Below are 56,331 nucleotides of genomic sequence, written 5' to 3'. Positions count from 1 at the left end.
TTCCTTTAAAAAAATCATTATCATTTGCCATTGGGTCTTTCGGCCGAAATTTACAGTTGCCGGAAATTTACCATAATAATGAAAATTTTAACAATATTGCCGACAAATGTTGTATTGTTTCCTGCATTACCACATACACTGCTTTATCTTTTAGCGTAAATCAGTTTTAATATCATATTCGATTTTTCATTAAAAACCAATAAGAATGCATAATATCAATAAAATGAAGATAAATAATGATTTGAATTGATCTTTAGATGTGTCGATGGCTTACGAGTCATCCAAAAACATAGTATCGAATATGGACAATAAGATTCTTTGTCGCAATCGAGGCCAGAGTCAAGTTTCATGTTTTCATAAAGTTGGACACTACTACAATGTCAATGTTAACATCTCCATTACTGTACTATGAATTATTAAGATTTCTTTTAATTATAACTTTATTAAAACTATATAAACCATTACCGCTACAGAGACGTTCTTAAGCTATGTTCACACCTATCAAATATTTGACGGAAAAGACGTGACACCTTAAAAGTCGAGATTTTGATTTCCTTTTATCTTTGACGACATCATTTTAGAAGGTTTTTAAATTTACAAATATTTAGTAGCTCTGAACTTACTCCATGATAATGATAGTCAATTAGAATGTCAATTAGAATGCCAATTAGATTAGAGAGAATTAATTTATTTAGAAGGATCTTGTTATATTGCTCTGGTCTAAAGGTTTCTCTTAATTAGAACTTTATTGTTTCTGGACAAACTATTACAGCTACAGAGATGTTCTTATATCCAGTTAAAGGTTATATTGCTGTTAATGATAATTTTACATAAAAAGGGTAGCCAATTAGATTAGAAGGGTACAATGAATTTATTTATTTAAAATGTCTTACTAAACTACCTTAATTTTACCTGTTTCTGTAAATTCTAATTTATTTTATATGCCAACAGCTGGAATGGACGTTATACATATATTTTTGGAAAACTATGTTAAATGTATCATGTGTTTTCGTATATTTGGATAAGAGTGTGCATAATATACTAAATTTTTGCAGGGCTTTTGGATTGATGTGGACTAGTGACGATGTTCTATGGTAACTATGTCAAATTTAGCATATTGTTTATATCTGTTCGCCGGAAGCACATTAGGTCCTTAACGGGAGAAACTAGGGTACTGACATTTTCCATAAGTAAGTCTCTTGGTTAACCGAGTTTTCAAAATCAGATAACCGCACACCAAGACTATTGATGAAAATTGCCAGTATTTGCGTAGAACAAAGTTTCTATGTAGATCTTGAAAGAAACATAGTTTATGGTTTCTGGTAGCTTAGGTTGATACGGCATATATTTCATCAAATCCGAAGAATTACACCTAGGCGGTGACTATCTTTGATATTTTCCTGGACGTAATTTCTAAAAATTCGTGAGAGATGTGTTATTGGGGAAAAAAAGTGTCCCAGAGTTCCTCTGTGCTCTCTATGCCCTTTAATTGTTCGAGTCCACTGATCCAATTTTGGATAGTTGTAACCTTGCGTATACCATTATATTAATAAAGATTTGCTCTTTCTGAGGACGATGGGACTTTTTTTGTAAGAATTATCCCATAAAATCCCTGTGGTTCTACCCACCTTTTGGAAAGCTTATATCTGAAGGAATATATATTTGTATAATGATTTCTTACAGTCAAATACTGTCTTAGATTTTATATTTGATTTTGGTATGGTTTCTTGAAAGACATCTGTAAAATAGTTGATGTCACAGATTTATGTCCAAACTTCTTTTGAAATTCTCATTAATATTATAATTATTTAAATACTACACTATAGTTAAGGATTAGTAAATTGTTTGATGGACCAGCTGTTGGATTGTAAAACAATTGGAATTTACAAATCTAGGTAGTTTAGTAAGAATTTATAATGACCTTTCCCACTATCCTTGATCTAATTGGTAAGCATTCTAGTTAGTGTAACAGGTAGATAAGGATTTCAACAGGTAAAGAGAGTCGATATTAGACAACTATTTAAAGCAGTACGTAATATGAACTTCCAAACAGAACTTATTTGAAGGCCAAAGTATAAAGTGCTAAAGTAGAATTTAAAAAATATATTCTAGTCGATTTTTAAATATTTTTTTTACCAAACTTTTGCTGATATTTAACTAAGAGCAATATCTAAAATGGAAGCAAAAATGATGCAACCTATGACTGTAATGGTAGGATCCGTCAATAAATTTAAAGGCATTTCACAAACCGAAGATCGGCCTTTAATGGTTAATGCCTGGTCACAAACTACAAGCAACGATTTTGCATACTTATATCAAGTCGAAAATGTGGAAAAACAATCTCAAAGAGAAAAGCAACTAGAGGAGAAAATCAAAGTACTGGAAGAAAATCTCAAGGCCCATAGCGAATTGTTATCACAAATACATGCCACCTCCGCTAGGACATCAGCATTATTATCCCAACAGCAGCATACATCAACTTCAGAATCTATCAGTAATGACAGCTTCAACAGCAATATCATAAATGGGACAACACAATCAACTCCAAAAATTGTTAATGCCATCAACTCAACCTCCCAAGTAAATTGTTCTCCTAGTGAAAGTGTGAAGTACACTATTATTGCAGAAGGTATGGCAAATCATAGTGGTGAACCCATTGAAATCGAGCTGGCTGAAGATGATGGAGCATTAAATTTAAATAGTTCAGCCGATTCAGAGCGCTTGGAAATTTGTCTGGAGCCCGAAGAAAATATAGATGTAAAAACTGAATACAGCATTAAAAATAATCGAGTCATTGAAACATCAACGGATACTACACCCAACGAGCAGTATTTTATAAAGAAGCGTAAGCTGACCTCAGAACAGCTAGATGTTTCTTATAAGCCTCCGGTACAAAAGCGTCTTTGTAATGGAAATAATTTGCCCAGGGCCGGTAAAGTCCAAATTAAAAACATCCAAACCTTAACACCAGTGCAAATCAACAAAAACTCTTTAGCCTCAGAAAATAGTAATTCACCATCGTATAATAGTGAAGGTGGCGTTAATATTGACAATGTCATGGTATCAATAGGACCCAATAATACCCGCATACCAGCCAAACTTTATGAGAACATGAATTGGACTTCGGCCTCTATAGCGACAAGAAAACTTCTTATGGCCATATTCGATCGGAAAGTCTTGGCTACACATTCGATGACCGGCAGACCTTCGCCAGCATTTAAGGATCAAGGTAAACCCCTTAAACAAATGTTGGATCCGTTAATCATAGCCGACATTATATTTGCCGTTACACGCAAATGTAATGTTTCCGATAAGGAAGTGCGCAATGCCATCACCACCAAATGTGCCGACGAAAATAAAATGATGAAATTACAAATTAACAAACGTACGGCGATGAGAGGATTAAATAAAGAAAATATGAATTATTAATAAAATTATTAATTTTGTTAAATTATTAATTATTAAGATTAACTTTAAGTATAAGTTATCTTTAAAAATTAAGTTTTGTAAATAAAAATTATTTTTAAATCAATTAATAACATTATTCTGTTATAGTTCTTGTTATTGTAACAGGTTGGTTGTAACTGGATGTTTACAATCTTCGGCCGATTGAGAATGGGGTCGTTCCGGGAATGTCTTAGTTCTTGTTGTTGTTGTTGTAGCAGCGACACCTGAAATTACACGTATATATATATATATTTAAACATTATTCTTTACTCTTCTTCTTCACTCTGGTTATCCAACTCCGTTAGATCTAAACCCAGTAGACGAGCCGCATCCAACGGCTAAGTCCAAAGGGATTCAGGTTCCAACTGAGTTGGATTTGCCCTACAGTTAAAAAGGTGTTGAACATTGTGTGGGCCTTTTCTACACGCAGGACAAAGATCTTGAATGGTGTCGTTTATTCTCGACCAGTACGAGTTTAAACGGGTACACCATCCGGATCTAAGTTGTGCCAATACCACTCTAGTACGACGTGGTAGGTTTCGTTCCTCGTTTGCAACGGATGGGGGACGACCTCCCAGTATTATACTATCGCGGTGGGAATTGATGGAGTCTTCCACCGCCTGTTGATGGATTGTATTCAAAGCTGTCCTGTATGAGCTTTCGTCCTCTATATCATCCAGGTGTTCTTGGATGTCACTCTCATACATACGAAGATCTTTCCTGACATGCCTCGGGGGGTTCTAACTCCGTTAAATGGTGGTTAGGGTGGTCCCTCCGATGACATCCCAGTAGGAACTGCTTTGACAGTATGATGTTATGTTCCTTAACTGAAAGCATCTTCGTTTCGTCATGCAGATGTTCTTCGCATGGCATTTGAATGCAGCCTGTCACCGTTCTTAGGGCTGCATTTTGACAGCTTTTAAGCTTCTTCCATTTCGTGTCGCTAACTCTAGGTGTCCACACTGGCGCTGCGTAGTTTACCACTGACCGGCCAATCGTTTGATAGGTAGTCAACAAGGTTTCTTTATCCATTCCCCAAGTGCTGCCGGCTAGAGAATTGATTACCTTGTTTCTACTTCGCATCTTGTTGCAGATTGCAGTGGTATGCGCTGAGGACATAAGGAGGCTATCGAATGTGACACCAAGTATTTTGGGGTGATTTACCGTCGGAATTTTTTCGCCATCGACAGTCACATCCAGTTCTAGCCCTACTTCCTTAGTCCAGGTGGTGAAGAGAGTTGCTGAGGATTTCGTAGGCGATATTTTTAAATTCCTTAAATGGAAGAAGCTGGAAAGATCACATAGGTAACTGTTTATCAAGCCGCAAAGGTCATCAATACTATTGCCCGTGGCCAATATCGAGCAGTCATCGGCGTAAGATATTATTTGGACGCCGTCCTGGGGTGTTGGGAGTTTAGACATGTAGAAATTAAACAGGATCGGAGAAAGAACTCCACCTTAATTCCACCTTAATTCCCTGTTTAATTCTACAAGATTTAGATCTCTGGTTCCTAAACTCCACAAATGACTGTCGTCCACACATGTAGTTCACTAGCCATCTCTTGGTGTTGTCAGAGAGACCAGATGTTAAAATGTCTCTGAAGAGAATGGCGTGATTGACCGTATTAAACGCTTTTGATAGGTCGAGTGCCACGAGGACCGTTCGTTGACATGGTCGAGCCTAATTAAGGCCGCGGCAAACTTGTGTGGTTATGGCGGTTAAAGCTGTTGTTGTACTGTGCTCTAGGCGGATTCCATGTTGATGATCTGCAGGATGTAGGTGTTGTTGTAATTCCGGGAGGAGTAGTGCCTCAAGCGTCTTGGCAATTGGTGACAGGAGGGAGATAGACCTGTAAGATTCTCCCTGGTTTGCACTTTTCCCTGGCTCCAGCAAGGGAACAACCCTGCCCAATTTTCTGACCTCGGGTATTATAAGGGTTGACATCGACAAATTGAGGACCTTTGTAAGGTACTCAACTCCCGGTTCATCCAAATTGTTCAGCATCAACATGGATATAAAGTCTGGGCCAATAGCTTTCGATGACTTAGCATCTCTGATGACCTTCGTAACCTCGCTCGTAGTAAAAACATATGGTCTGTCACTGACTCGAAGATCGAAGATAAATTGACGTGCAAAGTAGTTCGAGCAGCGCTTGGGGTCGGATATGGCAAGCAGAAGGGGGGGGGGGGTAAATTCCTAAACTTGCGGTTGGTAAACTCTCTGAAGCTTATCCAGTCTGCCTTTTTTGATTTTTATATGTCCGGCGTTCAGAGACTATAAAGTCGGTCGGTTTGTCAAGCTTAATTATTATGGGTAGATGGTCTGATGACAGCGAAACTATAGGTTGCCAGGACGTATAGTTTAAGAGACCAGCACTACAAATTGCTATATCTGGCGAGCTCGTGCAACTACCCATAATTCTGGTGGGGGCATCGTCATTCACTGTGCAAAACGTGGAGTTGTCTATCTGTTCCGCAAATGCTATACCCCTCTGGTCATCCCCGAGATTCGAGTGCCAGAGCTCGTGATGAGCATTGAAGTCTCCCATCACGACACGGTTATCACCTTCCAGGAGGAATTTGATGTCAGGGCGATAGCCTGCAGGTAAGCTGTTGCCTGGCGTAATGTACACTTTGAACAGCTCAATTTCGGCAGCACCTGACTTAACCGCAATCCCTTGGTGTTCGATGTATGGATCTGGGTTATTAAGGTCAGGCGAAATGAGTCAGTACTGCACAGAGTTGTGTACAATGAATGCGATGCCTCCACCACCGCTCCTTGCGCGATCCATTCGCAAGATGTTGCAATTATTACAACGCTGTAATTGGCAGCTGGACGTTAATTTGTTTCTTGGATCGCTGCGATCTCGACTTTATGATGCTGCATAAAGTGAGTTACCTCTGTGATCTTACTAAGGAGGCCGTTACAATTAAACTGCATTAATGTCAACACTTCAGGTCTATGGGTAGCAATTTGAGGTGTTAGTGGCTGCGAGTGTATTTGTTGTTGTGGCTGTGGGTGTTGTAGTGGCCTGTGTTGCTGTTGTGTTAGATGCTGTTGGGGAGGAGGTGTAGCCGTGCTCGATTGCGTCGATGTTGATGACGTTGAGGACGGTGAAGGGGGCAACGAAACCATCACTCCACTCCCCAAGATTATTCTGACCGCTGCAGTTACGGTTGGCATCTTTCCTGAAGTGGACCCACTCGTTGCAAACGGTGCACCTAACTGATGGTCTGTTAGAGTGCAGAACTCCGTGGCAAACAGAGCAGTACCATGATCCTGGATTTTGTTCAACTCCGGCTCGGACCAAAAGAATACGGAGCAGATTTGCCGGAATAGTCTGCCCCTTAAAAGAAAAAAGAAGAATAGAGAATACATACGTGTAAAGTCGGTGTGGCTGGGATGACAATCCTTGGTCGTTGTTCGTTGAACTCCGAGTCGTTCCGGTGCGAAGAACCGATTGTCATGGGAACGGTCTTAGTTCTTGTAGAACCATGCGGTGTTCTTTGGTTTTGAGGATTTCATCACCATTCTATTGCTGTACTTTTCCGATACTATGGCCAATTTGCTTGCTTTATCTGTATAGATTCATTGGCAAGGTTGTTGCGCCAAATTATTCCGTATAATATTCTGAGGCACTTGTTGGTAAAAACTTGTATTTTTTTACATCTGTATTGCTGAGTTTACGTTAGTTTTCTGTACACTGATTGAAGTCATCTGAATGCTGCTTTCGTTTTATTTAGCTGCCCATATTTCTGGTGGGGTCATTCACTATGCAAACCGTGGAGTTGTCAATCTGTTCCGCAAATGCTATATCACTCTGGTCATTTCCGAGATTCAAATGCTAGAGGTTGTGGTGAACATTGAAGTCTCCTATCACGACACGGCTATCACACATCAGGAGGAATTTGATGTCAGGGTACAGCTGAATACAAACGTTGCCCAGTTTCGACAGCAATTTGTTGTTACCTACAACTGTGCGTTCCAATGGTATTGGTAATGTTGATATGCTATTTTCGTTGAAACCACCCACGTGTATTATGATATCTCATTCCCCGACAGAAGGTTCTACGTACCGAAATGACCCGAATTATTCGTCCAAGGGCTGTCAACCCCCGCAAAAACAATACAATTTTCTGATGCGGAGCAACATATTCCGGCATTGCTGCTCCGCATTCTTTTGATCCGGACCTGGTTCTGCACAGTTTGCCAGAACGGATATGTCCATCCAATTAAGGTTTGGGCTGGTTTCATCTCAGGAACTGCTCCGAATTTAACCATCATCGAGAGTGATCGGAAATTTTCGTCGCCACATCCTCTTACTTCCTCAGCTCACGCCACTGCAATCACGCAGAAATTGCGAAGTAAAAACAAGGTCCTCAAAGCGCTAGCCGGCAGCACTTGGGGTATGAATAAAGAAACCTTATTGGTTACATATAAAATGATTGGCCGGTCAGTGTCTAATTATGCAGCTCCAGTGTGGTCACCTTCGCTCAGTGATACCCAGTGTTGTCATGTTGATGGGATGTCATGGAGAAGTCATCCCAATTTTGACATCACATATTTGGATAATCCGCCGAGGCATGTTAGGTAGGATCTTCGTATATACGAGGAAAACATATGCAGATATGTGCAGGATCCACCGGATCGGTCCTCGTATTCGTCAGCTTTGAACGACATTCATAGAAACGCCATAAATTTCGCGGTCGCAGGATACCGCATGAATGTCGTACTTGGTGGTCGCCCACCGCCTATAGCAGGCACTAAAGAAAACCTGCCGCGGAAAACAAGAATAGTTCTGGCACAACTAAGATCGGGGTGGAGCCTACTGGGCGCGTATAGACCGTGCCGTCCCCAACGAATATCCTGCATGTGGTCAGGCCCCTCATGACACCCACCAAATATTTAACTGCTCAGCCAACCCTACTTCACACTGTCCAATGGATTTATGGACGCATCCAGTTGAATTATACCAATTTTTAGGACTACATTGATGTAGAACCCTCAACTAGATTATTTTATAGTTTAAGCTGTTACAACAACATGATATCTCCTCTGCGAATATTACTGAGCGTGATTATAAGTTGTACGTCTTTTTTATATTGGGGCACAACACTGTACTATGATTTTTTTGCTGCAATGAACCAAGGTGTCAATTAGTTGCGCTAAACATGCCAATCTTAACGGTTAATATGTTGAGAGTCAGCAATGAGGTGGCAACTTATATTGTGCATGACTTAAAAAGTCCCTACAGTCTTGCGACGTTTTTGGATATACAGGGAGCTTTCAATATTATGATGATTGAGGTAATTAAATGTTTGCTTGTAGAGCTCGACGTTCAGAACTTCTTAGTGAAGTAAATAGTCTGCACGCTTAGCAGCGGAATTAGGTTATCTCAGGTAGCCATTTCGGCTTTACTTGGGTCCATGTTGATCCCTTTGTAATAATACCTGTAAGAGAAGAAAGAGAGATAGGGAAAAGTGGAAAAAGAGACGTTGGCAAAGAGTACGATTTTAAGAAAGAGAGAAGACAACAGACCAGTTGCCAAACAGTGTTCTTATTGGATTCACAACCATTTTCTCAGATTAATGAAATCCTGAGATGTTCTAATTGAATATTCGATAAATTAGACAGATCAACAAAGTATGTCGATCCAAGCGTCCGAAGTCTGGCATCCGCCAAAGCTGGACACTCACATAGAAGATGAGTAATAGTTTCTTCTTCAATCGTGGAACGGAAGACCGATGCGTCAATGGTTATCAAATTTACAGTGGTCAGTGATAATTGATATGAGCTGCGATCTTGGCAAACCAAGTAGATATTTAGACCTCAGTGGATCCATTTGTGGTCACAGCGCTTTAGCTGTTGAGCACGTGTACTCACGTGACCATTTGTCGCGAGCAATGCAGAGACAGGATTCAGTAATCTGCTTCTTTATTGCAAGTAGTGGAATGTCGCAAAACTGGTCTATTCCCAGTCTGCTAAGCAGGTTGCTTGTCAAGGAGTCAGCAATTCTATTTCCATTCGAAATCCCGTGTCCCTTTACCCAAATTACCGTGATGTTCGAATGTCTCGCCATCTCATTGAGAAACGTCCGGCATTCATGGACAAGTTTGCATGTTGAAAACACACCAATTGGGGATTTAATAGCAGCTTGACTATCGGTATAAATTTTGATATGCCTGTTAGATATCCGATAGTACCTTAGCTAATATTTCAGCATGAAAGATGCTACATTCATCATTAAGTCGGAAGGAGATTTTCGTTCCAAATTCCTCAATGAAGATGCCACCGCCTTTCGCCGTCTTGAATCCGCCTGTGTATACTCGGAACCAACTATTTGACGGAAGGAAAGATTCCTGAGAACCCGAAGAGAGATCTGGCCTCAGATGTCATAGCCAATTGCCTGGCTAGAAGGTCAGCCGGTAGCTAGTTGAGCATATTGAACAACGCCTTTAAAGGAGTAGCTCTAAGAGCGCCAGTTATAAGAAGCGCAGTAGTTCTCATGACTTTTTTCCAGTTGTTCTCTGAGTGAAGCCTTTTCAAGCGCCTGCCACTACACAACAACCCCATATAACATGATAGGTTTGATGACTGCATCAAAGAGCCCCAGCATGTTCCGATGGCCATCCTACAAACATATAGTGCAGTAATTGCTATAGATGCCCTTTGTACTTTAAGATAACTTCCTATCAAGGATAACGCCTAGATATTTAGCGCTGTCCGAGAGTTTTAGTACCTCGGCGTTTAGGCAAAGAAAGGGGAAGTAGAGGAAAGTGGGTGTTTTATCTGCTACTATCGGTTAACGGAGTTCAAAAGCAATTTAAATCAAAAGGCAGAAAGATCACGGCTTATGTAGATGGCGTGGTGTTATCCTAAACTATTAAGGATCTCGTACTTTAGGCTGCCTGTGTTACTTTGGAAAGAATGTAGTGTCTTTCAAGCAGAGATCCTAGAAATCTGAAAGCGACGATAATGATATGGAATCATATCGATCTAAGATCGGTTGTGTCAATTTACGTCAATATTTACTCTTAGAATATTGACGCGTCATAAGGTACATTCGCGCCTGGTTTAAATTTCTGAGTTGCTCTAAAGGACATTATGAGGCTGTGTTGGACTCCGGGTTACTGCAATGTTTATGGACGGAGTAGCCAGATTATGTTCGAAATACTAAAACGTATTGATGTGAGCGTTACCAAAATAATTATAGGACTTGATGCTGTATTAGGATTCTAATAGCAATACTATGCTCGTTGAAAACATAAGTCCTAGGAAATGAAACTCTTTATATGCCTATAAAAACTATATATTTTTAAATTAACAGAATTATTTTATTTTATAAATAGATCTTTTTTTATTTTACAAAAAAAGGAAGAAAAATCAAATTAAAAAGATTTAAAACATTTTTTGTCTTCATCGCTTCGCTGCCATTATTATTATATAAATATGTATATATATTTAATAAAAGTACATCCTAAACTTATGAATTACTTTTTTTCACTATTGACTAAAAGATGTTTATTAAATCAGTTAAAAAAACACAACATACTTTAGATTTAATATTACACTATTTTTGTTGTTTTTTTGTTTTTCTTTCATTTGTTTTATATTAAAAGCTATAAATTGCAATTATTTTTTTCTATATACTTGTATTAATAATACATTAAATAGTGTACTAAACAATTAAATAATAATTATATTATATTGCATGTACAAAAGGAAGTATTGGAAATAAATTGTAAAGAAATAGAAAATATATAAGCATTTTATTGGAACTGTGTTATTGTTAGGAAATCTCAAACTGTACAGCGGGTGAAATTTAATTAAGGATAAAATGATTAAGATTTTTATTTAGTTTTTAATTTGTAGGTATTTTTTTGTTATATTAAAATGTAATTTTTAAAAGTACATTTGCAATTTCGTTTATTTGAATATTGTTAAAGTGATTTTAATTAAATTTCACCAACTGTATGTGAGGATTTGAAAAAATACATATATAATTGGCTAGGTTTTAATTACAGACATATTGTTTTATTCTAAAAAAAAGGAAACTATATAATTATTTGTTTAAATCACCAGCTCTAAAAGAAATGGTTCGGATATGTACCCTTAAGAAGAAATTTTCTTAAATTTGTATTTGTATATTAAAAAAAAATTTTGTTGTTTTTTTAACATACTTTTTTATCTAAACAGTGTACTTTTAATAGGAAAGAAAACATTTTGTTAAAATAAAAATGAAATTAATCATTAATATTTTGTTGTTGTTAACTACAAACTAAACCTGAAATTATACAAAAACAAAAAATACATATTTATACCTAAAGTATAATAACAACAAAAACAAGTGAAATTAAAGTATTTATAATTAAAAAAAAAAAGTATCTAAGGTTTATAAAGCGTTTTGTTGGTTTGATTTCTTTTACATGTAGAATCGTCTGGACGCTTTTCTAACGCGTTTAGTATTTAAGCTTTGCAAAATAAGTAAATAAATAAACAAAATTTGTGTCAAACACTTTTTATATAGGTTAAAAATTTTTCTTTTTGGATGTGTTTTCCGAAGGTAATATGGTTTTTTTTTTTCTTTGCAAAATTGAATTTCATTTTTGGTTACAGCATGTGTTCCATCGATCCATCCATCAATCATAATCATGTTTACCGTTTCAATTGTCATGTATTTGCATTTCTAATTCAACATCATACAAATTGACTTCACGCATTGAGTTTATAAACATGTAGCGGGAAAATATTATATAGAGCCAACGAAACCATTTCATTTGTGATTCGTGTTTTTTCATGGCACAACGTATGACGGATGCTTGTTGCCAGCTCAAAATGCACCTGTAATTGGAATAAAAGTAGTGGTGTATGAGGAAATGTTTACAGCGGTAAAATAAATCGTATTCCAAGTAGGGATGAGTTAAAAGATTTTCAAAAAAGATAGATAGGTAGATAGATAGATAGATAGATAGATAGATAGATAGATAGATAGATAGATAGATAGATAGATAGATAGATAGATAGATAGATAGATAGATAGATAGATAGATAGATAGATAAATAGATAAATAGATAAATAGATAAATAGATAAATAGATAGATAGATAGATAGATAGATAGATAGATAGATAGATAGATAGATAGATAGATAGATAGATAGATAGATAGATAGATAGATAGATGTATTTTTTATTTTTCCTAAATAAGTTCTTAATAAAAGAAACCACAAAGGATCTCAATGTTTTTCGATCAGGAAATGAGTTGCATCTACCATAAATACTTATTTTTTTCAATTTCCTTTTTAGATAATTGCATTTAGATTTACATAAGAATAAAACCTCATTGTCAGGATATTATTCTACTCGCTTTAAAAACATTTTCGAACATAATATTATATTTTTCATAATTCCTCTACTGCTTGATATTTGCTTCAAAATTTATTTATAAAAGTCCTTAAAAACTCACCAATGTTTTGACATGAAACACGTACAGATTATATCAAAAATAGATAAATATTTCCTTAAAATATTTATAGAGTCCAAGGCATAGAATTTACAATCTGAAAATAGATATTTAAAGTATTTAGTCATAATTTCCTTAATAAAAAAGTTTTCTTAATCACTTTACAACAATAATAAAATGCATGCAGTATTTCATTTACCACTTACCTTTGGGTAATAAATTAGCTAAACATAAGGACGCAGCTGCATAATAAACAGCACAATGATTTGGATGTTGACTAACACCGTCACGATCAAAAGTAAATATGGCCTGAATGCCCAACGATTCGACAGTATGCAAAATAATATTGGCTACCGCATCGGTTTTCCAGTCAACATTTGGATCATCGGGTAAGTTGGTAGCATTGACTAGTATAATATTGCCTTCGGGAATACCTAACAGTGTACAGGCTTGCCATAATTCTTCACGGCGTTTGGCACCTTGTTTTTCAAAATTTCCTACAATGAAAATACAAAAGAATAATAGAAATATTTCAATAAGGAAAATAAAATTTCATCACTTACCATTCGACAGGCAGAGTAAATAAATTTGACATTGCTTATGCTGTGCTAGTGAATAGAGCAGAGGGCCAAAGAACATACATTCATCGTCCGGATGTGAGATTACGAATAGAATTCGTTTGGCAGTTGTATTTGCTGCTGGCCATGGCAATCGTATGTTGCCCAAACCCTTGTAGCGGAAGATTAAGGCGTATATGGAGAGGCATACTAATAAGTATACCGCAATAGCGTATATCAAGTGCTCCAGGGCTTCGGTTGAGGTATTTACGAAACGTCTATAGATCGCCTGGGGTTGGAGAGCAGCAACGGTGTCGTGTAGTACTCCGGATACCGTGTAGTTGCCCAGCAATTGTTCGCGCTGCAGCTGGTAAGCCTCGTAAATGTGAGCAGTGGCCGAGCCACAAGTTGTCACAGTCGTATTGATGATCGAACCAATGACAGCATTCAGCCAAGACACATTCATTTCATTGCAAAAAACCTTTAGGCGAAAAATTTCAATCTTGTCTTCTCTTCTTCTCCTTTGTGCTTTTGTGCAGAGTCTTTATTTTTATGGTTTTATTTTGTGGTCGCTGATCTTTTATTATGTTACTACCGCTGCTGCTAATGCTGCTGCTATTTGTTGAATTGAAGTTTATTGTCGTTTGGCCTGTTTGTCTCCGCCAACTAGCAGCCGTTTGAAATCCTTTAAGAATTATTTAATTTTAGTTTTTAAAAAATGTTAAATTAATTTTAATCCCAACTAGGGACACCAAAAATAACTAAATAAACCGAATAAAAGAATTTTTATGTATAAAAAAAATTAGCCAGGAACTTTTTTTAGCACACACACACTGATTTTTTCTGTCGTTTACTTTTGGCCAAAAACTTTTGTTTTCAAAATTATAGGAAAGTGTATAGTCTATGGTCCCAAATTTTTATATCCCTATAAGATTTATTTAACTGTTGGAATTCAGGCCTCATTTGTTTTTCTTCTTTTTTTATTATTAATGTTTTATGTCTGCTCCACTGGTATCAGAGCCCTGCGACGACAAATATTAAGGGCAGCGGCTAGCACTGCAAATTACGACGACGGCATTAAATGCATTGTAAGCCGGCTAAGTTTTCAGCAAAGTTTTTAAATAATTAATGATTTGAAATAAAAACGGGATCTAAGAAATTCGTAAAAACTATTGTATTTATTTATCTCGTTATACAACTCATTTTCATGAAAACTATTTCTATTTCAGCTCATGAAAGATATTTATGTATATGTATATGCATTTAATTTTTTAATATCTGATATCAGTTTAGGGAGAAGTTGTGTAAGAACAAATTGCTGATTCATTGTATGTCCTCAGTGTTAGGATTGTACTGTGCTATAGCCTGCACTGTCGAAATGATACTCATAGTTTAGAAGCGTTGTGTACTTTATTATCTTCATTGGACTGATTCCTCTAAGCTCCGCAAAACTCTGAAAGAAATAAGACTCAAAGCATTTAAACCGATATATTCTGGTTTATATATATTTCTTATTATTATTTGCCAGTTTTCCCAAGATAGGATAATTGTAACAAAATATCTATCCCAACATATCTGAGATGCTTCATTCTGACTTATATTAGTATATTGAAAATCTCTCATAAGCGAATAGTGTCCAGTTTCATTAAAATTTAGCTGACCATTTTGTTAAAGGCTTATTTACATTTTTAGGGCGTATGTGTATGATCTATTTCTAAGATTCACACATTGTTTCAGTGGCTGTGCTTCTACGATATACTCAGTGCCACTACTCTATTTACTCTCTCAATAAAGGCAGCATGACTACGTGTGTTCATTATTGGCCACCAGAAAATAGAACCACGCACCATAATAAGTCTAAGACTTTTATGAAAAATCGACTTTTTGCATTTTATGAAAAGTCGACTTTTCGACTTCGACTTTTTGCATTTAGTTAAAAGTCGATTTTTTGACTTGATTCATTTAATTAAAAGTCGATTTTTCGACTCTTCGACTTTTAATATTTTATAAATTGTCGACTTTTCGACATTTTTCGACTTTTTCCGGCTTTTCGACTTTTTTGACTTTTTCCGACTATTTTCGACTTTTGACTTTTTTTCGACTATTTTCGACTTTCCGACTTTTTTCGACTTTTTCCGACTAGAGTTAAAAATTTATAAAGTTGCCAGAAGCGTAAATTTATAAAGTTGCCATTTTCGACTTTTTCCGACTTTTCGACTTTTTTCGACTTTTTCCGACTATTTTCGTCTTTTTCCGAATTTTTCGACTTCTTTCGACCTTTTCCGACTTTTTTCGACTTTTCGAATTTTTTCGACTCTCTCCGACTTTTTTCGACTTTTATTTAAATAGTCGACTTTTCGACTTTTTCATAGACGATAGTCGAGTTATCGACTTTTTTGGAACAAAATAGTCGACTTTTTTCGACAAAAAGTCCATTGTTCGATTATTCGAAAGTCGATTTATAGAACCCTACATCTTGGTGGACCCTACATCTTGGTGGACCAGGTCTTAAACATTAAAAGTAAAATCAACCAGAAAAAAAAATTTCTCAGTGTTTTATTTTTAAGTACTTTTGGCAACCCTTTAGCTCACGCTGTTTTCTTATTATCTTTTCATATGACATTTAACACATATTCAGTTTGCGCTGACTTTTCGTAGAGAAAAAGAATATTTTTTATTTGCAGTCGCTAAGAAAAATACTTTATTCCATTGAAAATCTATGAAAAAATTATTAAAATATTAATTTTAAATTGGAATGTAAATTATATAACAGTCCACTATAAGCCGTTTATAATAATACTGATAAAAGAACTCGACTTTTCACGATAAATCTCAAATTTGTAAAAAAAGTTACGCGTGCAACGAGGCAGACATACCGGTCGCTGAAAAAAATCTATGCAGAATTAAATAAAAAAGAAATAGAAAAAAATTTAATTAGAGCACGAGCATTTTGTTGTAGTGGACTAAAAAAAAGAATAAATTCCTTCAATTTATATATAGAAAATATATATAGAAATACATTGTAAAAATAAAAAACCGAAAAGATATTTCTGTTAATTGCATTGACCACCTGCAATTTTATTTATTACTCTTTTTTCTATTTTCAAATGAACTTTGAAGTGTTAATAAAAATAGTAAATTAAATTAAACACCCAATGAAGGTGCAGGTGAATTAAATAGCTCCTCATCTATAACATCATCTGTCGTTTAGATTCAAGGGAATTAAAGTGTGTGTATATTTTCGCGTATATGAGTGAAGAAATATTACTTGTTAAGTGAGAAAATAACCAAAATTTAAAACATAATTTTTAACCGTAGAGCGAATCAGCCAATCAGTCAGCTAGGCAATTATTTAAAACGTGATGTCACAACACGTGCAAGATCCGGCTGTATTTGAGAGACGTTTACGTCCAATTTATGGTAAGTGTTAATATAAGAAATTGGATATGTTTATAGGTTGTTTACTAACTGTTTGGAATGGTATAGAAATCGTTATTATATAGGTAGTTGGGCGCTAAAAACGAAACCAGTTGGAAGATAGCAAAATTGTATGAAATTTTAAGATATCTGTACTTTAAATACCATTTGTCTATGTTTTACTCATAGTAGAAAAAATAAAGGTATAACCATAGTTTTACTTTGATAATGATTTAAAAAACAAAAAAAAAAAAACAAAAAAAAAATAGAAGAAATATGATGAATCTGAAAACCAAACATTTCGATAAACAAAGCGTTTTCCAATAAGAAAATGTTGGTGATTATAATAGCGATCTTATTAGGAGAAAAATATTTATACTAAGCATTAGGAAAAATGTAAATTTTCCGAACGGGCAAAGAAACAGTAATAATCATAGATATATAGATTGATTGCTTGATATGTAGGTAGATAGATAGATAGAAAGATAGATAGATAGATAGATAGATAGATAGATAGATAGATAGATAGATAGATAGATAGATAGATAGATAGATAGATAGATAGATAGATAGATAGATAGATAGATAGATAGATAGATAGATAGATAGATAGATAGATAGATAGATAGATAGATAGATAGATAGATAGATAGATAGGTTATTGATTCCTTATCGATTCCTTAGGCATACATACTTTACGTTAAATTATAAAAGAAAAAAGTTGTGGAAATTTTAAATGCGTATTGCAAAAGTAGGTTCCAATTCTATTTAAAAATTTAAACATAACAAAAGTAATTATTGTTTCTTTTGATGTTTATATTGAATAGATTTTTGTGACAGTTTCTCAAGAACAAAATACATATCCTCACTTGAAATGCAAAAGGGAGTAACAACACTTTCAAAAAATTTACAGGAAAAACAAAAAAAAAACTAAATAGTTGTCTATTATGTTGTATTTTAAGATTTTCTGACTTGCGAAAATTACTAATTTGTTTTTACATTCTTTTGAATTTCCTCTCAAAAAATGATAGTTTTTGACAATGGATTTTCTAAAATTTGTAACAACATGTATTTTGATGATCTGGACAATTTTCAATTCAAAAGTCAATATTTTCGTTGTTACTACTTTTTGCATTTGAGCTGACGATATTTATCATTATAAGTTGTCTCCATAAGTACTTTTTTTTGTAAAATATTTAAGTTCGTATACACTTAACAAAAACAAATAATTTTGGTAATTTAAAAATAGATATTGTTTCTAGGTACTTAAATAAAAATTATTTATTTGGCTATGTATTAATATTAGAAATAAAATACATACATATTTAATAGTAAAGATATATTAGCACAATTTTAATTATTTTTTCTAATTTATTATGCTTTTAATTTATTTAAAAACATTATGTTATAATTAATTGTAAACCACTACCTATTACATTAATCATTTAAAATTATGCATATTAATCATTTTCTTTTAAAAACAAATACATTTTAAATAAAAATAATTCGTAATTTTTGTTTTTCGTTTACTATAGACAACTTGGAGCTTGGCAATAATCGTAAAGCATTACAAGAGACCGAAAAAGTTTTAAAAAAACATCCAAGTCTTTTGTGTGCCAAAGCACTTAAAGGTCTGGCGCTATTACGTCTGGGACGTTATGAAGAAAGTCATGGTTTTTTGCAAGCAGTTGCCGATGAAAAGCCTGTGGATGATGCTACACTGCAAGTGCTGTCATTTTGCTACAAAGAACTAGAGCAATGTACGTGGGTAATTAATCAAAAATAAGAACAAATTAATAAAAAAAAATATAAAGAAATAACTATATATTGTGTTTTGTGTGTGTCAGTGCGTTAAGTTAAATGCAAATGCAGACAAATTATTTTAACATAAAGTGAAATTAAATTAAATTCATTACAATTATTAAAAACAGCTGTCGGCTTTGGTTTTTTTGTATGTTAAACAATTAAAAGAAATTTTCATAAAAATATGAACATTATGGTTAATTCATTATAATTAGGGATTTATTTAGTCTTGAGTTTTTAAAGAGTAAACATAAAATATTCATATATTTTAATTAAATTAATTTCTTTTTTTATTGTGTCTGATTTTATTTTCTAGTGGACAAAATTGTGGAAATTTATAATTATGCCGTAAAACAATCACCCAATAATGAGGAGCTATTGGCACATCTATTTATATCCCATGTTCGTTTGGAAGATTTTAAAGCACAACAATCGGTGGCATTACAAATGTACAAGGCACAACCTAAAAATGCCTATTATTTTTGGGCTGTTATGAGTGTTGTTTTACAGGTGTGTATATTCAAATGAAATCTTAAAATTTTTAAAATATTAAAAAAATTACACATACATATATTCTATTGATTTATATATTTTAGGGTATACGCGGCCCTGAAAGTCACAATGAAACCAAACGTAAAATCTATTTATCATTGGCTCAACGTATGGTGGATAAAATGATTCAAGAAAATAAATTGGAATCAGAGCAAGAAGTCTATTTGTATTTACATATTTTAAAATTACAAGATAAATTTAAAGAAGCTTTGGAATTCCTTAATGGTCCCGTATGCGAAAAGTTATATCCTGGTGCTCCCATCTATTTGAAGATAAATCTTTTGAAAGAACTTAAAATGTGGCAAGATTGCAATACATTACTTAAGGATTTACTGAAGGATGAGTGAGTACATATTTTGTGTATAAAATATAAATGATATCATCATAATCAAGCCAAATATGAACGAATATTCCCCCCGGGAATTTGTAGACTTTTACATGCTTTAAGCATATTTTTCAGAATACATTATAATATAAAGTGCCAAAATAATCAGGGACTGTATAAAAAGTAAAATTAGGACTATGTAGCTCGACAATTAAATGAAAAACCAGACCCAGAATGGTGTCTTGCTGACAGTCGACAATGCTTGTACTTCTGCAAAGTTTGTGGAAACCAATAAGAATACTCTTGAGAAGTTTGTCCACAGCTTAGCAGATGTTAAATCTTTCACGTATACGCGACACTGGTGTCCCAAGATTACGATATAGAGCGTAAATTCGAGTTCACGGCTACAGTAAAAGGTTATATCTGGGCCAACGAAAGAGTAGAAGACAAAGAAGAGCACATTGTTTTTCTAGGCCAGATTGCGAAGTTAACATTTCAGTCTAGTGATAAGCAACTTATGTTACGCAGGCAAAATGTTGCTCAGTTCGACAGAGTATACCGTTTTGGGATGGTCATCTCTCCCAACAGGTGGTTGTTGACGTTAAGGGCAGGGTTCAATTTAAAATTAGGACATGTTATATCAACGTCTGACTTATAAATAGAAAGATTCAAAATTGAAACTCAAAACGCTACCAAATACAAACAATGTAGGACCACATAAAGATAAGAATAGAAGCAACCGCTTAATAAAGATTCCCGACATTAAATACTGACCATAATGTCTAATTACTAGATATTTAAACTAAACTATTTAAAGGTTAGTATTTTGAACTAATATTTAACTAAACAATGACACATGATTTAAGCTGAACAATGCCTTATCCACAAAGTAGGATCAAAAAAAGATCAACGACTAAATAGAAAATCGCTATTAAAATCACTAGTAAAAAAGATTCCTTCTGCGATTGTAGCAGCATCCTCAATTTTCTCTCTGTGTATTTTTTGTTTATAAAGTCCCCAACGCTTTAGTTCTATAAGCATTAGTTGATAATCGTAGATACTGTCGATTTTTTTGCTTTTGCAGTTTTTCTTAAAAAAAATTACCTCCACCTTCTTGAAGACAAAAGTTCTCTCTTCGCCCTCATTCTTTTAATCCATAGAGAATTCCTTTTAGTATTCTTCGTCTTATCCTTCTTCGTTCGATCAGCAATTTAAAAATGAAATGACATATTCTCTATCAATTTTCCGAAGATTTGTATTCTATTAATTTATAGCAAATACCTCCAATATATCCCTAGTTTCTTAAAGGTATCTATCGTCAATCCCATCAGATTTACCCATGCTGGATCTAGAAAGCGACGGAACTCCCTTGGGGACATTAGGAGACTGTTTGTCATTAGATTGTGTTGGGTGCCAGGGCACTGTAATGTGCAGCGTAATGAAGTTACGGACGAACTAGCTAGATTTGGTTCGAACCTTGATATAGATGACAGGGAAAGGATGGTAAAACCACTCATTTGTCACTATAATAGGTTGATATTCGAAAGAATACGCGACATCATTAACCAGTCCTGGAATAGTAGATTAGATTGCTAAATATCAAAGGCCCTGTGGCCAAAACTTGTTATGGGTGCTACCAAAATACTTGTAGGACTGGTCAGACGCAGTCTAAGGGCTCTGATAGGGATTCTAACTGGACACTTTGTCAATATGTGGGACAGTAGTGTAGCGGACTATTGAAGGTTATGCGAAGATGAGGAGTAAGTAGAGACGATCGAGCATATCATTTGCCAATGTCCTAGGGGAAAGACTCAGGCTGAAATGGCTAGGGAATAAGATCCATTGTGAGCTGGGAAAATTGTGAGACTAGAACCTGTGTTTTGGCTTCTCTGTTTTCTGAATCTTCACTTTCTTGAAGGGAATCACAATGGAACTTATGATCTTCTAATAGACATATATCGTTTCTACGGTGCATAACCCTTCTTAACCTAACCTAACATACCCGTGCTTCACGATTCCGTAAGCAATTCCCCTGATCAAAGTACTCCCCTTCTATACATAAATTTTTGATGAAGTACTAAATCTCAACAATTCATTACCACTTCTTCTTATTACAGAGACGATCGTTGGGATTACTATCAAGATTATCTAACGACTTGTTTTGAGCTCTTAAAACTCCAACAAACCGAAGCGAGTGCTGAAAAAAGCGATGAAGAAAAAGAGAAAACCATATTAACTATTTTAGATGAGTGTCACGATTTTCTGTGTCAGGTACTTAAGCTTGGTGTTAAAAACTTATTTTCTTTTAGAAAAAAACAAAATTAATTTTAATTTTCACAGCTTATTGAATCGGCAGAGAAAAAAGTACGTGGTCCCTATTTGGCCCGTTTAGAATTGCACAAACGTATGCGTGAACTTAATATGGATGCTGAGAAATTATTGGGCGATTTTGGTGAATTAGTTATAGAATATTTCCGTTTGTTTGGTGATAAACCCTGCTGTACACATGATATCACCTTGTTTTTGCCTTCAATTTCCATGCAAGCTAGACAAGATTTGGCCAATAAATTGTTGCTGGAAAGTGGCATTAGCTCAACAACATTACCACAAAATGTAATTATTAATGTTTTATTGTCTTCATAAAATTAATCACTGAATAATATTTTGCAGAAAGAACAAATGCAAAAACATATTTGTGCTTTACAAGTATCACGCATTTGTGGCTCACATTTAGAGTTGGAAGTGGAGCATCGTTTAGCATTTTATACTGCATTAAAACTGCACTATGAACATGGTTTGAGTACATTTGGTAAAAATCTATTACCCACAGATATGGGACCCTCAGATCCCTATGCATTATTGGCAGGTAAAGCAACTAACTAATGAGACAAATTCGTAAATAATTAATATTACTTTTATACCGATTTTAGCCAATGTTATGTACGACATTAGTCAACAAGAACAAAAATCAGATCGCATATTTGAAGCTCTCTGTCTGCTGCAATATGTTCTGCGCAACAGTACAAGTAATTTTCATGTTAAACTTTTAAGTCTTAAAATCTACCACATGTTGGGTTGTCATTTGGGCGCTCAGGAGATGTACGATTATTTGGAAATCAAACAAATACAATTAGATTCCATGGGTTATGTGCATTGTAATCCACTAGTATTATCGGGACGTTTCTCTATGTCACGCTCGGTGTTTGATTCAACTTTGAAGTTCTTCACCAACAGCTATAAAGAGCGTTTGGAGTATATAGCGCTGACCTATCGTTTTTGTACATTTTCAAAACTGGAAGAGTTTATGAATTTTAAAGAACGTTTAACGAACAGTTTACATTATGTATCAAGTTCTGTAGAGGCTCAACTGTGTGATTTGGTCATGTTGTATGGAAATGTTCAACAAAATCTCAACACCTATATGGTAATGTCTATAGATCCGGCAGAGGATCGTATCTCATGGCATGAATTAAGTGACAATCGTGATTTGGGCGCACTTATACGCTGGGATCCCATACATTTAGTAGATGTTGAAGAGCAACGCAAAGAATCCTTTAAACAAGAAACGGAAGTATTGCACATACGTTCGCTACTGCTGCGTTTAATTGCATCTTTCGTTGATCTCTTCCATCCAACATTGAGTGCTAAATATTGTCGAGCCGCTGCTTATAATGCTAAAGAATGTCAAAATTCGATTTCCACACCCGCCAAAGAAATCGCTGTCGTTGAATCGTTGTGTGATTCATGGCTGGAAGTTTTTAAACGTTTACGTGCAGCCGATATTAAACCATTACACAATCGTTTTCTAGTCAATCTTTTGCCAACACGTTTGCATTTACTACTCGAAATGCCATATGAAAAATTCTTCAGTGATTTGGCTACTTTGGTGAAGCAAATGTATGTGGGCGATACCAATTTATCGCTGCAATGTAAAGTGGTGAGTGATAATGTAGTCGCTGTTGTCAACTTATGCGAAGCAACAATTAAGGAAAGTGATGAAGCCACCGAGGATGGTTTGTGGCGAAGACGTGAATGGCAGAGTAAAGTGGCTGTTTGTTTAGAGGTAAGTAAGGAGGGATGGATTGATAGATAGATAGATAGATAGATAGATAGATAGATAGATAGATAGATAGATAGATAGATAGATAGATAGATAGATAGATAGATAGATAGATAGATAGATAGATAGATAGATAGATAGATAGATAGATAGATAGATAGATAGATAGATAGATAGATAGATAGATAGATAGATAGATAGATAGATAGATAGATGGATAGATAGATAGATAGATAGATAGATAGATAGATAGATAGATAGATAGATAGATAGATAGATAGATAGATAGATAGATAGATAGATAGATAGATAGATAGATAGATAAATAGATAGATAGATAGATAGGTAGATAGATACATTAATTAAGAAGTCCTTTGTCGGTTTTATACTTGGTTTAAATAAAAATATAACATCTCTACGCATTTATTTTCAGATAATTTCGCTATATGCTTTCATTTTACAAGCAATACATGAAAAACTCCAAGCTTCGCCAAAAACCAAACAAAAGCGAAAGCAAAATGCGGAAGTCGAAAAAGTTATAAGTGAAAAAGAACGTTGTCTACTAATTATTGAATTGATGCGTCAATTGAAATTGGAAATCAAACGTTGTGATAAATTATTAAGTAAGTACTGAAATAAAACCTTAATTAGATTAAGATAATATTTATAATGAAGAACCCGTTTTATAAATCACAAATAAGGGAAGATATTTTAATTATTTTCTTCTTCCTTAATACACAAAAAATCAAATAAATCTTTCTGCAGTTTCTGCGAAAGATATATTTGTAACATTATTTGCCCTTAAATAGAAAAATATTTTATAATTTTATTTTTTTTTTTTTCATATTTCTTTAAATTCTAGTTAATTGGAAAACACCAGCACTGCCTAGAAATCTTAATTCCTTTATGGCTGATATGTCTTTAAAACCCGAAGTAGAGGCTACGCTGATAGGTGATGTTGCTTCAACATTCAAAGAATCACATGAATTTATGGTGACTGAATTGAGGAATCTATTAAATGATAAAGTTCGCATGTTATTAAGTAAATAAAATCATACATAGTATACTTTATTATTAAAAAAAATAACACTTATTAAATAATATTATTATTAATAAAAAATAATAATAAAAATCAAACTTTTCTTTTGTGAAAATTGTGTTTTTTTATTTAAATTTTAAATATTTAAAATTTCTTGTAATTTTTTTCGGATTTACATATTTAATAATTCACTTGCAAAAAAAAGTTTAACAAAACAAGTTTAATTATAATGGAATTATATGCAAAAATAAATTAAACAAATAATTAAAAAAAGATAAAAATTATGAACATTTAAAAAGAACTTTTCTTTCAACCTTTTTATTGTTATTTATTTTAGTTCTGATTTATTTGTTTATAAATATAAATTATTTCCAAATATAACAGAGAAAATATGTTTGTTTTTATATATTTTATTTATTAAAATATTTTTTATAATTTATTATGATTTAATGAAACACAAAATGAATGAAAATAAATTTTAATAAACAATTACACAATTTACACAGTTTTTGCTTTTTTTAACGTTAATTTCAACAGATTTTTATGGGCCCATATTATTTTCTGTTATATTTGCCAGTTGTATTTTAGACCTCGGATCATTTTGATGTTGTAAAGTTTCCAAATGAGCACGCAAATGATGTTTCCTTATAAAAGATTTGCCACAGATTTCACAACTGAAATTTTAAGGAAAAAGTGAAAAAAAGTTTTTAAGCAATTATTTCAGCGAAAACTTACGCATATGGTTTTTCTCCAGTATGTATGTACATGTGATATTTTAAAACAGTCGAATAGGTAAAACTCTTGCCACAAGTCTCACACTTAAAAGGTCTTTCGTTTCGATGAATTCTAAATAAAGTTAAAAAATTGTTATAATTTCAAACAGAAATCAATTTTGTTCTTAAACATGAGTTTACCTTTCATGTTTTGTTAAAGTTGAATGATCACTAAATGATCGCGAACAATAACTGCATGTATAGGGTTTAGAGCCCGTGTGTTTTCTCATATGACGATTTAATTCAAAATTACTATGAAACGCATCGCTACATATTCTAAATTTTGGATAAATTAAATTTTTAAGAAATACAGAACAGAGTTGTAAATGAATCATTCATTTTTGAATTGATTCGTGAACTGTTTGTGAACTAAATTAGAACATTTTGAATTACATAATTCTTTTTACATAAAACTGAAATTGAATGAAATTTGAGTCAATTCACATGAATTTGGTAAAATTAAATTGCAATTCATTTGGTAAAATTAAATTGCAATCCATTTCCACCTCAAATGAATTTGGTAAATGAATTGCAATTCCTTTCCAATTTAAATGAATTTCAATTCCTAGCCAATTTAAATGAATTGCAATTCCTTGCCAATTCAAATGAATTGCATTTGCTTTCGAATTCAAATGAATCAAGTTGATTTTGAATTAATCCAAATGAATTAGAAATATACTCCAAGCTCAATGTTTTCCATGATGAGGTCCGGATCCAAGATAGAGCTTTAAAATTTTCCTGCAGAATTATTTCATTTAGATGTACTTTTACATTGAATTGCTATACATTTGAATAAGAATCGAATTGCAACTCATTTGAATTAGAAATGAATTTCATTAATTTTGAATTGATTCAAATTTCATTTAATTCTCATTTTTGTGAAAGGAATTAATTCAAAATTAAGACAATTCGTAAACAACTTACTCGCATTCAAACTCTTTCTTATCGCCATGTCTTCGCATGTGCATATCCAAAGTATAGCGACGCTGGTATATATTACCACAAATTTCGCAAATATGTGGTTGGTTGTATTTCTTTTCCGTTTTGTCTCGGGGTTTTTTCTCGCGTATAATTGCAGTACCATCAGATGAGATATCCAGGGTCTTTGACGTTTTTTTCAATGCTTTTTTCGTTTTTGCGGTAGATTTTTTGTTGCTCTTAAGAGATTTCTTAGGTTTATCGAAATCTTCAGCTTCATTTAATTCTAATGATCCTATTGACACATCAGAATCATCATCATCTTGGTAATCCTGATCCAACCAAACATCATCATCATCTAAATTGTGAAAATCATCGAATTCTTCTAAATTGGAATCGTTCTCATCTTTTATAAAATCTTTTTTACTTTTTATGCACTCTTTTATAGGAGAGTTGGAAGAATCTTTCTGCTTTTGTCTTGTTTTGTGCTGTGTTCGTTGGCTTCTCTTTTTAGTGGCGTTTTTGTCAATTACCAGTGGATTGTCTTTGGGCGCAGATTCCTCAGGCAGTAGAGGACTGGAATTGTCACTAACAAGAAATTCTTTTAAATATTCATTAGAATTACGACAAATAGTTCGAAATTTATGGGAAACTTTTAAAAATCCATAGCATTGACCGCATATTAAGGTGGGTATTTTATCATGATGTATTATCTACATATATTAAAGAAATTAATAGATTTTTAAATCACATAAATATCACTTGAACGTACCTTAATATTAGCACATTGTTCAATTTTTTCGTAGATATGCAAATCATCAAAATCCGAGCCCATATCAAAAATTGAAGACATTTCTTCATATGGATTGTTTTGTAAACAAACTCGACATGTGGGCTTTGACAAATCGGGATTAAAAGAAGTCATAGATCACAATTTAAACAAGAAGAGTGTAGCTTAGCAAATTATAAAAAAATGGTCCTCCGGAGTATTTATAATTTAAATTTATATTGTTTACAGCGTATTAATAAATATAAACAAAAATAAAAACAAACAGCTGACCCTAAATAATACCAGGGATGGCAAAATTAAATTTAATAATGTTTCAACTTTTCTATCAAGGTGCATTAATGAGGTAGTTGTGTGATGTAACACTACCCAGCAAAAATAAAACGAAATTGATAAATGCGTATAATTTTTTTATTTATGGTAATATTATTTGAAATCTGTTGTATTCTATATAAAATTTTGCTTCCTAATTACTTACAAAAACAAACATAAAATTTACTTCTTAGAATGACTTCAGAGATATTGAATTTGGTATCAAATAACAAGAGTTCTTAATTCGGCTGTACCGAATATACCCTTCACCATGGTGTGTTAAAAGGAACAGTCGGTCACAAAAAGTCCTCTTTTACTTACACTTCGGGCTCAACATGCTTAATTTCATGTTTCAAGATTCAATGTTATAGAAAATTCCAAAAAAGTACCTTTTAAAAAAACAAAAAAGTACCCAAAAGTTACCTTTTATAGATTCTTGCCTAATTCAAACTCTACATACTTAATTTCATATTTCTAGGTTCAATAAAAAAAGTACCTTTAAAAAAAGTACACCAATCGGCTTAGAATCAATTTCTGAAAAAATTTTAGAATGTAATTCTGGTTCAAAAGCTTTTGTTGAAATTTTGCAATTTCATATCTTCGAAGTACATTACGTTCATAAATTTTGAATGATTTCCCAGATAGCCAATTGCAATATAACTTGGGACCAGTTTGATCCCTTTATATATAATTGTAAGAAAAAAGAAATGATAGAGAAAAGTAGAAAAGAGAGGAGATGCGAGGAATTCGTTTAGGGTTAGGTGAGCATAGGGCAATACAATATAATATTCGAAATTAACTTTAAAATTCAAAGTAACGTTCGAAATTTGTAAAATCTGTTAAAATTAACTGAATTCAAGGTAAAATTCAAATTAAATATTTTCCATATACAAAAAGAATGACTGAAACTAACACATACGAAATATTTTTATTAACATAATTTCAATTTTTTTATAAAATTCAATAATAACCCTACAAGCAAGAAGATACGAAAACGATACGAATTCGTATTGCTTAGAAGAAAAAAATTATTGCGGCAACAATCATATTCGTATTCTTTTTTTGGAATTATCCATTTATAAATGGATAATTCCAAAAAAAAGAGCGGAAGCGTAAATTGCCGAAAAGAGAATAATTAATTGTCTAGAAGTTTCTTATAAAAAATGCATTCTTTTTAGATTCTGTTTTTATTTAAACTTTAAAATTAATTTCTGATACCAATAAATTATTTATCTAACTTATTACTATTCGGCGAGTTCGTGTAATTACTTAAAAATTGACTTAAAAACACGAAGAGAAAAAATATGTGAAACAAATTGCATAAAACGTTTAATTAGTAAAATTAGTTTCTTATACCAATATTTTAAAATTCTTTAACTTAATAATATTTACCGAAAGAAAACTAGTAAGAAGAAGTTGAGGCATAAAATAAGTTTGGCGGAACATTGTTTTTTTAAATAACCACAATATTGATTGACAATATTGTACTCATTATAACATCATGACCGACATTTATTTACAATTTATTTGCTAAGATCATTTTTATTTTCACAGGAAAGTGAAATGCAGAACAAAAACATACACCCAAAGATATCACGTAGCAGGCATAAGATTTTAAAAGAGTTGTATCCCTGATTGATATCAGATTGCATTCTGTATTAAATTCATTATATTATAGGTTACCAAGTAAAAATTACACATTTTATTGACTTATATTATTTTTTCTAATATTGGCCAATTGCATTTTGGCTTTAGGATCATTTTGATGTTGTAAAGTTTCCAAATGAGCTCGTAAATGATGAGTTCTTGTAAATGTTTTTCCACAGATTTCACAACTATAAATTAAACAAAAAGTTACCAAAGTTATTTGTTTCTTTAAAAATATTAATAAATAACTTACGCATATGGTTTTTCTCCAGTATGTGTCAATATGTGATATTTTAAAACATTAGAATAGGTAAACGTTTTTCCACATGTATCACACTTGAAGGGTCTTTCATTGCGATGTATTCTGAAGTACATTAAAATGTTAAAGTTTATGATTTATATATATTTTAAATTCATGTTAATAAAGTGTTTTTACCTTTCATGTTTTATTAAAGTAGACTGATCGCCGAAGGCTCGAGGACAATAACTGCACTTATAAGGTCTAGATCCAGTGTGTTTTCTCATATGACGTATCAATTCAAAATTACTGTGAAAGGCGTAGGTACAAATTCTAAAATAGGAGTTAAGAAATTATTGCTTTTATAGAATCCTACATAAACATTTAAATATAACCATGTACATATGTATATTCAACTTACTCGCATGCGTATGGTTTCTCATCACGGTGTCTTCTCATGTGCATTTCCAATGCGTAACGTCGTGGATATTTGTTTCCACAAATTTCGCATATATGTGGTTGCCTTTCTCTTTTCACTCTTTTTGCACGGGGTTTCTTTTCACGTATAATTGCCGCACCATCTGAAGAGATATCTAGAGTCTTTGATGGCTTTGTCCCCACTTTTCTTGTTTTCTTACTACTCTTAGTTCGTTTTTTAGTAGTTTCCTCTAGTTCATCAGCTTCTTCCTTGACATCCAATTCTAACGAACCGATTGAAACATCGAAATCATCATCATCTTGGTAATCTGGATCTAACCAGACTTCATTATTATCTTCATCTAAATGTTCAATCTCACCATCACCAATACTATCTCTTTCATTTAATTCTTCGAAATCTATGTTATTTGGAACAAAATCGTTTTCATCTTTTACCACTAATTCATTTTCAGTTTTTATGATCTCTACAGCAGGCGATAAATCCCTTTCCTTTCTTCTTGTTTTGTATTGTGTTCGTTTGGCTCTCTTCTTAACCACCTTTTTCTGAATTAGCAGCGGATTATCATGAAGCGAAGATTCCTCTGGTAGTAGAGGACTGGACTTGCCACTGATAACAAACTCTTTTAAATATTCATTAGAATTACGACAAATGGTGCGAAATTTATACGAAACTTTTAAGAATCCATAACAGTCACCGCATATTAAGGTGGGTATTTTATCATGTCGTATTATCTACAAATTAATATAATAATGTAATATGCTTTTAGTAAATGAACATCATTTCTATTTACCTTAATATCAGCGCATTGTTCAATTTTTTCATAGATGTGTAGATCATCAAAGTCCGCATCCACATCAAAAATCGAAGACATTTCTTCATCTTGATTGTTTTGTAAACAAACCCGGCAGGTAGGTAGTGATAAATCAGGATTTAATGATGTCATAGATTATAACCATATAGTTATATATATCTAAAACTTAGCAAATAATTAAAACTGGCTCTGGCGGTGTAATAAATTAAAAATAAAATTGTTTTCTGTGGTTTATGTTTTTGTTCCAAAACAATAATATATTTTTTTCAATATGCAACACCCTGTTCTTCTAAGAAATGTCATTTGTTTATATGCAAGGTGAAATCACAGAAGGTGTTAATAGTTTCAAATGTTCCATATTTGGCACGCATTGATGTCAAAAATATTACGTACGACGAATTTATTTGATTATGTTATGTAAAATAATATAAAAATACACATTTTTACTAAAAATAAAAATACAAAATTTTACTCCGGCGGATTAATTTTAAAATTTCGTCACAGTGTAAATATAAAACATAAAACAATATTGGGTATAAATCTAGATTCCTAAACCATCATGGTGTTTAATTTAATTGTTGTATAGTTGACAGCTCCTTAAATGATATGATAAAATTAAAACAATAACAAACTTTCAACGCAGTAAGTACGAGGCGAACGAAAATATATATCAGCTGATTGAAAAATACCACCTTGTGTAAATTCGCCTCAATCAAAACAATCAGAAAAAACACAGTGGTCCTGAAATTTATAAAATATTCCACACATCCACGTGTGTAATTATATTTATTTATTTAAAATTTAATTTAAAATAAGTAGCACAAAGTTATGTTAGTTGTAAGCAGAATTCTAACAAATTTAAAGGCAGGTAGAAATAATAAATTTTCTCTTCTATAAACAAATATTTTATTATATTTCTTTTGTTAATATAGAACGCCTAAAAACAATTTGTACATTAACAAATTCAACCAACAACTTTAAATCCCCAGACGTAGTTTTTAACATTTGCAAACGTTACAAAGGTTTTGCAGCAGCTATGACCGAAGCTTTAGAAAAACTAGAACATCAACAAGAGTTGAGAAAACAAGAAAAGGAAGAAGCTATTGAATCTACCAAAGAAATGAAAAAGTTGAAACGAAATCTTAAACGACGCAAATGGGTCGACTGGAAAACGGAAGATGAGGAAAAGGGTGATGTTAAGAGAGCTCCCTTCAATCCAGCCGATCGAATTAAACGCAAAAAGACTGCCATTTTATTGGGTTATTCTGGGGCAAATTATTTTGGTATGCAACGTAATCCGGGCATGCAGACCATAGAGGAAGAATTGTTTAAGGCAATGCTTAAGCATAAATGGGTAACTGAGGAAATGTTTGAACAGGCTCAATTGGCTTGTTTTCAACGTGCAGCCCGTACTGATAAAGGAGTATCGGCTGCTAGACAAGTGTGTTCAATAAAATTGCGTAAGTTGTCTATAACTGTAGTCGTAATGTTTAAAATGTTTATAACGATTAGAACAAGAAGTTATCCAGAATCATTCTTAAAGTCCGATTAAAAAGGTTACTTAAAGTCCAAGCTATGACAAATCTAAAATTCTAAATTTTCTTGACTATTTTATATTCTAATAGACATAATCTTGTCAAAGGACTAGTTCATGGACTAGTCAATAGATAAAAACAAAAAGTTAGGGTCGAACTATTTCAAAATTTAAATGTCTGATTGGATTTTCATACGCTCATATCTTGCCGTTTTAATCATTATCATTAATCACTAATTTAGTAACAAATTATTTCTTTAAAAAAATTTTTAGCTGAAGAACTAGATGTGAATGCTTTGAATGCTGATCTACCCGATCAAATTCGACTATTTGCCACAGAACGTGTCACGAAAGGTTTTAATGCCAAAGATCAATGTAATGCCCGTACTTATACGTACACAATGCCTAGTATAGCATTTTCCGATTGCAATGAAAAGGCGGAGTTAGAAAGTTATCGTCTTTCAGAGGAAAGACTGAAAAAGGCCCAAGAAGTATTGCAAATGTTTGAAGGTACCAAAAACTTTCATAATTTTACTAGCAGAAAGTAAGTACCTCATCAAATGTAACAGTAAGATAACAACAACATAATGTCAATGTTTATTTAAAATTACAGAAACTTTTTAGATCCCTCAGCCAAACGTTATATAATGTCGTTTACTTGCTCGGAACCATTTATGAGTCCTCAAGGTGTGGAATTTGTTACGGTGAAAGTGAAGGGTCAAAGTTTTATGCTGCATCAAATACGTAAAATGGTAGGTCTTACTATAGCTATAGTTCGTGGCCACACAGATTGCAGCTCTTTAGAAAGAGCTTTAACTGAAGAGCGTTTGGATTTGCCCATGGCCCCTGGCTTGGGTTTGGTATTAGACACTGTGCACTATGAACGTTACAATGATCGTTATGGTCAGGATGGCATACACAATCCTTTGACTTGGGAGAAACAAGAACCCGAAATAAAAGAGTTTATCGAGAAGAAAATCTTTAATAACATTTATCGCACAGAATGTGAGCAGAAACCTTTGCTCGAGTGGCTAGAAACTTTACCTCTACACTCTTACGACACCAGAAAGGAAGATAACATTCCACCTGGCGATGAAAAGGCCAATAAAGATGACGATGACGAATAGTGAGCATTTCTCATATTGAAAACAAATTTTATCATTTATAGATTAAGATATTCCATAATATTTTTGCATACTTTAGTTATAAAAAAGTAGTAAAATAAAAACAACTGGTTGGCGGAAATATGTTCCACAGCATAATATTGAAATGCATTTTATTAGAAACGTCCACCCTTCTTCTTCTTATGACCACCTTTGCGGTGTTGTTGACGTGGCCCGGGAGTGGGTTCCTGATATACAGGAGTAGCGGGAGAATTTTTACCCAAGTTGGCACGATTAGACATATCGCTGGAAAATTAAAACAGTATTATTTTAGTATATTATTTAATTAAAAATAAACTCACTATTGTTCGGCCGCCTGAGTGGACATGCCCTGTGAGCCCTTGATAATGTCCTTAGCTCTGCGATCACGCTTCTTGCGGAAACCAGTACGTTCATATTTGGGCAACCATCTTTCTGGATCTGGTGGTATTTCAGCATTATAGTTTTTGGGCAATTTACCCTTGCGCTTACGTTTGCGATTCTTCTTGCGTTCGGCCACCGGAGTACTAGGCGATTGTTCGATTTTCGCATTGGCCGATTTCTTAGCTGCCTTAGTAGACATGACCCAATTGGCTGCTTCTAAAGCATCAATTTCAGAAGCTGTGGTAAGAGTTTCCAATTTGGGCAATTTTTTGCTAACTTCCAAAGCTTTCTTTGGATTGAATTGGGCATAAGCAATAACTAATTGAGCCAATACTTTCATATCGTTGGGTTTCAGTTTAAGCAACTCTTCCAGAGAGCTGGCTGCAGTTTCAGTAGCACCACCGCGTAAATGAAACTCGGCTGCTTGACGCCACATATCAGACAAATCGGCACTGCTAACATTGTTTTTCTTATACCAATCTACAGCAGTTTTCAACAATTCAGAAGCAGCTGGTTTGTTGTTCAATCCCAAGTAGAGAGTCACCAAAGCAGAAACGACGCCCGGCTTGTATTTAGCCTCGCCTAATGATAGTAAAACATCAGCAGCTTCTTTACGAGCGCCTTGAGATAACAACAATTGAACAATGGCAAATTTAGCAGCAAAGGCTTGATTCTTATCTGCGGTAGAGGTGGCGAATTTTTGCAATAACTCTACAGCCTCCTTGTGTTTCTTATCCTTGGCCAATTGTGAAGCTTTGATCAATAAAGATTGGAATACCAAATCGGGATATTGATGAGCCAGTTTTGTGCAAAATTGTTGTACCTGATCGCTGGCATTGGTGAATAATGCCAAAAGACAATTGTTCAAAGCAATTGCCTTCTTTTGGCGAGAAGTCAATTTGAATTCGCAAGCATCTGACATGGCCGAGCGTATCTTTTTCTTCGAGTCAAATACATGTTGATCCTTATTAATGACCACCGAATTATTACTAGCTACAGCAATTAATGCCGGATCTTTGGGTTTATTTTTCAAGACCTCGGCATAAATAGCGGCTGCCTCCTTTGTCTTGCCTTGCATTTGCATGCAGTAGGCCACTTGAACACGAATAATGTCCAATTCCTCACTAATCTCCTCTTCGGTAGCACCATCCTCTTCCAAAGTTTCACGGCACAATTTCTCACTGGCACGCAATTTCTTTTCGGCTTCGGCATACTTTTGACGATTCGATAGAATACAAGAACCATTGAAATGTTGCTCATAGGTTTCTTCAGGAATTGCTGGTATTTCCTTAGTAGGGTCTAAAGCCAAATTGGCAGCAACAGCACTTAGATTTGTGCGTCTTTCGTCTTCGTAATCATCACTGGTATTTTTAATGATTTCTTTGTAAGAATCGAAACATTCCTCGTAACGTTCCAAGCGATATAAAACTTGAGTTCTCAATTCTTTGAGATTGGGTGGCAGTGTAGGCAAATGGGCCTCATCAATGATTTTTAAAGCATTTTCGGGCTTATTGAGACGATACTCACAATAGGCCTTCTCAAAGACCAGGGAAGTTAATTTATTTTTCTCAATAAATTTAGAAGCTTCCTCAAATTTTGAAAGTTGTATCAAGCAAATGACTTTGCAATGTAAAGCTGTTGTATCATCGGGTGCTACACCGAGAACTGTTTTGAATAAAAACAAAAACAATTTTTATTAATGGTTATTCACTTTCTCAATTGATGTGTTGGAAATACATTCATTAAATTTATCGTAGCGAAATTCACCTGGTCACCTTAATATGTATATTTTTTTCCTCTACTTACTACGATTGACTGCTTTCATGGCTTTATCGAATTCACCATTTTGGCCAAATTTATTAACATCCGCATATGCGGCTTTAATAATGGCCTCCTTAGGATTCGTATCTTTGGACATTGTACCCTGTGGAGGAGTTTTCTTCGATAATTTAAGTTAAAAACCAGCTTTTTGTACTCCAACCAAACGAAAAACTTTCGACTTCAATCTCACAATTTGATGTCGTGTTTTCGTGGCAACAAGATGGCCAGATTAACAAAAAATACGCTACCTAAAAGTTAGCCAGATAATTTAGCTGCTTTTAAGGTGGAAGTACACAACACAAGCGTTGAGGCGGCAACGCGTTTTATGCTACTCAAACTTTTCGTTCTTCATAAGCGGTAAGTTTGATATTTTTTATCTCTTTTAAAATAAAAATGTTAAAATTACTTAAATCTGCGATAAGCTTATCATTATATTATGAAATATGGTAAGGCGGAATATTATAGGAAATAAGAATTGCAAATAATCTAATACGTAGGGCAGTTTAAAAAGTTTAAAAAATCTAGTGTTATTGAATAAAAAAATGTATAATTTAGAGATACTTATTTCATGTAATATGTAAGTAAGCAGACTATTATTTATTCAATTTTTTCTTTGGTTTTCGCGGACCACCTGGGATTTTGCTACGGACCACTAGGGATCCATGTGGAAACCGTTGGTCTAACAGAATCGTGAACAAGCATCTCGTAATAAGGTACTGAAGTTCCCACAGAAAACGAAAACAAATTATGTAACATGTTTAGAATATAAAAAATGTTATTATATAGATTACACTTTGTAAAACTATTTGAGAATTTAGCCGGTTTACAATAGATTTTAAGACGCCGCCGATATTTTAAGTGCCAGCCGCCAAAGCCTTTAATATATGTCGGCGCTGGGCTCTGCAACATATTTGCATTGAGAAATCATATTGAAAAAATAATATTAAAAATCTTTTGTAGTTTAATAAATTTATAACGTAATTAATTAACCAAATAATTTAGAACGTAAATATGATGTGAATAATAAATATAACCAGTGCATTGAATTAGTGTTAAGTTGGAAAAAAATCAAAGAAAAAATTTTGTAAGAATTGTTCATTATTACAACAACAACACACAAAAAAGAGAGTAAACGAATAATAGAAAAAAATACAACAAATAATAAATTATTGTAATAAAAAAAAACAAAAAAAAACAATAATAATAAACTTTACAATATTCAGAGTATATATTTACGCTTTAAAAAAATACCAGGAATTATTTGGCTGAGGGAAAAAACAATTTTAATGTGGTTTTTCCATTTGTAGACAAAATCTGGAAATATACAATTTCTAAAGGCTAACTACCTCCCTCCCAACAGCAAGAGGAAAAGCAATAGCAGACAGAGGCAAAAATGCAGGTTTTAAAGCAACATTCATATCGTCGTTTGCATTTATTGATAAATGTTTTCTTATACTGCGTCATTTGGAGTGGTGGTGAGTATTATTCATTTTTTATGTGATTTAAAAAAAAACAACAAAATAACGCCCCTGCTAGTATATTTAATAGCATGTTTTAATCTAAAATATAAACTTTCTTTTGTTTTTAGTGGAGGCCTATAATGTTCAGATCCAAAGTTCGGATTCTGTTCTAATTGGATCGACTATTAACTTTACAGCCACTTTATATGATGATGGAAATATTGCTTCCAACGCTGAATATCGTTATACATGGAGAGATAATGCAAATCCCGAACATTATGGGGTAAGTGAAATCACAAGTTATATACAACTATTTAACGAATGGCTGCAGATATTGTTTTTATGTGTATCAACATAAAATATACCAGATGTAAATTTTTATATATAATTGATCAACATTTTAGGCCGATCAATAAAAATTCCTTTTTCAGAACATTACTTTCTCTTAGAAAGTTTTGTAGTTAGATAACACTCAATACATTTAACTTTTACAAGTATTTATGCAATTTTTTGGAGTTATATTTTGATAATTATTTTATTATTTATAATAATCCCACATAAGGCCGGTTAGGACAATTTATATCTATAATAGTACCATTTCATACATGAAAGGTTGCGTACTTAATAGCTAGATTAGATTCGAACATTATTATAAATAAGAGTGCAGTAAAGTAAAGCCATCCGTCACTTTTATATGTTGATCTTTAAGATACTGGGGTCTTAAGAACTTGAGGCACTCAATGGCTTTTTGTCAGCGTAATCATTAATTTCTTCAAAAAGGTTCTATACAGACATTTAAATTGCATTACACTTTCCTTTTTTGGGAACTGATTCTAAGTAATTTCTGGGTTGAAACTGTTTAGAATTCGACAAGTATTTTTCCTTGTTTTCACTTTATATCTTATGTTTTGTTTCTCTACTTTTTTGATCCATCTTCTATGAAGGCAATCATAATGGGCCCCAAAGTCTTTGAGGTAAAATTATTTAGAGTAGTTGTGACCTTAATATTGAACCATTTCGAACCTCTTATGGCAACTAAATTTTAATTATTTTATATTACTGTTTAACTTATTCATTTAAATATGACATTTACTTGTTTTGACCAGAAATATTTACATAAAACTCAACACTTTAAACTTTTTATAGTATAAATATTATTAAAATCTTTAACAAATTACTAGTTTATTAAAATCATTAACAAATTACTAGTTGGAAGTGAATTTAACTCCTTCCGCCGAGGTCGTTAAAACCCAATTTCCAACTTGCACCACGCAAAAATTTGACAGCCTTTTCACTTCCTCAGTTGATGCCACTTGCCGCACAAATTGCGTATTTACAGCGGCAGCCCTTGGGGAATGTATTTAGAAACCTTGTTAGCTATATATGTATGTATATAAAAAATATGCTCACCTTCGCTCAGTGATCCAGTGAAGAAACATTTAAAGCTGTTAAAACGCTGCACCAAGACTGTACGGGGAAACGAACAAGAAACACAATATCATGTTGACACATCCCTAATGGGTATTATTCCAACTTAATTATCATGTATTTGTATTTATTAAACCTACGCGCAGTTGTTGTTATTGTAGCAGCGACACGTCACTGTGGCTGGGATGACAATCCTTAGTCGTTGTTCGTTGAACTCCGAGTCGTTCCGATGCGAAGAACCGATTGTCATGGGAACTTACGCGCAGTTATGTACATGAGCTAATAGATCAATCCCCGTACACGGCTGCTTTGTACGTTATTCATAACGTCGCCATCACATAAATACCGTACATCGCCCATTGCAGACACAAAGGAAAACTTGATGCGAAAAAAAGATCTAGCCTTGAAGAGTACTGGTCACACATAGACCGTGCCTATTAAAGAATGTCTAGTTTCAAGGTCTAGTTTCAAGGCCTATCCTACTTCTCTTTGACCAATGAATTTATGGACACATCCAGTTGAAGTATCACAATTTTTTAGACTTTGACATTGGTGTTGTACAATAACAACAAATTGATTGCATCGTGATTACGGGTAAAGTTTGGAATACTTATATTTCTTTTCTCTTAAAAAAAACAAATACTATATTATTATTTATTGACGATTGTAGAAAAATGTTCCAACAATGCAGTGTTTATTTACTAACCTACTTAAATATCATGAACCTACATAAGTAATTTCCCCTTTATCGGAAAACAAACCTTAATACATACATAAATACTTAAAAGTGTATGACTAATTATTTACCTAACAACATACAAACAAATAAACAATTCTTTATATTTTTCTTTTTGCTGATAATTCTATAAAACTTTTTATTTCCATGAATAATAATTCAATAATTTCTCAAAAATTTTCTTTGTTTGCTTTTACAAATTTCAAAATTTCCTAATTTTTTCCAATATAAAAACAAATTTTACTGGTCATAATTCAATGTGTAACTACTATCATTTGTTAAGTAACGTCATTTATTTTTAGACAACTTTAATTGCAATTTTAAGGAAACAAAAAAATGTTGATTAGTCTAAAACTTGTTTGTCAAACTTTATAATTTATTTATTTATTTATTTTCTGTTGTATGTACTATTATTTTGTAGTTGTTTTTGTGATGTTGTCTGCATGACTTTAACTTGTTTATAATAAATCAATTCAAAATAATTTATATAATTGAACAGTGCGATTCGTATTGTTTGTGAAAACTAATTTAGTTTTCCCAACTATTATTTTGTAATTTGTTTAATTTAAATTTTAGTTTATTTATGTTTATATAAAATAAATTAATTTGATCTATTAGAATTTTATTAGAAGAAAACTGTTATGAGAGACCAGTAAGCGTTGATTATACCCTACACCACTTTAGTGGGGAGGGTATATTGGGTTTGTGCTGATATTTGTAACATACAAAAATATTCATCCTATATTTACCATAAAGTATACCAATCGGCTTAGAATCGTTTTCTGAGGCGATTAAGCTATGTCCGTCCATGTAAACCTTGTGCGCAAGGTACAGATCGCAATTTTCAAGATAATTTGATAAAATTTGGCCCAAGGACGAAGGCTATTGAAAATCGATAAAATCAGCCCATTATTTCGCCTAGCCCCCATATGATCTTTGAGCTCATAATTAAGTTAAATGTTCTATTATGTCAACAAAAGTCGGCAAAACTTAGGTCAAAATTAACTTTGAAATAACTTTGAAGTAGATGTGAACTCCTCTTCCAACATTTATAAGGATAGGCCCATTTGCTTCAATGTTCCGCTTGACCAAGACATTCTATATGGGATTAGCGTTTCAAAGTTTCCGACATATTCTATGTCTGGTATGCGATCAGGCACGTCCGATGAATGTGTATAACCTTCCAATGTGTCCAGTATACATTGATGACGTTTTTGGCCAGTTCGCCTAAAGTAATGAGCCGTTCGGCTGTAAGCGTCTCATATCTTATATATGTTTCAATGGCTGGAGTATCTAGCAACGTTTCCAGAGCCTTAGTTGAAGTAGTACACATGGCACAACTTATACTCAAGCAGCATGTACGCTGAACTCCCTGTAGTATTTTGATATTACACTTTTTTCTAAAGCAGTCCACCAGATTATTGAAGCATAAGCACGAATTAGTCTAATTACACTTTTATAAAGCCAATTTGTCATAGCAGGACTAAGACCCCATTTCATGCCTATGGTTCTCCTACATATCGCCCAGCACCGATGTGCCTTGTTGATCCTATCCTCTATGTGGTGTCTCCATTTTAATTTCCGGTCAAGTATTACACCTAAGTACTTAACTTTGTCTGTCACCGGTATTTTCTTGCTCAGGAAGCAAAGTTCAGTATATATAGAAATTTTGGTATTTCTTGTGAAAAGGCAGATTTCCGTCTTCCATGATAGCCACCACAAATGATTCCACCTGATACCCAACATGACTACAACAACATATTTCGAAGTAAAAAGAAGCGCTAATAGGCAGCAACAGAAAAAACAAGTATAGTATAACGTATAGTCGGACATAGCCGACCATATGATACCCTATATCAGTCAGTATGTTAAAAATGGGAATTATATAATTTTTTAACTTTGTTCCGGAATATTTTTACTTTTTTTTGGCAAAAAATAGACTTTTTATAAGAGGGCTCCAAAGGGGGTAGGGCCTGGTGCATTTCGAAAAAAAAGAAAATCAACTCTTTTAACTTTCACTTATATAAATCGTATTTACTTGGATATGTCAGATTAAACCCACCACTTAAATGCAAGCAATTGTAATTGAATTCTAAAAATTGAATTTATTTTAATTTATTAAACATTTCTACTTGTTGTTATATCTTTATTATACATTCAAATGCAAATTAATTTATTTTTAAATTCATTTAGGAATACAAAATTTAATTTTTTGCGCTTTAGTTGTTATTTCTTTTATAAATTATAATCGTTTTCCTTAAGTTTGAAAATAGTTAGTATTAGGGCGGGTTATTGGAGTTGAAAATTATAATTTATTATAAAAGAGGGATAAAATGAAATTATATACAGAGTGGATATTAAAAATGTTGCCATTTTTGCAATAAATATCTCAAAAACATCTAAATTATATTGATTTTAAACATTTTTCTTTTCTAGGTATTCTCTTCAACCAAACCCACTAACACCTGGTCCATAGCATATCCTAAAAATAAAACAAAATATGGTCAATATAGAGTTCAAGTAACTGTTGAAAAAGATTATATAATTTGGATAAAAATCGCCACAAGTTCGGTGAATATTGAGGTGTCCGATACGTTGGGTGGTCAAATGCAACTCATACAAGATGGTAATGTGCGGCAAAAAGAATATGTTTCCACCAAGGCAATCGTAAATCATTCCATCGATTTGCCCGAAGAAGAGAAAAGTTATCTAATGGAAAATGCCACTTATATACAAACATTTTGGTTCCAAAACTGTACATATCTGGGAGTAACAGATGGTCTTAATTACCAGGCATCATACGGCGAACCAGAGCAGGTCTATGAAATCGAAGCTTTAGTAGTGGCTTCATTTGAAAAATTACCAGATCCGGTAACAACAACTACTACAACTACTACCACCACCACGACAACTACAACGACTACAACCACTACCACAACAACCCCTAAACCAACTACATCCACAACTACAACAACAAGTAGCACCACAACTTCCACTACCCCAAAACCAGCAACAAGAACAAAACGTGACACTTTGGCAGCCGATAAAGAAATTGCTGAAATGGCTCATGCCAATGCGGCTCTATTAGGACTTAATCTCACAGCTGCTTTGCAACAACAAAATAAAAATAACAATTCATCTGCTTTAAATATCTCATCCGTATTGGTTAATCCAAAATTAAGTTCTAATGTTAAACACTACAATCTATTGCCAGCCACGGCTACACTCTTTGACAACCAACCACCATTCAATTGTGTTAATAAATCGGTTATAGCCAGAGATCCTATGAAAGTGTATGGCTATTATAAAAGATTGATTGTTTCGAAATGTAAGTTTACTTATCATAGAAATGTATCTACTTTTAATTTCGAAAAATACTGCGATAAAACCGCGCTATTTTCTGATAGCCTAATCTATAGTATAGTCTAGTCTAGTCTATAGTCTAGTCTGTAGTCTAGTGTATAGTCTAGTCCATAGTCTAGTCTAGCCTATACTATAGTCTAGTCGACAGTCTAGTCTATAGTTTTCTATAGTCTAGTATATAGTCTATTCTATAATCTAGTCTATAGTCTAGTCTATAGTCTATAGTCTAATCTATAGTTTTCTATAGTCTATTCTATAATATAGTCTATAGTCTAGTCTATAGTCTAGTCTATAGTCTAGTCTATAGTCTAGTCTATAGTCTAGTCTATAGACTAGACTAGATAGTCTAGTCTATAGTCTAGTCTATAGTCTAGTCTATAGTCTAGTCTATAGTCTATTCTATAATCTAGTCTATAGTCTAGTCTATAGTCTAGTCTATAGTCTAGTCTATAGTCTAGTCCATAGTCTAGTCTATAGTCTAGTCTATAGTCTAGTCTATAGTCTAGTGTATAGTATAGTCTATAGTATATAGCCTAGTCTATAGCTAAGTCTATAGTCTGGTCTTTAGTCTAGTCTATAGTATAGTCTATAGTCTAGTCTATATTTTAGTCTATAGTCTAATTTATAATCTTGTTTATAGTCTAGTCTATAGTCTAGTCTTTAGTCTAGTCTTTAGTCCAGTCTATTTTAGCCTATAGTCTAGTCTATATTCATGTCTTTAATATAGTCTTTAGTTTGGTCTGTAGTCTTGTTACTAGTCCAGTCTAAAGTCTAGTCTATAGTCTAGTTTTTAGTCTAGTCTTTAGTCTAGTCTTTAGTATAGTCTTTAGTCTAGTCTGTAGTCTAGTCTATATTCTAGTCTTAGACTATAGTCTAGTCTATAGTCTAGTCTATAGTCTAGTCTATAGTCTAGTCTATAGTCTAGTCTATAGTCTAGTCTATAGTCTAGTCTATAGTCTAGTCTATAGTCTAGTCTATAGTCTAGTCTATAGTCTAGTGTGTAGTATAGTCTATAGCCTAGTCTATAGCTAAGTCTATAGTCTAGTCTTTAGTCTAGTCTATAGTATAGTCTATAGTCTAGTCTATATTTTAGTCTATAGTCTAATTTATAATCTTGTTTATAGTCTAGTCTATAGTCTAGTCTTTAGTCTAGTCTTTAGTCCAGTCTATTTTAGCCTATAGTCTAGTCTATATTCATGTCTTTAATATAGTCTTTAGTTTGGTCTGTAGTCTTGTTACTAGTCCAGTCTAAAGTCTAGTCTATAGTCTAGTTTTTAGTCTAGTCTTTAGTCTAGTCTTTAGTCTAGTCTGTAGTCTAGTCTATATTCTAGTCTATAGTGTAATCTATAGTCTAGTCTATAGTCTAATCTATTGACTAGTCTATAGTCTAGTCTATAATCTATTGTCTAGTCTAGTCTAAAGTGTAGTCAATAGTCTAGTCTATAGTCTCGTCTATAGTCTCGTCTATAGTTTAGTCTATATTTTAGTCTAAAGTCTAGTTTATAGTCTAGTTTATAGAAAGTTCATAGTCTACAATATAGTCTATAGTCTAGACTAAAGTTTATTCTATAGTCTAGTCTATAGTCTAATAGGTTAGTACTAAATCAAAATTTCGGTTTTCCACGCCTGATTCTTATACAAACTTTTTTTTACTGCTGACTATAAAAATTTCTTTTTGTTTTTATTTCAGCTCCCATCACCAATTTCACTGCTGATGGTAAAAACTGGCTGCAACATGGTGATATTCTTAGTTTAAATATAAAATGCAAAGGTTCAGCTAAAATCAAATATTGTTCTTTGGTTTATAATGGTTAGTAAATCAAAAAATTTCATAATTTTTTAACTCATAATATTTAAAATTTCTAAATTCATTAATTTTTATTGAAAATTTCTTTTATAATTTACTTTTGATTACTTTTAGCACCTTATAATGCAACTGGCAATGAAAGTTGTTCGTATTATTACGATGTTGACGAATGTGAATTTAATTATTCTCGCTATTTCTCAGAGAGTAAAACCGTATTGTTCTTTATACGCAATGATGTTTCAGAGACGGTTAATCAAGTTACAATTAATATTTATGAGGGTAAGTTATCGATTGCATAGTTAATATTGTAATATTTAAGAAAACATATAATTTAGTTTGAAATATTTTCTCGGAAAATTACAGATATTTGCTCGTTCTTTACTAGTCTCAATTTAGTACGATAACAATGCAATATTTATTAAAATTGATATTCTTTTGTGAGATTTTGCGTCCAATATGTTGGTCTAGTCACCTTGCGCCTTTTTTTAATGTATTTTATAAACTTATTTATAAAGTATATTTTAATAAATAAATATTCTTCGTCGAGAATTTGCAGTACAGCACCTATAATACAGTTCCTTTATAATTTGAGTTGTTGTTTTAACTTCTAAAACTTTACAATAATCGAATCTCATGCTTCTGTATAAAGGCATATAACTAAAAATTGTGCTGTTTTATAAATCCATTAAAAACTGAAGTATGGTTGGCCGAACAGTTTAATGTAGTCAGGGACGCCTTGAAACTATGTGGAATATTACGCTAATTTCCACGGAATGTATCCTTTAATGTCTTCTGTAGGCGGCAGAAAACCACCAAGTGCAAGACAGCCCAACACTAATATCTGTATGAGTGCCGTTAAAAGCTGCATGTACGTACATATGTTTTCTTGGTATTCACGCTGCGTCCTGACATTCCTCGGGGCAGCATCCAACTGTGTGATGTTAAAGTTGAAATGAATTCTAATATGGCATCTTTTGTCAATGACTAGGGAAAAACTTTCCTTCTGAAAACATTCAACGTACACGTTTAATCGTGTAAGAATTGTTCATGCAGCTTCTGGCAGTCGTTATTCAAGAATTTTTGTTGTCTATAGACGAAGGTGACAAAACTAGTGCAGCTTAGGGCGGGTTCCTTACTCCTCAGCTAAACTGGGTTTAACTTGCTGTTAGATTAAACTCGGAACAAATTTAGGGGGACTTTAACCGATGATTGTGTTTTTCAGTTTTAGATTTAAGTTCAGTTAACTTTGTTAGTATTGTCATCTTTTCACTCAATAATATAAACAATGAACATCTGTTTTTTGCAAACAATACTTTTGTAAAATGGAAAATTTTGGAAAAATGTTAAATAAACGTTTAAAACAATAATAAATAAAACAAAACAAATCGGAAAATTGCAATTAACTTAAAATATTAAATTTTTGTTCTTATAAAATCATTGTTTTATTGTTTTTGTTAATTGTGTTTTCCACTTAAACCTTGAGTTTAATTTGTCAATTACACTCAGTTAGGGCGGGTTTCTTACTCATCAGTTAAACTAGGCTTAACTTGCTGTTAGATTACACTCGGAACAAATTTAGGCGGACTTTAACCGATAATTGTGTTTTTCAGTTTTAGATTTAAGCTCAGTTAACTTTGTTAGTATTGCCAAGTTTTCACTCAAAAACATAAACAATGAACAGCTGTTTTTTGCAAACAATACTTTTGTAAAATGGAAAATTTTGCAAAAATGTTAAATAAACATTTAAAACAATAATTAATGAAACAAAACAAATCAGAAAATTGCAATTTACTTAAAATGTATGATTTTGTTCTTCCGAAATCATTGTTTTATCGTTTTTGTTAATTGTGTTTTCTCGCTTATAACTTGAGTTAAATTGGCCAATTACACTCAGTTAAACTAAGATAATAAGTAACTTTACTGATAACTGAAAAACACGAAACATATATTAAACCAGGTTTAACCAAAGAATGAAGATTATCTTTATCAGAAAAACTCGCCCTTAATAACCTAATTACCGACCAATCGTTTAAATGTAGACATCAATGTTTCTCTATTTACGCCCCAAGTACTACCGTCCCCCTCTTTAGACACAATTTTTCTACTTTGCAATTTGTTGTTGTATTAGTTGGACTAGGGCCGATAGTTATTTTTAGCATCAAAAACTTTCGTTTTGTACAGCTAGTGCTGAGTTTACTACCATTGGCGGCATAGTGCTTGTGTCGTTCCGGTACGAAGATCGAAATGAAGTAAACTTTTTTTTGAATTTGTACTATCAAAGGTGACACCGTTGGAATTTGAACTTCATCGACTGCGATGACGAAAGTAAAGCGTGAAATAAGATTCGTTTCTTGTGGATATAAGGGAGATTAGAGGTAGAGAAGAGTTCTCACAATCTTTTAAAATTGGGATGGCTTTAGGTATTATGTGGCTTGTTAATGATACGTTAAAAACTATAAAAAACTACTCGCTAGCTAAAGTTTCATATGAACAGCATGTATATTCCCATCTTTTGACTTCCAGGTTCAGTGGATCACCAGGGTTAGTTTTTCGAATTTCATTTTAATAATCTGTAGGTATAAAGCGAGCAGTTGCTGAGATTATAGTTTCACTGGACTGATGAAACTGTTGAACAATTGTGGTTAGGTCGCGTGATGACTGGAGGAAGAGAGAAAACTTAAGGCGTTTTCTGTCAGATGATAGGAGGAATACTGATATGTAGGAATTTCTCTGCTGGTTAATCAAGTGCTTAAAAAAAACTCATCCCCTTTTTCTCCTAGAGGTTACATAGATAAAATAATTACGCTTATTTTAGTTTACAAGACTGGTAATATCGCATTACTATAATCCGTGGGTCAACATATATCTGATAAACTGTAATTATTATAATTAACTACAGAATATAATTATCTAATTATATTTATTACAAATTTGATTTTCTTAGTTATTTATTATATATCTTACTTGTTTACTTTTAGCAAAACGCCAATCGCAGCTTTCGGTCGTTGTGGTGCCTGTTTCCTGCACTTTAGTTGCTATAATTTTAGTTGTATTTGGTGTCTCTTATTACTTGCAAAGTCGCAATCGGTAAGTTATTCTATTTCGATATATTAATTGAAAAAATGACAATACAATTTTAAACTGGTGTAAGGACCAATTGTATTGGTTTGTTGCTGAATTATATAAAAAACAAGTAAGAGTTCTATATTCGGCTGCGCCGAATCTTATATACCCTTCACCACGGTGTGTTAAAAAACAGTACCAAAAAGTCTTCTTTTAATTAACTTACATCGGTCTCAACATGCTTAATTACATGCATTTAGAGTTGGAAAACAACCAGTCAAGTGTAGAAAGGAATGTAAGAAAAAATAAACTCACTGTTATTGTTGGTGTTTTGTTAAAACTTTAATGTTTTGTGAAAGATGCGTTTTGAATTCTTATTGAGTTTAAAATAATTCTTTCATAAGACATTTCTAGTTTTCCTAAAATATTGGGAAAGGTTTCCTGATGAACTGGCTTAAGCAACCGGCGAAATGCTCATAGGAACTAGCTTCCTCACCATCAATACATTACAGTGAATTTATTTAAAAATTGGGGTTGAAAGCACGATAAGAGAAACTCTTTTACTTATTTGAAAAAATAATAAAAATCCCGAAATCAATTTTTAAAATACATGTTTTTAGATTGAATATTATAGAAAATTAAAGAGAGTACTTTTTGAAGAACGAAAAAGTACCCAAAAGTCGCTAAATAAGACTCTACATACTTTATTTGATATTTCTAGGTTCAATATTATTGAAAATTCAAAAAGTACCTTTTGTAGAACGAAAAAGTACCAAAAAATCCCCATTGATTTGTTAATGCATAATCCGGGCTCTACATACTTAATTTCATGGTTCTGGGTTCATTATTACAGAAAACTCAAAAAGTACCTTTTGAAAAACGAAAAAAGTACCAAAAAACTCCCTTTATGTGTTTTCACTTAATTTCGAATATACATACTTAATTTTATGTTCCTAGGCTTAATATTATATAATATTCAAAAAGTACCTTTTGAAAAACGAAAAAGTACTAAAAAGTTCCCTTTTATGGATTCTCACCTAATTCAGACCCTGCAAACTTAATTTCATATTTCTAGGTTCAAGTGTATCGAAAATTTAAAAACTACGTTTTAAAAAATGAAAAAGTACCAAAAAGTTCCCTTTTATTGCTTCTAACTTAAGCCAGGCTCCACATACTTAATTTCATGTTTCTAGCCAATAACAACACACAAGTGCTGCTCCGCTACTCTTTCTCTGCTGCTCTCGCTCTGCCTTGTTTTTATAAACAAGAGTACAATAACAAAATTTACCGTATGATTATGTATTTTGTTTCTTTTGCAATTTCTGTTTGAGCATGAGTAAAAATCTCAATTTTTGATGAAATTTTCAAAGGTTGTCTCGAATTTTTGCTCGTATCTCCATTATTTATAGTCCGATTTTGCTGATTTTAAATAGCGATCTTCCCGAAAGCATGTCTAACAGTATTTTTGAAGATTCGGATAACGCCGATATCTGCGTTCCTCTAAAAACTGATTTCAACAAACATACAGATATATCCCCCCGGGGCATGTTACCTTGGTGAAGACTCCACTTTAGTGTTATTGCAATCCCGGGGATAAAGAGGTGGCCAATACCTCTAGCGGGGACTAAAAAATTGGTTACAGTCTACTGTTTGGCTTAGTCCTTGCATAGATTGAAAGAGGTCAGACCAGAGCACCGCATAATCTGGCACTACGGGTGGTCAGTTGCCCACAGGACTATGTCCTGCATAAATTGAAAGAGGTCAGACCAGAGCACCGCATAATCTGGTACTACGGGTGGCCAGTTGCCCGCAGGACTATGTCCTGGCTGGTCAGTTGGTTAAGGTTCCTTCGGGATCCACGTAGTGGCTGTGGTTTATACCCAAATTCGCGGGGAGAGTAAGTTAGGTAATGTCAATATTTCGGGATAAGTTCGGTGCTGTTGCGGAAACAACAGATACCCCACAGGACTGTGGGACTAAACGTTGGAAATGAGTTGGTATTAATTGTATATGGCACAGGATAAATGTAAGGTAAGGCTTCACCCCACCCGTCTACCTATAATGAATGTGTCGTTTTTTTCTTATGAATGTGTCTTATGAATGAGATGTGTGCTGGGTTGTATGATGATGGATGAAAGGTTTCATATAGAAATGATACCATTGAATTTTCTTCCTTGTCCAGATATGTTCAGAGTATACTCTGTTCATATCAGAATTACCATAGTGTGACCCTGTGTGTAAGAACAATGTCCTCGGCTTATTTGATGGATTCGTACTTCGGTCCAACGGTTACGTCTCTAGGTGATGTTGCCGAATCAACAGAGGCCATTCAAGGTTCAGATATTAGATAGCTCAAGTACTTCAGCAAAGTGCTTGTACATGGACCGGTCAAATCCAATGTACAAAAATTTCCACCTGAGTTATTCATTGAAGGATAAAGGGGCGATGGTAGACTATTGTCAAGTCTACTCAGTGGATAAAATAGATCACCGTGGGGTAGGGCATCATTACAGGCATCATACAGACGGACATGGCTTAATCGAATCCGCTATCGATAAGGATCCAGAATATATAGCGTCGAAAAATTATATTATAGAAATTACAAACGGAATGACATACTTATATATAACCTTCTCACGAAGGTGAAGGGTGTAAAAACGCATTCTTAAGACAATTGACTTATGAAAGACATTTTCGTTTGAATTTAAATAAACATAATTTTGCATACTAGTGCTCTCTAGTACTATAACTACAAATTAATAATTTATCTTTTCCATTTTAGTTTTAATGTTGAAGTGGCCGATTTTAACTTTGGTGAAACACAATCTGTCGATATGGAGTATAAGACATTCCATCAACGTTTAATCGAAAGTATACGTGATGTTTTACCCACAAGACGGCAATTTACACGATCTAATTCTGATTTAGGACCTGAACCTGATAGTCCTGGCGTTGGCATCGATAGTAATTTGCGTTATAATACAATGAATTAATTAGATAACAAAACACACAATTGTTGAACAATTCTTTTGCAAAATATTCTTTTTTTTTATATATTCATATATAAAAAAGAAAACAAATGTGTAAAAGTATGGAATATTGAAAATTTAATTAAAATATAAACACATTATAAAAATTAACTAATGTGTGGGTATTAAGTGTTTAACTAATTGAATATATATAGTTTTTTTGTTATTATAAAATAATTTTTTATTATTATATTTTTTTATTGTAAATTATACATTTAATTTTTAGGTTTATTGATTTTTTTCTACATGTTTACTACTAATATGTTTGTATTATTATTATTATTTTGTGTTTCCTTTAATTTCTTGTGTGTTTCTTTAAACTTGCAGCAGCAGTTGGACTTATAAAGATTTTATAAAACTGTTAAATTATTCATTCAAATTAATCATTTCCAACTGTTGTGTCCCTAATACTTTCCATATAAACATTGCTCTTTTTTATAAAATCTCATTGTTGGCCAAAAGCAAAATAACAAAATTTAAAACAAACCATTAAATTAAAAACAAAAAACATGTTAAAACAAAACAAAAATTTAGATTTATATTAGCAACTAAAGAAAACATTAAAATTTTCAAAATTCATATAGTATATTCTCAACCAAATGATCGATACAAAAAGACAAATATTTATATATAAATTAAAGAAAAACATTAAAATGTATCTCTATTTAATATAAAAGTTATAAATTATGTAAAAAAAAAAACAAGACTGTCTTTGTTCTAAAAAAAAGGTTATAAAATAAAACAAAAACTTAAAAAAGAAAAAAAAAACCAAACCAGCAACAACAAAAAAAATTAATTAAAGTAAATTTTATTAAAAACGTGATTTAAATTTAGTTCTTTACATTTACTTCATTTTACTCTACTACACCCTGTTACAAATACGTTCTCTTTTATTAATTCTTTTTAATAAACTTTCTCTTTTTGTAACACTATTCTATTACAATTTTCTAGCAACACTGAAAAAATAAAAATGAAAAACTTAAACATCACAATCATAAAGTTCCATTAAATAAATCAAATTATTTTAATTTATATAACAAATGCTCATTATTTCATCAACGTATTTAAAACAAGAAAACATTAAAGAAAATCTTATAAAATTGATCTTTTAGAGCTTTAACATGTCGATGAAGCATAACAAAATTTAATAAAATACCCTGTTGTATTTAGTTTATATAGTGTAAATAATTATTATATTATATATTATATTCATACTTCTTGTATAATTTAAAATTATATAAATAAAAGAAAAATTACAAAAAAGCACCGGAATTATGTTACTTTTTTCAGTGCAGAGAAAAAAAGTTTATTGTTATTTTTGAAACAGGTGTTCCTCAGGGATACTTTACCTATTGTACACCTCTGATTTGCCTATGTCCAACGAATTAACAATATCAACCTTTGCTGATGACACTGCCATTCTTAACAGTCATGTGGACTCAAACGTAGCATCTATGAACCTAGCTACTTATCTCAGACGTGTGAAGACGTAGTTAAAAAAATGGAGAATTCAAGTAAATGAACTCAAAAGTAAACACATAACGTTTTCACTTAGAAGAGGTAACTTCCCTTCTTTGACATTAAACAATGTGAACATGCCACAGTCTGATCACGTTACATACCTTGGTATTCATCTGGATAGATGTCTCACTTGGCGTCGACACATAGATGCCAAGCGGCTCAAAATAAAACTAAAAGCTACTAAATTACACTGGCTAATAAACCAGCATTCAAAATTAAACATTGACTGGAAAGTCATCCTGTATAAGACTGAACAAAAACCAATTTGGACATATGGCATTCAATTATGGGGAACGGCAAGCAATACTAGTGTAGATCTTATACAGAGGGCCCAAAACATCCACAGAGACTTAGATGTACCACTGGTCAAGGAAGAATTTAATAAATGTGATGTGATTCTCAAACAAGTAAGATTTTTATATTCGGCTGTACCGAATCTTATATACCCTTCATCATGATGTGTTAAAAAACAGTCAGTACGAATTTCATTACTAAAATTCAAAAAATACCAAAACGGTAAGGTACCAAAAAGTCCCCTTTTATGGGTTCTCACTTAATCTAGACTCTACATACTTAATTTCACGTTTCTAAGTTCAATATTATAGAAATTTCAAAAAGTACCTTATGAAGAACGAAAAAGTACCAAAAAGCCCCTTTTTATGGGTTCCCACTTAATCTAGGCTCTACATAATTAATTTCATGTTTCTAGTTTCAATATTATAGAAATTTCAAAAAGTACCTTTTCTAGACCGAAAAAGTTCCAAAAAAACCATTTTTTTATGTTCTTACCTAGTTAAGGGCCTACATGCTAAATTTCATGTTTCTAGGTCCAATATTTTAGAATATTCAAAAAGTACCTTTTGTAGAACGAAAAAGCACCAAAAATCCCATTTGATGTGTTCTGGACTAATCCGGACTCTACATACTTAATTTCATGTTTATAAGTTCATTATAATAGAAAACCCAAAAAGTACCTTTTGAAGAACGAAAAAGCACCAAAAAGTTACCTTTTATGGGTTCTCATCTAATTCCGAATCAACGTACTAAATTTCATGTCCCTTGGTTTAATATTATAGAGTATTCCAAAAGTTTCTTTTGAAATTCTCACCTAATTCAGACTCTACATACTTAATTTCTAGGTTCAATATTAGAAAAATTCCAAAAATACCTTTTAAAAACAAAAAAAAGTACCAAAAAGTTCCCTTTTATGGTTTCTAACTTAAGCCAGGCTTAGTGTTGCCACAATAAAATTTTTTTTCTAACCAAAATTCGAATAAAAAATAACCAAATTAAGAAAAAAGTAAACAAAATTATTTTTATTTATTTTATGTTTACATTTGGACATTACAATAACAAATTCATTTTCTGAAGTGGAACTATGTTATAATCAAAGAAACTAAAATATGCAAATGCATGTTTTTTGTGGTGCGTTGTATGGACTCATGGATAAGATATTTATACGTTTCAGACCAATTTAAGAATTTTGGCATCGATTTGTTAGAGCATATTTTTGCATATTTTACCCATAAGAGCATAATTTTGCATGATTTGACTTTTTAGCATATTTAAGGCGTATTTTCGAGTTTTTAGAGCATATTTTACTCTTTTAGTGCATATTTTGATATTTTCGCTTTTTTTTGTTTTTGTACATTTTCAAAACTTTATTTAAAAAAAATAAAATTTAATTTTTTTCAGCCTATTTTACAATTTTTAAAAAAATTCGTTTGTAGAACTTAAAAACTGCAAAAAATACATTACTCTCACGAAAACCAATGTTATAGTTTTTTGTTCAATAAAGCATTACATTTTAAATCAGACATAAAACCTATTACTTTTGATTTCATGAGACCAATCCATTTTTATAGTTTAAAAAACTAATTATTGGAATTTATGACAACACCGATTAAAATGTCAGTTTAGAAGCTATGAATACAATTGGTAGAAATGTGTCAAACTTTGTCGTTTGAAATATGTTTTTTGGGGTCCAAATGGTTTCATGTTATTTATTGGTTATCTGAACGTAAAACGGAATTCTATTAAACTAGTTCTTCAAACTATGAGATGAATCAATTATAAAAAATCTTGTAGGATGAAATATGACACTAAACATTTATTATTTCATTACAATTTCTGTCTTTTTGAGCTTTTCAATGTTAAAAAATAATGAAAAATTTTATTTTTAGAGCATATTTTTTAAATTTTTAGAGTATATTTTGAGTTTTTTACAGCATATTTAAAGCGCTTAAAACACTTTTTTTTAGAGCATGTTTTCGGTTTCCCTGGTTATAATACTATGGTATTATGGAGACAGTTATGAGCGTTAAAGTAATTTTCTGTACGAGATCTTATATGAGACGTATGGTCGGTCAATTATGGGCCAATTCTCATAAAATCTGACAGAAATATTTTAGTTCCATTAAACCTTGATTATGTTGTATTTTGTTGCTATATTGCAGTACATTATAAGCTTTAAAGTCATTTTCAGAGGAGACTTTTTATGAGGGATAGATTCAATGATATACCGATCCTCATAAATTTTGACAAATACATTTCTAATAAAACTTTTTATAATGAATTTCATCGCTATAGATGATTTTTTAAGCAATATAGTAATTTTCTGAATAGGACATAATATTGGGGCTAGGTGAAATCATTGACCGATATTTCGCATTTTCAATACAAATCAAACTGGGTCAAAAAAAAAATATATATATTTTGGCAAAATATTTCAGCTTTCTATCTTGTTTCTTTCCGACTCTAACGTGTTTTCAACAATAAATATATGTCTCTCTATTAATATTTATTTTAAAAAATAACTGAGTTTTTAACGCGTTTTAGCGCAATTTAAAAATACTCCACATATGACTTTTTGGAAAACAATTTTTTATTATAAAATTCTTATCATTTTATGTACATATTTGGAGATTTCGTTCGAAATTTGGGTTTAAATTATAATACCATGTAGCTCATGTTAGCATTGTATTCATAACTTCAGCAATATTTGTAAACGTAATCTATCCAAATTATCCGACAAATTGACCAAAATATAGTATTTAAGATGGTAAAATAAAAACTAGTATAAAACATCATCTAGAAAATGTAAATAAAGAACTAAAAGTCATGGTGAGATAGTAGAAGTCAAAGGTCATGAGTATCAAATCTTTGCATATATCGCGATTATTGTTCGTCGTACGAGTTTAGATGTTATTACAACTTTTGTATACAATACAATATAGAAGTTGCAATTATACTTTAAATTTAATTTGGAGGACATAATCTGCTAAGTACGTAGACAATTCCCACCAATTTTTTTTTTTCATATAAGTATCGCGAGTTTTTACTTACAAATAGAAATATTAAAGGAAGGACGGACGTGTTTGAATCGACCCAAAAAGTGATTTTAAGTTCATGGATGCACCAAAAGGAGAGAAAGTATTCATTATTAACGGTGTTAGATTGACTAGTGTAAATAAAATAATATTACGGTGTTGTTATGATTTTAATCAACTCATTTAATATGTGGAAAACTCATAGGTAATTTTGCTGAATCCTAACCAATTAAGATATCGAAAAATACCTTTGTGCACATAAGTATAACCAGTAGATGTATAAATTGCAGTAATAAACAAATTTCGAATAGTAAAAAAAATTCCACATATTACCAAAATTCAAAACAGCACGATATGTATATTTACATAATTGATTAAAAACTAGAGATAACAGAAGTTTTTTAATTTTATTTTTGGAATAAAAGCAAACAGCATTTAGCTCAATTGTTTGCAAAAAATAACCAAAACGAAAAAATAATTCACATGTACACATGCAAAAAAAAATAACCAATTATGGTTAATAATAACCAAAGTGGCAACACTGACCAGGCTCCACATACTTATTTTCCTGTTTCTAGCCAATAACAACACACTAGTGCTGCTCTCGCTCTGCTACTCTTGCTCTGCTGCCCACGCTCTGCCTTGTTTTAATAAACAAGAGTACAATAACAAAATTTACCGTATAATTGTGTATTTTGTTTTTTGCAATTTCTGTTTGAGCATGAATAAAAAACTCAATTTTTGATGAAATTTTCAGAGGTTGTCTCGGATTTTTGCTCATATCTCCGTTATTTATGGATCGATTTTGCTGATTTTAAAGGATCTCGCCGATATCTGGGGTCCTCTTAAAACTGATTTCAACAAACAGACAGACAGACGGACATGGCTTAATCGACTCCGCTATCTATAAGGATCCAGAATATATATACTTTTTGGGGTCGGAAAATTATATTATAGAAATTACAAACGGAATGACAAACTTATATATACCCTTCTCACGAAGGTGAAGGGTATAATAAGAGATAAACAATTATTTTAGTTATAAGATTTAATTACTTATTGTGAGGCTTGTAAAAATAGAGGCAGATTCAATAATTAAATAAAACTTAAAAAAAAAGCTGAAAGA

At 32.6% G+C, this 56,331-nt stretch overlaps 9 protein-coding genes across 9 annotated transcripts; 4 read left to right on the top strand and 5 right to left on the bottom strand.

Moving 5' to 3' along the window:
• Positions 1-2,175: 2,175 nt before the first annotated feature.
• On the top strand, positions 2,176-3,414 carry LOC111688197 (protein insensitive-like; the record flags this gene model as incomplete). The annotated part of the gene is made up of 1 exon (XM_023450681.2): positions 2,176-3,414. A coding segment is annotated over exon 1 (1,239 nt), but the record flags the coding sequence as incomplete, so codon positions are not given.
• Positions 3,415-3,808: 394 nt separating this feature from the next.
• Positions 3,809-6,583, bottom strand: LOC124419270. The gene is made up of 2 exons (XM_046947903.1): positions 6,347-6,583; positions 3,809-4,845 (listed from the first exon to the last, which is right to left on the bottom strand). The coding sequence occupies exons 1-2, from the start codon at positions 6,581-6,583 to the stop codon at positions 4,147-4,149; spliced, it is 936 nt and encodes a 311-aa protein (XP_046803859.1). The 3' UTR covers positions 3,809-4,146.
• A 4,235-nt stretch (positions 6,584-10,818) lies between these two features.
• On the bottom strand, positions 10,819-14,520 carry LOC111684101 (N-acetylglucosaminyl-phosphatidylinositol de-N-acetylase). Its single transcript, XM_046949788.1, has 4 exons — positions 13,474-14,520; positions 13,117-13,407; positions 12,914-13,007; positions 10,819-12,289 (listed from the first exon to the last, which is right to left on the bottom strand). Exons 1-4 carry the CDS (start codon positions 13,931-13,933, stop codon positions 12,112-12,114), a joined length of 1,023 nt encoding a protein of 340 aa, XP_046805744.1. The 5' UTR covers positions 13,934-14,520; the 3' UTR covers positions 10,819-12,111.
• A 1,606-nt stretch (positions 14,521-16,126) lies between these two features.
• LOC111684095 (phagocyte signaling-impaired protein) lies at positions 16,127-24,756 on the top strand. Its single transcript, XM_023446219.2, has 11 exons — positions 16,127-16,696; positions 16,786-16,887; positions 18,420-18,644; positions 19,004-19,197; positions 19,284-19,582; positions 21,682-21,835; positions 21,905-22,177; positions 22,235-22,430; positions 22,495-23,627; positions 24,058-24,247; positions 24,487-24,756. The coding sequence occupies exons 2-11, from the start codon at positions 16,830-16,832 to the stop codon at positions 24,672-24,674; spliced, it is 2,910 nt and encodes a 969-aa protein (XP_023301987.2). The 5' UTR covers positions 16,127-16,696; positions 16,786-16,829; the 3' UTR covers positions 24,675-24,756.
• Positions 24,757-25,125: 369 nt separating this feature from the next.
• LOC111684097 (transcription factor Ouib) lies at positions 25,126-27,400 on the bottom strand. Its single transcript, XM_023446221.2, has 5 exons — positions 27,127-27,400; positions 26,361-27,067; positions 25,578-25,712; positions 25,399-25,509; positions 25,126-25,337 (listed from the first exon to the last, which is right to left on the bottom strand). The coding sequence occupies exons 1-5, from the start codon at positions 27,277-27,279 to the stop codon at positions 25,205-25,207; spliced, it is 1,239 nt and encodes a 412-aa protein (XP_023301989.2). The 5' UTR covers positions 27,280-27,400; the 3' UTR covers positions 25,126-25,204.
• A 1,469-nt stretch (positions 27,401-28,869) lies between these two features.
• On the bottom strand, positions 28,870-31,005 carry LOC111684096 (zinc finger protein 287-like). Its single transcript, XM_023446220.2, has 5 exons — positions 30,568-31,005; positions 29,760-30,508; positions 29,537-29,671; positions 29,354-29,464; positions 28,870-29,288 (listed from the first exon to the last, which is right to left on the bottom strand). Exons 1-5 carry the CDS (start codon positions 30,718-30,720, stop codon positions 29,156-29,158), a joined length of 1,281 nt encoding a protein of 426 aa, XP_023301988.2. The 5' UTR covers positions 30,721-31,005; the 3' UTR covers positions 28,870-29,155.
• A 291-nt stretch (positions 31,006-31,296) lies between these two features.
• Positions 31,297-33,392, top strand: LOC111684108 (tRNA pseudouridine synthase A). The gene is made up of 4 exons (XM_046948042.1): positions 31,297-31,456; positions 31,521-32,048; positions 32,396-32,666; positions 32,736-33,392. The coding sequence occupies exons 1-4, from the start codon at positions 31,417-31,419 to the stop codon at positions 33,247-33,249; spliced, it is 1,353 nt and encodes a 450-aa protein (XP_046803998.1). The 5' UTR covers positions 31,297-31,416; the 3' UTR covers positions 33,250-33,392.
• Positions 33,265-35,728, bottom strand: LOC111684106 (signal recognition particle subunit SRP72). The gene is made up of 3 exons (XM_023446232.2): positions 35,455-35,728; positions 33,588-35,313; positions 33,265-33,531 (listed from the first exon to the last, which is right to left on the bottom strand). The coding sequence occupies exons 1-3, from the start codon at positions 35,564-35,566 to the stop codon at positions 33,402-33,404; spliced, it is 1,968 nt and encodes a 655-aa protein (XP_023302000.2). The 5' UTR covers positions 35,567-35,728; the 3' UTR covers positions 33,265-33,401.
• Positions 35,729-36,344: 616 nt separating this feature from the next.
• LOC111684100 lies at positions 36,345-50,406 on the top strand. The gene is made up of 8 exons (XM_023446224.2): positions 36,345-36,553; positions 36,777-36,944; positions 37,058-37,212; positions 41,530-42,421; positions 44,147-44,266; positions 44,378-44,542; positions 47,242-47,350; positions 50,109-50,406. Exons 2-8 carry the CDS (start codon positions 36,863-36,865, stop codon positions 50,317-50,319), a joined length of 1,734 nt encoding a protein of 577 aa, XP_023301992.2. The 5' UTR covers positions 36,345-36,553; positions 36,777-36,862; the 3' UTR covers positions 50,320-50,406.
• Positions 50,407-56,331: the final 5,925 nt, after the last annotated feature.

This window comes from Lucilia cuprina, chromosome 4, assembly GCF_022045245.1.
Source record: "Lucilia cuprina isolate Lc7/37 chromosome 4, ASM2204524v1, whole genome shotgun sequence".
NCBI classification, from domain to species: domain Eukaryota; kingdom Metazoa; phylum Arthropoda; class Insecta; order Diptera; family Calliphoridae; genus Lucilia; species Lucilia cuprina.
The sequence above is the reverse complement of the archived record's forward strand: the minus strand, read 5'-3'. Positions and strand labels throughout refer to the sequence as shown.

What these genes read in the sequence shown, in the direction of transcription:
- LOC111684097 (XM_023446221.2), bottom strand. Translation starts at nt 27,279, where the DNA reads ATGACTTCTTTTAATCCCGATTTGTCAAAGCCCACATGTCGAGTTTGT. An exon ending in AACAATGTGCTAATATTAAG is followed by an intron (nt 27,068 to 27,126) that starts GTACGTTCAAGT and finishes TAATATATGTAG; the next exon opens with ATAATACATCATGATAAAAT. An exon ending in ACTTTAACAAAACATGAAAG is followed by an intron (nt 25,510 to 25,577) that starts GTAAACTCATGT and finishes AACTTTATTTAG; the next exon opens with AATTCATCGAAACGAAAGAC.
- LOC124419270 (XM_046947903.1), bottom strand. Translation starts at nt 6,583, where the DNA reads ATGGTTTCGTTGCCCCCTTCACCGTCCTCAACGTCATCAACATCGACG. An exon ending in TCCTTAGTAAGATCACAGAG is followed by an intron (nt 4,846 to 6,346) that starts GTAACTCACTTT and finishes CCAACACCCCAG; the next exon opens with GACGGCGTCCAAATAATATC.
- LOC111684095 (XM_023446219.2), top strand. Translation starts at nt 16,830, where the DNA reads ATGTCACAACACGTGCAAGATCCGGCTGTATTTGAGAGACGTTTACGT. An exon ending in ACGTTTACGTCCAATTTATG is followed by an intron (nt 16,888 to 18,419) that starts GTAAGTGTTAAT and finishes CGTTTACTATAG; the next exon opens with ACAACTTGGAGCTTGGCAAT. An exon ending in CAACAACATTACCACAAAAT is followed by an intron (nt 22,178 to 22,234) that starts GTAATTATTAAT and finishes AATATTTTGCAG; the next exon opens with AAAGAACAAATGCAAAAACA.
- LOC111684108 (XM_046948042.1), top strand. Translation starts at nt 31,417, where the DNA reads ATGTTAGTTGTAAGCAGAATTCTAACAAATTTAAAGGCAG. An exon ending in TCTAACAAATTTAAAGGCAG is followed by an intron (nt 31,457 to 31,520) that starts GTAGAAATAATA and finishes TTGTTAATATAG; the next exon opens with AACGCCTAAAAACAATTTGT. An exon ending in CATAATTTTACTAGCAGAAA is followed by an intron (nt 32,667 to 32,735) that starts GTAAGTACCTCA and finishes TTAAAATTACAG; the next exon opens with AAACTTTTTAGATCCCTCAG.
- LOC111684100 (XM_023446224.2), top strand. Translation starts at nt 36,863, where the DNA reads ATGCAGGTTTTAAAGCAACATTCATATCGTCGTTTGCATTTATTGATA. An exon ending in CAAATCCCGAACATTATGGG is followed by an intron (nt 37,213 to 41,529) that starts GTAAGTGAAATC and finishes TTTCTTTTCTAG; the next exon opens with GTATTCTCTTCAACCAAACC. An exon ending in AAGATTGATTGTTTCGAAAT is followed by an intron (nt 42,422 to 44,146) that starts GTAAGTTTACTT and finishes TTTTTATTTCAG; the next exon opens with CTCCCATCACCAATTTCACT.
- LOC111684101 (XM_046949788.1), bottom strand. Translation starts at nt 13,933, where the DNA reads ATGAATGTGTCTTGGCTGAATGCTGTCATTGGTTCGATCATCAATACG. An exon ending in TTTACTCTGCCTGTCGAATG is followed by an intron (nt 13,408 to 13,473) that starts GTAAGTGATGAA and finishes TTTTCATTGTAG; the next exon opens with GAAATTTTGAAAAACAAGGT. An exon ending in AGCTAATTTATTACCCAAAG is followed by an intron (nt 13,008 to 13,116) that starts GTAAGTGGTAAA and finishes ATCTATTTTCAG; the next exon opens with ATTGTAAATTCTATGCCTTG.
- LOC111684106 (XM_023446232.2), bottom strand. Translation starts at nt 35,566, where the DNA reads ATGTCCAAAGATACGAATCCTAAGGAGGCCATTATTAAAGCCGCATAT. An exon ending in CATGAAAGCAGTCAATCGTA is followed by an intron (nt 35,314 to 35,454) that starts GTAAGTAGAGGA and finishes TATTCAAAACAG; the next exon opens with TTCTCGGTGTAGCACCCGAT. An exon ending in ACTCAGGCGGCCGAACAATA is followed by an intron (nt 33,532 to 33,587) that starts GTGAGTTTATTT and finishes TTAATTTTCCAG; the next exon opens with CGATATGTCTAATCGTGCCA.
- LOC111684096 (XM_023446220.2), bottom strand. Translation starts at nt 30,720, where the DNA reads ATGACATCATTAAATCCTGATTTATCACTACCTACCTGCCGGGTTTGT. An exon ending in AACAATGCGCTGATATTAAG is followed by an intron (nt 30,509 to 30,567) that starts GTAAATAGAAAT and finishes ATTAATTTGTAG; the next exon opens with ATAATACGACATGATAAAAT. An exon ending in GAGAAACCATACGCATGCGA is followed by an intron (nt 29,672 to 29,759) that starts GTAAGTTGAATA and finishes CTCCTATTTTAG; the next exon opens with AATTTGTACCTACGCCTTTC.